General features: G+C 50.1%; 1 protein-coding gene across 2 annotated transcripts; it reads right to left on the bottom strand.

Annotated features, from left to right (window-relative positions):
* Positions 1 to 14,619: 14,619 nt before the first annotated feature.
* On the bottom strand, positions 14,620 to 57,661 carry PRRX1 (paired related homeobox 1). 2 transcript variants are annotated; one of them, XM_054834262.1, is made up of 5 exons: positions 57,108 to 57,661; positions 23,948 to 24,123; positions 23,158 to 23,339; positions 21,619 to 21,687; positions 18,301 to 18,438 (listed from the first exon to the last, which is right to left on the bottom strand). In XM_054834262.1, exons 1-4 carry the CDS (start codon positions 57,346 to 57,348, stop codon positions 21,636 to 21,638), a joined length of 651 nt encoding a protein of 216 aa, XP_054690237.1. In that variant the 5' UTR covers positions 57,349 to 57,661; the 3' UTR covers positions 18,301 to 18,438; positions 21,619 to 21,635. The 2 variants fall into 2 exon arrangements, with proteins under 2 accessions (XP_054690236.1, XP_054690237.1); XM_054834261.1 differs by lacking the exon at positions 21,619 to 21,687 and having other exon boundaries at positions 14,620 to 18,438; positions 57,108 to 57,656.
* Between the last annotated feature and the right edge of the window lie 13,461 nt (positions 57,662 to 71,122).

Here is a 71,122-nt window from a genome sequence, read left to right as displayed (position 1 = left end):
TTTCCATATGGGAAATACCCTCCTCTTCCCTCGGCCAGTTTTCTCTCTGTGCCAGCCTGGATGTGATGCACCGGGCGGCCTCAGACATGAGGAACACACTGCATAGGACTTGTTTGGTTACCAAACTGCATCTGGGGTGCTCTGGGGACACATTGCTGCTGCCTTCAGATGGGAATGCCCTTCCACGGAGGGAGCGATGGCTCCCTTGATCCATGTGCTTTCCTTGGCCAGGCCGGCTGTACCTCTGACCCTTGTGATTTGCTGCTGTATCACTGCACAGCACGAGCCCATGGGTGTGAATTTGGGCCGGTCTGTTCTGCCAGTGGCCACACAGGTGGCCTGGAAGATGCCGTTTTGCCATAGTCACTGCAATAGTAAAAGGATGCTGCCTCCAGCCTCCCCACTGCTCTGCCTCTCCTGGCTCAGGCTGTACCTGAAAGGGGATGAAACTGGAGCAGCATCCGTGACCCTCACCTGGGAAACCTTCTATGCGCTGCAGGTGTAGAGCTTCTGCACAAGACTAGAAACTGAGCCACCAAGGGTAAGACAGGTTTGCTCTGTTTTCCCTCCCCACCTTTCCCAGTATGTGGACAGGACACAGCCTGGGGTGTATGAAACCCATGGTCATGTGGGGCAGAAGTGAGCGGCAGTCACACTGTAAGCACTGTAACGTACCCAGGTAGGAATGAGAACCACCACACCCAACCACAGACACCTCAGCGCCAGCATTTTAACATCTTCTGAGATACCTATCATAAGACAGACAATCAGGAGAAGTCGGTTACTATCCATATGAAAGACTCATACCTGCAGGCTCAACACCTAATTATCAAGCAACCCAAGTTCAATGAGGGTCTCCAAGCTTCATTTGGCATGTGCACCTTCATCTTCCCTTTGCAGGGCTTGACTTCGCAGAGGCTGTTTCTCACAGCACCTGGGACAATCAGGCTCCTGGCTCCCCAGGGGCTCCTAAAAGCCTGTGTGAAATCAACAGCATGGGAAGGGCCCCGCCACAGAGCGGTGAGAAGGGCTCTCCACTGACATTTGCCCAAATAGCTTATGAGGCTCCAGCAACCCAAACACTGGTCCTAGCAAGATCATGAGAAATCATTTCTCTGCGCTATTTACAGCAACCAAGGACATATTTTTCCTTTCGGAAACACCACAAGGAGGATGTTTCTCATGGCTGTTATGAAAGAGGGGTCCACTTCAGGGAATAGCATTGGTTGGAGTGTGCAAGCTTGGGGCGGCAAGGCAACACATCAAAGAGAGCCAGGGACACCAAAAACAGAGTTTGGCCACTTCCATGTCAAAGTGCAGGGCTGTTGGCACCAGCTCAGACTCTTGTACGCAAGAGGAGTGCCTGCAGAGATGTCTAATGAGCAGAGGCACCAAAAGACGGCTCCTCTCCATGTGCGTGGGCCAGAGGCATTTCCAAATGCATGGCTGCTGGGTCCAGGGCACACATGACAATTTCCCCATCCCACAAAGAGACCGATGGGCAACGAAAAGGCTGTAAGGGGTGGGCTTCCTACTGTGCCAATGGAGCTACATAGCCCAAAGGATCACCCAAAGTGCTTCATATCTCCAGAGCTGGAAGCTTCAGACAGCATGAGAGGCTCAGAGGGCTCCATCTTGGCCACAAAGCCTCCAAACACACTGCAAGAACTGGTGGAAGAGAGAAAATAGTACACCAAACCAGAGTGGGTCAAATAAGCCTAGACCCATGGAGATTTCACACTGTTAGCAGCTCTTGGGCGGCTGTTGGGCTAAAAGCACCTGGGAGGAAGCCACCAGCCCCGGGGACCAGGAGATGCACCTTCTGCTGTGAGCTTAGAGCAAAAGCATAGCTGCAAACACCTGCAAAAATGTCACCCAGAAGCCAGACAGCAGGGAGAGGAGGGCGTATGTCTAGAGGAAAGAAAAATGACAGGTCAAGCACAGAGCAGCATGGGCAGAAGGCTGAAGAAATGCCTCCTTTCCATGTGCAGTATTCCAGTCCCTGTAAAATCCAAGTGGATGTCATCATTAGTGCAATCAATTCTCCTGTAGGAAATCCAGCATCTTCTCATGGAGCCCCTGATACCACTTCCATGGATTTCAGGTCAGCCCTGTGCCCACACTGACAGGCAGCGCAGCCCAGAGAAGGTCACACAGCAGGATGGCAGCAAGCCTCCTACGCACACGCTCCCCCTACACCCCCCACGCTGCTGGGCACCACCCCACATCACGGGTTACTCCTGACTGCTGGTTTCCAGCACAGCAACAAGCTTCAGATGGTGGCTCTATGGTTTCCACTTCTGCTGCCCCCTCCCAGGTGTGCAAGGCCATGGCTCCATCTCTGTCCCCATCTCCATCCTCAACCTCCCCAAAGAGCTGCTGTTCGACCTCTCTCCTCCCGGCCCTCCCATGCATCTCCAGCCATTCCCAGCGCCCCCATCCAGCCTTTTACCATCCCTCCCGGGGCAAGGCAGAGCTGGGGCTGCAAGACCAGCCTCGAGCACCCCAAGTCCACGCACAGGCACTGGCTCACGAGCCTGCATTGGATCCCAGGGGGTCATCCACTGGCAGAGGAGGAGAGGACACGGCTGGGCAGGAGATGCACCACCCTCCCTCACCCCTGCCCACTGTCCTCCCCTCTCGCACCGCAGCCACTCCGGCCCCTCTGCATCACCGCCAGGCATCGATCGGTGGATGCGCACTGTACGATCCCTGGCACGGGCCCGAGTCAGCCCTGGTGCTTGCCAACCGTTTATAAGACCACAAAGCATCACCGCGATCCCTGTCGGCACCGATTCCTCCCACCACGGGGCCGGGTGGCCTCTCTCAAGACTCCTGTGAGCCCTCCAGGAAATATCCCGTGGAGAACAAAATTAGATGTCAAAGAGCAGAAGGATTTCAGCTCTGGCTGAGCCCTGGCAGGTCCCCAAAGCTGGGAAGGAGAAAAGTGTTATGAAAACACTTATCAGAAGGCGGTGAGAAATTAGATGTAGGTCACTTGAACTCCAGCCCTGAGGAAAGGGGTCAAGCCCACAGAGTAAAGCCCAGCTGGATGGGAAGAAGCCAGCAGAGTTTTTTTGGAGGAGGAACTGCTTGGGTTGCTAGTTTGATGACATCACCTAGGCTGAGTTTTTTCCTCCACTTGCGAATACAAGTCTGGACCCACTTGTTTGCCCCCCCTCGATGGGGACGGCGGTGCCTCGCCTGCCGACACCACAGAGGGGCTCATGCCTACGTGTGATGCTCAGATTTTGGGCACGGGCCACCCGGCTGGCAGCACTATCGGGTGGTTTTATTAGACAAAGCACAGGAGCCGCTTGCCCATAGGGTGCAAACATGTTGGGCATTAATGACATAGTCTGGCCTCATAGACTGGGATTGTAGGTCTGGTCTAAGCAAGCAGCAGTAGGACATGAATCTCCTTTTAACACATATTTTTGGGATTGTGGAGTGGTTTTCTGACTGTGTTTGAGAGCCTTTCACAGATGCTAAACTTCCACTTTCAAAAGCAATTGATTTTTGAGCACATTGTCTCAAAGGGACTTTATCTCCCAAGAGAAACTTCCTTTTGAAAACGATCTCCTAAAGCTCTTGGGGCACTTGCAAGATGTTTTGCTTTGATATTACAATTTTTAAAGAGCCTTTAAAGGAGCATGTGAGGCAATGGATGGGACCCCATGAACAAATTATCAGCAGTCCTTATGTTTATTTTTTTTCTGTAGAAAAAAAGTCCTTTTTCACTTTCAAGCATTTATAGTGGCTGCAGGCACCAACAGAGCTCACAAAATGTTTCGATTACCTGGTCCTGCATATTTTGGCCTTGCTGCTGCATGGGATTAACTGATGGGTTGACCTCCTGAGCTCTTCCAATAATTTTGCAAATGCTTGAGAAAACCATAGCATCACTGGAGATGAAAGAGAAGTATTTGTCGGTTTTGATAGCTTGCACGTGTGAGCGTTCACTTAGAAATCAGGGCCTTTTGGGGATGGGATAGGCTGACTCCTAATAGGATGCTGCTTTCTGGCATCCTGAGGGAGCGTTTGGTCTGGTCCTGAACACAGCCCTGGAGACTCTCCAAAGACAGCATCTCCTTGCGCATCCCCCAGGAGGTTGCTCCATCCAGGTCCCTGCAGTGCCGATCGGTAGGCAAGTTCATTCTCCCTCTACTTCCAGCTCCAGCTTACCCTGGAAAGACCGGCATCCTTGCGCGAGCTACTTCTGGGGAGATTTATAGCTCAGCTCGGCGGCCATACGCAGTTCAGAGTTTACATAAACGCTGGGCACGGTCCCAGCGCTGGGTGCTGACTCAGGCGCCCGCCCGTGCAATGCTCCCACGTCACCGGTTCAAACGGGCCTCGCAGAGCAACTGTGCTGACATTTCACGCTGTCGTGGACTGTAACAGTCACTGGAGCGGCCAAATCACAGGGCTTCACGTCCTGGAGAGAAGGGGTTTTAAATCTTCCCCTCCTCGGCCCCTGACCTCAAGCAAACGCAACGTAATGGGGTTGTCCTACTTGGCGACGGGTTTAATTCATTTTCCTGCGGGGAGATCTCTCCGGCCGGTTGCACAAAGAGGCTCCGCAGTCCTGGCTCAGTTTCCAGTGCCTGCTGAAGGACCGGCTCCTGAGAGCCCCCGCTGCAGCCTGCCAGGCACCACCGGCCCCCACCACACCGTCACGGGTGATGGTGGGTCAAAAGGCTGGTGCAGAATAATGGTCGCACTTTAGGGGGGGGAAAAAAAAATAATTAAATTCTCCACTGCAAGAAAAAGCAAAGTGTGAGAAGCGAGGGAGACTCCCAAGATGAGGGAGAAGGGCACCCTTGCTGCAGCTGCTGAAGGAGAGGGTAATGGGAACAAGATGCTGTAAATCCTCTCCGTTATGGAGATGCCTGCTGCAGCTACGTGGGTGGATTCCTGATTTCCAGCCTGGCCACTGCTGTTACGGACCATGCTCAAGATGGGGATTCATTTGCAGCCTGGGATGCTAAAATATGGCACAGAAAGGTGCTTTTTTGTTTTCTTACCTAAGATGTCAAAAAGCTCCATTATTTCTTAGTCCTGATGGTACATGATATTTAATTTTGTACCTCACTGTGAGTTTTTGGAGCTGCCCGGTTCTCATAAGCCCTCGCTGTGCATCTGTATCTCTATTCCCCTCCTAGGAAACTTCCCTCTCTTTCCTAAGAAGTGGAAACTGCAAATGCCATAGCACCATCTGGCTGCAGCAGAGAAATGATCCTTTCTGCAGCAATTAGGCTGATGCCCCAACTCCTCACCCTGCATCGGAGCAGACCCTCCCATAGCTGCTCTTCCCAGCTGTACCTCCATTCCTGGAAAATCAAGGCACAGCCAAAAGCCTTAGACCTGTTTATGACTTGTACAAACGGCTGCTCAGAAAACATCTCCTCTGTGCTGCTCCTCATATGCTTCTTGCCTGCATTTTAATAAGCTAATGTTTGGGAATAGTTAAGTAGCTGTCTTGACTCGTTTAACGCGATAGCCACAGATATTTCACTGAACTGATGCGGGATTTATGTCTCAGTAATGCAATAATGTTTGGTAAGCATCACGGTTTTGGGGAGATTTATGTCCCATCAGCAATCTGAGAGGGATTTGTAGGGCCTGTCAGAGGTGGGGTTACAGGAGGTGCCTTCTGAGAGACACCAAGAGCCCTGTGTCTTGCTTCTTGCAGGCAATTCCTTGGAGAAGCCAAGCCCTGGAACATTGTAGCCTGCTGACACATTGCCCCGCTAATGGTTTTCATTAATAAAACTCAGCACAAGGGCTAAGGGAGCTGCCTGGTGATGGAAAGCATTTTGCAACGTGCTTCCCTTCTTCCAGCTCCGCGACAGGTGAGGAAGGGCAGTGGGGAACCCACCACAACCCAGCGCCCAGGAGGGCGGCCGTGCCCATCACCTAGCTCGTGTGCTCTTCAGGAAGATGCCGGTGATGACCGTGCTGCTGCCCTCCAAAGGGTCACAACCAGCCATCGGTGAGAGCCTGGAGGCAGCAGCAGGATGCCTGGAGCAGGGATGAAGCCCGGGAGGCAGCAGTGGGGCTATGGGACATCAGCTTCCAAGAGATGAAGGGCCACGTCTCCCAGTTATGCTCCAAACCAAACATTTCACAACAGTGGCATTTAAGTGCAAACCGTATGAGTGAGGGACAAGCTGCATTACAATCATAAATTCAGTGTTGCAGGTGGCTTTCCAGAGCAGCCCTGGTACGAGAGATCCCCTGTGCCTGGGTTTTCCCAGGGGATGCTGGCTAGGATGCAAGTCCTCATCTCCAGCAAGGTCAGGAGATCTTTCTTTCTGCTGGGACAGCCTACTTACTGTTTTTCGATTGCAAGAGATTTGACCGGTGTCTTTGTAATTTCCATCAGGGGTTTCCTGCTAGAAATCAAGCCAAAGAAATCCTTGAAAGTAGAAGCGAGGGCATTAAGGAAAAGATTTTTCCTTTGTTTAGGAGAGCTGGCAAAGTCTGTGTAAACTTCTCAAAGTGTGACAGACCTGCAAGAGGCTCAGTTGCACCCCAGGACATGAGCTCTGGAGCATCACTTTTCCTTGAGTCCCAACAGCCAATGCACTTCAAGACAAATTTATTTGGGCTGAAATTGTTCCCTCCTGGTCTCAGCTTAGACATACATCATCAGCAAGATTCATATGATTAAAATCACTGTAATAAAGTGATTTATTTTGCAAGAAGCAGGTGCTGGAGGGAGAAACAAGGCTCCAGAGCAGATTGTTGGAGCTGCTGAGCTGAATGATCACAATACTGTGAGCTGCATCATCTTTACTTTCCAGCTCTCATGGTGACAGAATAAAACAGGCCAGGTTTGGTGAGAATTAAACTAACTTTAGATGTTGTTTCGCTCCTGGCAGTTATTAGGACAAGTTCAGTCTTCCACAAGCAGAGACATAACAAAGCTGTGTCTGGCAGTGCCATGACTTGTTCAGCCTCATCAAGAGGAGAGCAGGACGTGCTTTGGCTTGACGGTAGCATTTACTAATTGCAGAATTGTCCAGATATCCTTCAACTAGGCCCTCCCCTGAACTGCCAGATCTCAGCTGGGAGGAAAGAAACCCATTGTATGGGTGGATACATCCATGCAACATCAGGATGGATATGTCCAATCCTGAGATGCTGAGAGATGAGTAAAGCAATTTACACCTCCTAGGAATGACCAAAAAAAAAAATATATGAAAGGGTATCAAAGTTAAAAATCTCCTTCCTTGCTGGCCAGTTTTTGATCAACTGCTCTGAGCAGGCTCTGGCACCAGCATGACCCGGCGCTCCCCGGGTTAGCAAGGTGGCACACCGCGCTTTGAAACGCGGCTCCTTCCAGCTCATGGCTTTTGTTGTTAATGTGGGAATTGCTATTAATCACCGAGCGTATGTGTCCCTGTTACTCATTCATAACGAGACACTGACAACCGTGCCGCCATCCCAGCCAGCACGCCAGCTTCTTCAAGCAGTGTTTGGTTAATGACCCATACCTTGAAGGTATCCCAGGAAAAACAAGCATAGACAGAGTCACCCAGTGTCAAATAAAACACAAATGTTAGGTTTCATTAAAACAGTGACCTTTGAATACATAAGAGTTTTGGAGGGGGTTTTCACATTTTCAGTCTTCTCTTGAAAGATTTTGGATTTGTTAGTTCAGTGTATTTTTTGGCCAGGAAAAACATTTTTTTTTTAAAACAAGTCCAACTATTTTTTTTTTAAAAATCCCAACAACCTAGGAAAGGCGAACAAAAAAACATGGAGAGAACACAGCTTTTCAGCCACACTAACACAAACTCACCCTTCCTCCTTTCCAGAAAATGACCATTTGGGGCAAAAGTCCCATTGCACCAGCTGGGCGCAGGGACAGCAGGGCTCATCCCAGCTCTCTCCGATGGGATCCCCCTGCCCTTGCATCGTCCCAGCATCAATACCCACTCACCTCATCCCTCCCCAGGACCTACCTCCACTCCATCCCTTTCTCTTTCTTTTCCCTTCTTGCTTTTGCTGCCCCAGTGGACCTGTGCTACCTGTGAGCATGATGAAGAGGGCATGTAGGGTGGCCAGATGGGACAGCAGAGCCTGGACCCTCAGAGAGCAACCACAGGCGTATCAGTGCTGTCAGGTCCAAGGCGGAGGCAACATCACAGCTCTGGTGCAGGTCCACGTGCAAACCGTCCCCCACGCAGTAACACGAGGAGCGTGGCGTGCCTGCGCTCTGCTGTAAGCACGCTGCTGAGAGATGCCCACACCGCCTGGCGTCCTTGGTCGAGGTCCCACCAGGGCTCCTCCAGGCAGGATGAGAACCTGCAGGAGAGGAGATATGCAAACCAAACTGAATAAATCAAATCTCACCACTGCTGTCCTGATTCTTGCACCTACAGCTGTAACTCAAGAAAATATCTGCAGGTATTAATGCATTCTCCAAACACACTTTTTTGCACAAGCACCTTCCCATTGCCATTCAGCGTATGTTTCTTCCTGGCGGTGTCCATAAATCCAACGCACGAACCTGTTAGCTTGAGGTTACACACATGCAGCAATGCCATCTCCTCAAAGGAAAGCTGTTGAATGGGACCCACCTTTGCACACACAGCTTCCTCAGGTTGTGCGTGGGGGGTACGCACACATGTGCGTGTGGCTGTGTGGGCGCATTCACGCTTAGACGCTCGCTGTGACGTCAGCCCCCCCGCACTGGGACAGCAGGGGCTGAAGATTGACCACAGCAATGAAAGCTCTGCCAGGGCTCCAATCCAGTGGAAGGAGAGCAAACGTCCTGGCACCATTAGTGGTCTACGATGTGTTTTTTTAATTAGGAAAATAGTAACTTTGCTGACTTTCCTATTCTAATCCTGTTCCATTCTCAGTAACAGCTCTTATTGTAATAAACAGCCATTAGCCTTCGAGTCTGGGCTACGATGCTGTTGATGGGAAATATTTTGTTTCATAACAGCGGCTGCAGCCAGCAGAGCACATGAGAACATTTTTTCAGGAACATGGAAGATGCTATTTTTAACTGTTCTCCCCCATATTTATGGTGCTTGGAGAAAAGATGCGCCAGTTTAAACACGTTGCAACAATATGTGCCATTTAACTCCATCCACGCCATGGAGAGGGGGTGTGCAGAAGTCCCAGTCTGGTGGCTGGGTGGTGGGATGACCATGCTCATTGTAGGCTGGTTTCCTCACTGTCCATCCATCTACAGCTTTACAGCACCCACCACCAAGACCATCAGGACATGACACCCAGCCCAAACACACACCTTTTGGTGCTGGCTCTGCACCAGCAGTGGGGCAAGAGCAGGGTCTGGCTGTGCCGAGCGCTGCAGATATCCAGAGAGGGACATGAAAGCCTGGGCAGAGCGAGAGGTGGCTGGTGAGGATGGTCACCAGGTGGGTGCAAGTTGCTCAGGTGCCACCCAATGCATGCCCCCCCTTTGCTGGCGTCCTCAGGGTCCTTCCCCTCAACCAGGGAGCAGACCCCATGCCCACTGTCTTTGCCACCTTACCTCCTTTGGGATTATAAAGCCCTGTGGCTCCCCTTCCTTAGCGCAGCACAGATCCACCGAAAATCCAGGCCTGCTGAGGCTGGAGAGGCTCAGACGTGAGGCTCCAGGTACATCTAAGAGCTCCCGAGTGGGGCACCAGAGACTTTGCAAACCCAACAGCATAAATGCAGACAGAAACAGCATTTAAGTGCATAGTCGGTTGAAATCACGTTCCTCCGTGTCCAACAAAAATACATTCTTAATAGTCATGGAGCTAAGTGGAGTCACCCAGAGTTATGATTTCCTTTCAGCAGATATTTCATCTTCGGGCTGTCACTTTCACTCAGGCCATGATTAAAACAATAAACCTCAGAGAAGCCACCCTGCTCCCCGTCAACAGCTGCTTCTCCTCCACACACTGCAATGGGAGCCATTCATCACCAAAAAAGAAGGAGGGAAAATTAAAGACAGATTATTATTATTTATTATTATTCAAAGCTGCCATGTTTGGCCAGCAAGCTCTCCTTGGTAAAGCAAAGGTGGCCACAGCTGGCCTCCTGTAGCTGTTGATATAGGAGGGAGAAGTCACCCTATGGCATAAGGGATGCATTACTGCTGCACGTGCTCAACACCTCTAGGACCTTTATCTCTCTTCTCATGCAACAGGCAAGTCATTGTATTGGAAGGATTCCCCTTATTTACCTCTGGAAACCTTCTTGGACATTTGCATGCCATCAGTGAAACCCCACCTTGACAAACAGCTTGCAAAGGGAAAAAGCGTCAAGTACCATGCATTGCCAAAATAACCAGTAAGCGCATCACCGTAACTCCCAGCCCCAGTCCCCGTGATCTTCAGCAGCCTGTTCTCCTGGGCTTCTGCTCTTCCTGCCCTTTGTCTCAACCTGGATGGCACTGTGGGGTCACAGGGCCTTAAATGAGCTGGGTGATGGGGAAGGAACAGGCACCCAGGCTCTGAGTCCTCTGAACCTGCAACATGGTTTTGTCTGTGCATACAACTATTGTAGAGATGACGGGCAAGGTCCAGCCACCCGGGCTGACTGCAGGGCTCATTGCACAATTGGAGGAGACACTTAGAGCTAGCCCATGGCAGAGATGTTAGAGAAAACAGCCTACGTCCTGCCAAGCTCAGGACATGAAGGATCCCACTTGGACATTTCACTTGGGCCACAAAGACAGGCATTGCAGAAATGCAACAGTTTTCTTGGAGTTTGTTTTCCAAAGGCTCAACATGTTCCATTTCGGCAAGGCTGGAAAATCTATCCAGTCAGCGCTCCTGCCATGCCTGCGCATATTTGCATTTTCCTTACAGTATTTTTAGAGATTTCCACTCCTTGGCCTGATTTGGGATGAAGTCAAATATGTGAAATCTTGGAAGCTGCCACAGGAAAAGAAACTCCATTTTTCAACCAGCTTTAGATACAGCCTTCGGCCGTGGCGATAAATCTTCTGCCAGCCTGGAGAGCCGCACTCGCCTCCCGGATAAGGGCCTAACATGGTCCAGAAGGTCTTTGTCCCCTGGCCAGCCCAGGGAGGTGCTGCCGTCCCACCCCTCCAAGGGTGGGCTGAAGCTTCCCACAAGAGGCTGCTTCTCTGATGGGAGGCAACAACAAGAGAGAGCTCCCTGGCTCCTTGTCCCATCCAGCCCTTCTGAGCCAGAGGAGTGGAGAGCTCGGCTATCTCCCCATGCTTCGTCAGCTTTCCTCCAAGACAGCCCTGATCCCCAAGGGTCCCGTATCTACAAGACTCACAATCTTGTTGCTGAGGCAGGGGAGGAAATACTGGGGCTGGCTTAGAAGAAGCTCAGTTCCCAGCTCTACAGAAGGCCTGGCCTCAGCTCAGCCACCTCAACCCACACGTCAGCTAAAGACACCGCAGCACAGCTCCTCCTCCAGAAACTGTTTCTACCTGCACCACTAAAACAGCCGGCATGGTTTTGTTGGGTGCAGTCCCACAGGCAAAGCACCTGCTGTGGGAGTCACCTCCTCCCACTGTGGCATGGACCTGGTTTGTCCTCCTGGTTGAACACATGCCTTTCTGGTCCACACCAAGCAGCGCTTCCCAGGCAGGATGGCTCTTCACCCGAGCTCGCTCTCCTGTGGAGGAGAGCTCACCACCTCCTCTGCTCATTGGGGTTGGCCATGGAGGAGCACTCATCTCCTTTGCACAGCTTTTTGGGCAGGTGGGACCTGTCTCACCACCCAGCCCTGGGCAGCCTGACCACCAAAACAAGGTGCTTTGTGGTGTCCCAAGGTATGTTTATAGCCTGGCTAATTTTAGCACCTCCTATTTGCAAGGAGGGCTCCACCCAGCCCCGCGCTGAAACTATCTCTGGGCTGGAAAACAGCAGCTGTAAGACAACATCTGGCATCGCTCGGACAGGCAGAGGCAGGAAGCAAAGGAAAACAGCATCTGTCCAAGGCTGCTGAGGGACTGCAGCTAGACAGAGAGCAGAATTTGGCCAGGACATTGGAAAGAGTAACTCTAATCTTAAAAACATTATTAAAAAAGGATGAGACATTATAAGATGCCGGTTGCCATTTGTCATCCTTCAGCCTGCTGTTAACTCCCACCACGCCTCTCCCAGCCATGCTGAGGAGATGTCAACCCCTCCTGCCCCAAAAATCATTTGAGCTTCATCTTCACAGCCAGAGGCTCAGGGCCCCATCCCAGCATTGCCCCCGGAACTCCAGCACATGGGCTGGGAGGCTGCAGGGGAGCACAGGGCAAGGTCCATCCATCTCCTGGCCCTACCTTGAGAGGGGACGATCCCTTACTTTCCAACTTCACTTAAAAATCAACAGGTGGCTCTTAAGTGATGCAACAACCTTGCCAGGGTTCCCCCCGACTCAGGGCACTCTGGTCCCAGCAGCCCCACAGATGCCCTCCTGCCCCACAGCAGGCACCACAGGGTGTGGAAGAGGGTTTGGGCACAGCGTCTTCCCCTTTCCCACCAGCACAGAGCAGAGACGGAGGACAGGACTATGGGCCAGCCTCCAGCTTCAACAAAACACAACCTCCCCAAAACCTCAGCGCCAACTCCAACCCTCTGTGAGGCTGGAAAAGTTATGCTCCCACTTCTCACGGCTCTCCAACACCTCTGCACGAGCTTCCCAGTCCCACCACCCCATCCAACCCTACTGGGAGGGGGGGTTAGGCAATGCAGGTTTTTCAGTGGGTCAGGAAGCCCTTGTCTGAGTTTAGGGTTACCTTTGGGTGGGGATTTTTTTTTTGTTAGAACCCAGAGCACCTGGACACAGCTTCATCTGCCCTGCAAGTCTCAGTCATCTCCGAGCCATGACCAGCCATGGAATCAAGAAGAAAACCCTCCACAGGAATAGCCAGGATGTCTCTCTGGGATGGGTGAGGAGTCTGGCAGACAGCCACAAGAATTAGTTGCACCACTTTAAAATATTCCTGGAAGCAGCAAGGGGTGCTGCAGAGGAAGCCAAGAGGGTGAAGGGCCCCCACGGCTTCACCTGGCAGCCACGGATCCTTCCAGCACACTGCAAAGGGCAAGCTCAAAGCTGTGCCAAAGCTCAGGGAGGCCGCCCCATGCTGTTTCTGCCATAGCTTTTATTATTCCTGCTGGGAAATCCAGGCCAAACTGGGAGCTGGAGCTCCATGGGGTGGTAACTCCTGGTGCATTGGTGAATGACAGCCATCAGGTAAGGAGCCACGGCACAGTGGTGCCAGTTATGGAGATGGAGACCTGCCCAAAGGGAGCTCAGATGAGCCAGCTGCAGGTCTGGATAGACATCTGAGGCTTGTTTCAACTCAGTCCAAGCCACTCCAGTCTCAAAAACAACTTGGAAGCCATGCTATTTGCAAGTCTACTTCTTTTGGCAACCAGAAAATAATAACTAAGAAGCTGATATTATTATTATTTCATCTTCAGAGGGGTGAATAATCAGCTTTGCAAGGAATGTAAGTCTGGCTGACTGCTGAGGGCTTTGCAGAGATACCCATCGCCCCTTCACAGGGTCTGCCCATGAGCTGGGATGCTGAACACTGTCTGCCCCTTGCATTCAGCCTGGTTAACGACCCCTAGCACACACTGCCCACGGAGGGTGAAAAGCCAGATCAGCAGGGAAGCAGGAGGTCAACACAGGCACACTCAGAGTTCCCAACATTTGGCTCAAATCCAAATGAATCACTTAAGAGATCAAGAAGGGAAGTCACAGAAAACCACCAGCCCCGGACCCCCAACATCTTTCTCCCCTCCCCAACAACAGCTCGTAGCACAGACCTGCTCTCTCAAGCACAACTCACCAGCTCCAGCCCAGCTTGGTGTCATCCCCCAGCAAAAACTCTTCCCCAGCACCTGCTCCACCCCTACTTTAATAGCTTGCACCAATTAGCCCTCATTAGCCTCTGAGCTCCTTCTGACCATCTCCCTTGCTTTGCAGTGGAGCGTTTTCCCTCCTCAGCCCACCTTTTTGCTCCCTGCACAGGTGGTGAGGCTCAACCCTTTTCTTCTCTTTTGTGGCTTTCCCTCCTCCTGTTCCTCCCTGCTTGTCTTCTGCCCCCAGCACCCATGCCAGGACACCCAGCCCTCCCTCCCCTCTCTGAAGGGAGGTCCCCCCACACCCCTCCCGCCCCACTTTCAGCCCCTATGCTGGTGTCTCACCAGCCGGGTGGAGTGGAGGGAGCTGGGGGTAAAGTCATGGGTGCATCTCATCTCTTCCTGAAAACCATCTCTTTTAGGAGAATTCTTCACAGATGCTTCCTGCCTTACGCTCCTGCTGAAGGCATTTGCAGCTGCCTACATTGCCAGAAGGATCCTGTGGTTCAGGCAGGGGTCTGGACACAGCGTCCATCTCTGCCTGGCTCACTGGCTGGCTCGCACAGCGTGTGCTGCAGAGGGGTCTCCATCTCTGCTGGGGCTTCTCTGTGGTCTCTCAATTGGCTGCATGGTGTCCCCAGGATAAGCCTGCTGGGGAGGGCATCCCTGAGCCCTGCTCCGCTGCCCCTGACCCCCCTGTACCCCCCAAAAGGTTCCAGCGTGTTCCCAGCCCCAGACAACGCCGTAGGACACCTCAGGGCAGCAACACACGACACGTGGCAGCTTATAGAAAGGATTGGGGAATCTTTTCCCCCTTTTATTGAAAATGATAATTTCTATTCTAGTGCAAACACTGTACATTTTACATCACAAAGCAAGAGATAATTTACAGGATACATTTCCATCTGGGAATCCCTCCTGTGGCTTCACACATCAAGCTCCGCCAGCCTCATCAATCTCTCGTCCCTGTCATGATCAAAAATCCCACTTAGAGGGAATCAGCCACCTATTTCTGTGTCGAGAAAGGGGAGGCCTGAGAAAACAGCATTTGTACAGAGCAGGCGAGAGGAACGTGCCTCAAGACCATTTTCTCCCCAAATGGTACCCAAACTTAGTGATAACTGGGGTAGCCATGGCAACTTCCTAGGAGCTGTGACTGAAAGTCTAATAAAACCCTGGAGAACTCTGTGCTTTCAGGATAAGGCCCTTAATTTGCACATATATTTACATGGTTCAATAAAATACAGATTAAACAGACAGGACGATCATATTTCGCTTTGGCTTGATAGACAACTAGACACTGCCTGTTGGCTGAGGTCATCAGCAATTAAGAAACAAACAGCAAAACCCGTTCATTCATCCAGCTGGGCTGTTTAGCAAATCCATGTAAATGAAGCAATATTGTCTCGGATGCTCTGGTTTATATCTTGATGTTGCCCAGCTCAAAGGTGATGTAAAGGTCTCATCTGGGCTGACAACAGCCCAGTCAGCTGAGATGGCATCCCCGACCAAGCAGCCCAACGCAAGGCAAGACCCAACTAAAACTGGAGGTGCAAAAGCTTACACAACCTTCCCACAGGAGCAGCCTCGTGCAAGTCAATGTAATTCCTCACACAAATAAAGTGAGGAGGGTGAACAAGGGCTTGCACAGACATTTATGTGAGCCCTTTCATGTAAACATCACGGCGTGGGGGTAGGGTCAGTCCACACATGGATAACGGGGTACCAGGAGGTTCATGCTCTTGGAACTGTCTCCTTGCTAACTTCGGAAGTGGGTGCCTGTACACAGACACAGAATCACAGAATCATAGAATGGTTTGGGTTGGAAGGCACCTCAAAGATCATCTAGATCCACCCCCCCTGCCATGGGCAGGGACACCCTCCGCTACACCAGGTTGCCCATCCAAGAAAGCTGCTCAAGGTGATTTTTCTACTGCAGAAAAGGTAAGCAAAGACTAGGGAAAAGCCGCAGGCCACCAAGGTGCTGAAGGAAACAGCTGAAACCTCAAAAGCAGACACTCGGGCAGCCTCAGGACACCACTGAGGGGTACGTTCAGGCTGCTGTCACTGCTGGGAGGTCGGTGGATTGTGGAGGAGGGCAGCATGGTGAGGAGAGGGGAGAGCACCAGGCTAAGGCACCTAACAACCGGTTTGACCTCTGAGTAACGGTACATTGCACTGGGTCCTTTTTCCTTCTGATCATGCAGGACATGTTCTTCAATCGTTTCTCTGTTTGTGTAGGCACAGGAACCAAGAGTGAGTTTCTAAGTGAAGGTTGAGATTTCCAGCATGATCACTTGGCTCTAGGAGCTGGAATCACACTACTCATGACAGAAATATTTTGGTTTAGAGATGTTAGCTTCTCCAGACTACAGAATGAAAGGCCAAAAAAAGGGGTCAAACAGAACATCATGGATTTCTTAAAACGCCATGTTGTCCAGCCTCACTTCCCCTGCTGGTGTTCTATCTGCAAGTGTAATCTACAACTTCTAGCTTTTTGTCCTGATCACAATTAGATTTTTTTTTTTCCTCAAAAACATTCATACAGGGAAAAAAAAAATCCAACAGCAACACACATAATCACCAGCACAACTTACACTAGTTTGGATTTGGGGCTTTTTTCCCCATTGTTAGCTCAAATATTTTGGCTGCATTTCCAGTCATCCTCTGCCAGTTTAATTTTCACCTTCACTTTAAAGAGATTTATTTCTCATTTCCTGTAACATGCTATTTTAGGCTATCAAAGCCCGCTGTCAGACATCTACATATGCCCAGTGTGTCTGCAGCAAACACCAAGATGGAGACCTAAGCCACTCCACCATAAGTATCCCTCACGAGTGAGCTTCATTCTCCTTCCCTTGTGGTCCAGCCTGGACCATGAAGTAGCTCTGCTACCTTCAGTGGGACTATTCCATGGCAAAGTCCCACCTGCTCAGGGCAGCTCTCCTGCACAAGCACTATTTGCCATAAATAAGCCTCCTCCTCCGCCCAAATTTGTGAGAGGCATCACCAGCGACATGAAAGATCCCAATTTCCTCGGGGTGCCTGCATGGAAGAAACCTCTTTTGGGTTGCAAATCCTCTGCTCTTCATGGAGAGAAGGAAATTAGGTCCTAATTAGCTCTCCAGACCGCAGGGGAGCGAAGACAGCAGGTCAGGAGAGCAAAGGAGAGTGGTTAAGGCTACAGGACAAGTCTCACTGGGCAATGTTATGGGAACCAGGGGGAGATACAGTCTGTGTGGGATGCTCCCTGCTGAGACATTACCCGTCCCAGAGGCGCTGGCAGAGGCTTGCCATGGGGATGTCTTTTTGTGTTCCCAAGAGCCACAGGAACCTATCTGACTGGAGAGGAGATCCTCATCTTATTCTATGAAGATGCAAATGCCCATGGGGAAAAGCTGCAAAAGAGCATGGCTCCCTCCAGCTCCACTTCTTCGAGGTTTCTCACGGGAAGACGTGAGCTGGCCAGTTCAAGTGCTGCCGGAGGCTACCGGGAAGAGCTCTGACAAGGGGGAGAGAGGCTGCGGCTGGAATTTCAATGCACGGCTCCAGGAACCTGGATGCAGCACAAACATCCCACACACTTTTCAATGAATTTTATTTTGTTTAATAAAAAACACCAACCAAGCTTGCATGTATATCTTATATATATAAATATATACAGTATATATAAAACAAATGCATCTGGACAACGCCTTTCCCTGTGGCGCAAACTGTAAGGCATAGAAAGGAGTGTCCTAACAGTGCTATTCTTGGCACTACAGAGCGATCCCTCTCACTACGTCCCCCCCGCTAACACACCCACACTGGCTTTTCTCTCTTCTTTGGCTTTTTGAGGCAGCAGATACTTAAGAAATCAATGAAGCGCTGCAAAGCCCAAGGAGGTAATTCCTCACATCTCGGACTGGTCCAGACAACCCCGCCTCGTTGCACTAATGGGCTTCTCGCAAACTAACGGTAACGGCGCTGCCTCTGTGGCACAAGGGACTGGAGGGACAAAGGGTTGGGTGGATACAACAGAAAGCAGTGACCAAACAACTTCTTCTTCTAGGGTGAGCTGGGGCAGGGAAGAGAGGAGCAAGCTTTGCATCTCAGCGTGATGGCAGGTGGGACATGTCCACGGGCTGAGATCGGCAGAGGTGTCTTTTTGCAGTCCCATACAAAAATGGAAACCAACAAGGATGAGACTGTCCTTTACTGAAGAAGCTCGCAGTATAATGAGCAGAAGCAATAAACCTGACAATAACAAGAAAAAAAAAATGGTGGCATTATCCCAAAAGGAAGGAGGAACCTTGTCACTCACGAGCGGTTCAGTTTGCTCCCAGTTTGGTCCCCATGTTCGGTTCTGGGTTAGGGTTGGCTTTTTTTCTTCTTTTTTTTTAATTTTTTTGTGGTTTTTTTGTAGTGTTTTTTTTTTTTTTTCTTTCAGCACAAACAAGTTGCAAAGCAGGACGGGTGCTGTTGTATTTTCTCCTTCTGCAAGGCAGCTGCCTCGAGTCGTTAATTGACTGTGGGCACTTGATTCCTCTGTAAACTATATTCCTTTGCCTTCAGTCTCAGGTTGGCAATACTGTTGGCCATGTTCATGCCCTGCGCCGGGCTGGCGTTGGTACACGTGGCGGAGTAGGTGGCCATGGCGCTGTGGGGTAGAAAGAGAGAAACGTCACGTCAGACGTGGTCTTCACACCACGCAGAGAGCAAGCAGACGTGCACCACAGCGAGGTGAAACCCTGGGGTTTCCATACCTGCGGGATGTATCTCTTACGTGAGCAGGGAATTATCCCTATTTTTTTTTATTTAACACCCTTGTAAATCTCTCCGCTGCAGTTCACTTACCCAGGGACAGCCAACGCCAAAGTTGGTTGAAGTCAATAGGAAAATCTGCATTTCCTATTTCCTAACCCAAAAGGTTTACAATGAGGCCAGGGTGCCCAGCCTGACAGTTAGACCATTGTCCTTAAAAGTATTCCCACTGGAAGCAGTGTCTTTTTGATGAGAGCAATTGCTGGTTTTATTGCTTGTGAAACCACGTCACTTCTGAAACACATTACATTAAAGCAACACTCTGGGAAAAACCCATTTCAACAATTGTGATGCTTTTTGGTTTCAGCCTTTTGGAATGAAAATTTCCACACTTTTTCCCTCAAAACTTCAGCTGATCATACAGAGCATGCCTTCAAGGCTGAAGGGAAAAAAAACAGAACATTTTTTCTCCCTTCAAATTATGTCTTTATTCATGAAAAACATTACTTTTGGCAGCAGAGGCTAAAAAAGATCTCTGAGTCCTTTCTTATCCTACCAAAAATTTGCAAATCTGCTTTCCAGACCACTAGAAAACTTGTTTAATGCGTGTGTTCCAGGTTTCTGTGAAAAGCAACCCCCTTCGCCCCAAAAACCAGCAAACTATCTGACCTGTTGCACTTCCTACATGTGGGTCCACAGATAAAGACCAGTTGAAAAACACCGCGTGAACTCGAGTTGCCCGTTTAACGCAGCCAGCGTGTTCAGGAGGAAACCACAAACGCTCTCCTGGAGGCAAGCTCAGGTCTGGTGCTGACCCTTTCCAACCGCCTGCCTGGGTGGCTCACGTCTGAGGCTCTGGGAAATGACCTCCTACAGCCCAAGAAATAAGATAGCTGGCTTTTTTCCTTTTTTCTTCTCTTTTTTTCTTCCAACGCTGATCTCCACAACTGGAAGAGCCTTCGAAAGAGCCAATCTCCCTTGAGGGAACTGGCGTTTGCTGCACGCACAGATCCGAGCCGTGGACGTGCACGCTCACCCCAAAGCGCTGGTGGTATCTCTGACCTTGCAGGGCAGAGCTGACCTGCCAGGACTTTAAATGCAATTCAGCGCTGTCTGAATCCTCAGCCTCCAGGAGATCCAGATCAAGCAATACTAGCAGGCCCCATCCCAGGCCAAATGACTCCTATTTCTCACTTTAAAATCAGGGAAAAGAACTTCTTCAGGGAGGGACTGTCATCTTTGCATCAAGACCAGTGGAAACACAACAGCTTACACACGTGGAAAGGACAGGTAAGACCCGTAGATATAAAGCTGCTTACACCCATCCAGGGAAAAGCACGAAAAATTCTCCCTAGGAGAGCAAACATTCAGGATACTTTGAGAATCTCTAACACCCACGGAGGATGGACGTTAAAATACACACGTCAAAGTACAGGCTCGACTCTGCCCAACTGGGGGTGCATCGGCCGCATTTTGATGGGGTCCAGGATGCGATGGATAGGCATGCCTGGAGCCTTCCCCAGCTGGCTGTGCACCCCCTCAGTTCCCTCTCCATGGCTGGGTTGGTGACTTTACCCTTCTCCTCCCCCGTAAGTCAGCAGCAACGTAAGAAGCTGAGTGCTGCCTGCAGAGGCATTGCAGTTTCACAAGGCATACAGCCGGTCGCTACTTAAGCACCCATTCCCACCCGCTTCCACAGGGTACATCTCCCCCACGTTTTTGTGCTGGAAGAAATTAGAAGAGCCTCAAGGATACTCCAGATTAGATAAAATAGGAATTTTCAGTCTTGTGTGCAAATTGTCCCCATTCAAAACCAGACTGCTGCCCAAGTCTGGTCTAAAATTCCAGGGAACCTCCTGCTCTCAGCTCCCCAGTGGTGTGGGGAAAATTACTGTTGCCCAGTGAGATCTCTGCTAAACCAAAAATCTCCAGAAATGCTCTTTTTTAGCAAGTTATTCCACAAGGAGCAGCGCACAAGAAGGCTGTCTCCAAACACTGGTATAGCTCGAGGGTTGCTCTAGAGACTCTCCAGGCTCTGACAAGGGTTGAAGTTGCCCTGCTGCTCCCCGCTCTGCCCCATTCAGGCACAAAAAAGAGTCTCTTTCCTCTCCTCAGCTGTCTGCTTTCATGAAACACAAAGGAACATCATGTTTCTGAGACCTCAAATCCTTCTTTCAAATATGGTTTTCAATGGCCCGTGGAGTCAAAGGTTGTTGGAGTGGGAAGTGCAGGCTGACAGTGCGACTGCTAGTCTTATTTTCTTAGGAACCTATGCTAAAAAATGTCTAAGCAAAACATTTCAACTTCAAAAAAATAATAGTATCTACTTGGCTGTCTATGTGACACAGATCCGCAAATAGCTTTGGTTGACCTGTGGCTGCATGTATTTGGAGAATAAACACACTGATTGAAAACTTTCCCCAGATCTAAGAGTAAAACCAGCGCCGGCCAACGCAGCTCTCGGACCTCTCCCGGACCAGCCGTTAATCAGGGGCTGGTACGGCAATGCCGGGGAGATGGGGAGGGGGCAGAGGGCCATGCAAACACTCTGCATAGCTGTTTTTCACCAAGTGTCCAATTCTTTAATAACTCTACTCAGTTCAAAGCCTTAATGAGGCTGTGACAACCTGGCCCAGGTGCCCATTAAGGCAATTGTGATTGCTAAGAGGTGCCCAGCAGGATTGGAAAGCCTGGGGAGCATAAAGTGTCTTGAGGGTCCTGACCACCTCACGTTGCGGAAACGAGCTGCTCTGCTCCTCTGCCAATGCCTCCTACTCCTCTGCAGGGCAGTGGGAGGGTGACAGTCCATCCTGGTTTGGCATAGGGATGGCTGTAAGCTGCAAATATCTTTGCTGAAATGTCTTGGCTTAAGTCAAGGAGAAGACATCAAGACTGCGAGGATGCGTCTTCACACCATGGAAAGGCACAGCCAGGTCTGGACCTCAGGGGGAAAACCCCATCCCTAAGGCTTTCCTTTCTCCCTTGCTCTCCTCATTTGCACATCCCAGATGCCTTGGGCTTCTCATTGCCCAGAGTGGCCCCAGACAGCCCTTCCCAGTGTGCCCCTGGAAGTTACCTTTGCAGGGTCTTCTCCTAGAAGCCGTTATGAAGCCCCTCGTGTAAACAACATCTTGGGAGGGACGATCTATTTTTAAAAGTGTGAGAGGTAGAAATAAGCCACAAGCGTTCAAGCAGGCATCTGGTACTGTGACCAGAGCAGTCTCAGTGGGGTGGGGATGGACCTGTGCTTCTCTCCCCTGAACTCCCCCACCCAAACTCCTCCCTAGGATACAACACCGAGGAACGCTTCAGAGAGAGAAAGCCCAACCCCAGAAGAGGGATTTTGCCAGACAGCAGTCCTCAGATAAAATCTAAAGGATAAGGACCATCTCTAAGACCAAACTTGTGGTCATCAAAAGCATCCTATTCAGTATCTGGAGTGGGTGAACCTATGACTTGTTCTTCTGGAGCTACAGGGTGGATGAGGAGGACCCCACAATACTGAAGCAGCAAACTATCAGGGAAGCCATGTGTTTGCAGACCTAACTGAGCAAACAATGTTTGGGGTGCAAGAAGGGGGTCAAGGTGACCGAGGAAGGTATGTCCTGGGTTTGGTGTTACTCCTGGAAGCTAGCAGGAAGCTGGCTGTGATCAAGCCAGATGAACAGGAAGAAATCCAGCCAAAGGCTCCAAGGTCCTGACCAACAATGAAGCCACTGTGCTAAAAAATAGCCACCAATCTCATTTTTAACTGCCTACAAGCCAGCTGGCTCCCCACAAACCAACACATCCTGTGGATCTTGCACCCACACCCAGTTCCTGCTGCGCTGTGGATGGCATGGAGGAGGACAGGGAGGCCTGTGACATGCATGGACATCCCAGATCCTTTGAGCAGACTGGGGTTGCCACATCTGCACTTCTTTCCTGCCACCCTTTAAGCAGTGCTGGCCACAGGAGATGGACATTGAACACCAGTCAGCCACCCAGAAACACCTGGTCCTTACCGTGGGCAAACCACAGCACCGCACAATGGCACAGTTTGTTCACACACACATGCTTGTGCTTTAGCAACTAGAAAGAAATTGCTCACCAGTGCTGACCACTGCAGGGAGGGTTAGGAGCAGCATGCATGGAGTGAGTTGCCAGCCCTTCCTTGCATCCCAACCAGTGACTGCCATGGGACAGCCACAGAACTCCCTCTTCTGGCCACTGTGTGGTGGCTGAGCCTCCCCAAGTGCTCTGCCATCACCTCCCCTGGATCTGTGTCCCATGGAAAGGTTTCCTCCTTGCTTTAAACTGGAGGCACTAGGGAAGCAAGTGCAACCCCTTCTGTCTTCATGTACTTACACCTGATCCTCTTTTGAAACTTCCTGAATTGCAGAGGGACCCAACTCCCAGAGAGCCACGATGATGCTGAACCAAGCCCACTTTGCAAGCCTAGCAGTGAGATGGGGTGGGGACAGGTAAGGAAAACCAGTGGGGTGGTCAAACTGCCGTATCCTCCAGCTGTCCCATGTGAATATAAATAGCCCATCTCAGAGCTGTCTGAGGCCACTCTCAGGCTGCTCTATACTATGCCAGAAACTGGTCAGCCCCAGAGGGGTTACTCACTCACCTGTAAGGCGAGGCGGTACCCCAGGAGAGATAGTCGGTGGGCCTCGGAGCTGGACGAGGTACTATGGGCTGCTCCACGGCGGTCACATCCCCTGAGTAGGATTTGAGCAGAGAGGCGTTCTTGCTGGCCAGCATCGCCCTCTCGTTCCGGCGAAACTTGGCTCTCCGGTTCTGGAACCACACCTGGGGTAGGAAGCACACAGACCCACCAACCATCACAACCAGCTCTGCTGCGACACTCACCCTTTCAGCACACCACCTCTGCCCTGCCGGGCATGACAGGACTCTGTTAAAGCAAGCTGCTTTGGCACGCTTGTCCCTGGAAACTCTAATGAGAAGACAATCCTTATGTCTGCCCTGATAAAGCCCTCGTGTGAGGAATTGGCTCAGTGAGGCCCCGGTGGGACAAGGTCTATCCTGTGCTGTAGGCAGCAAGGCCTGGGAGTGCTGTACAAGTCATCATGTTCCATGGTCTGCTTTGACGACCTTCAGAAAGTGCAGACGTGTAAGCTAAGATCTGAGCAGCTCACGATAATGTGAGCAGCCTGAGCACAGGACATCCAACATCTTGGCCTCAAATGGACCATATAAACACATCTGACTGGGCAGGTGATAAGTATGGTGGCAGATCAGGCGTGGCAGTCCTCCTCAAGGCATGGCACACTTGGACTGCAATACAGCATGACCCAGAAGCTTGGTGAACCTAGTGTGCCACGCAGACGTCAAGGATTTCTACTGCCTGATGACCCCCTCCAGGTGAGGTGCGTCCGGATACAAGCTGTGGTGATTACCTGAACTCTGGCTTCAGTGAGGTTGACTCTGCGTGCAAGGTCTTCCCGTACAAAGGCATCGGGGTAGTGTGTCCTCTCAAAGACCCTCTCTAATGCCTGGAGCTGGCTGCTGTTGAAGGTAGTCCTGTTCCTTCTCTGCTTTCTTTTCTTCTTCTCTTCTGAGTTCAGCTGATCATCTAGGAGAGACAATTGGAGATGTGAAAAGCTAGAAAGCTAAGAGCCTGCAGCAATGGGGTGAATAACCTCAACGCTTTCAAGATGGAAAGGGCTTAGGAAGGGGCTTGCACAATTTCAACACCACACCTTAACTGTGCCATGTTAGTCCCCATGTAAAAAGGAGGTGGAAAGTGCATTGACCCCAAGCATTTATTTCCCAGCTCAACTGCGTAAGACCTGTACCAGCTCTCTCAAGTTACACCATGCCTCAGCTTCCTTACCTCTAAAAAGAAAAAGTCCAAAATGCATCTCCCCATTCCTGACAATCCTAGAAACCTTTTCTGACGATAAAGAATCATGAACCCCTGTTCTCTCTGCTTCAAATTTCCAAGGACAGCCCTGACTGGGACATAATACAGCCCTCTGGGGTGAGCACGAGTCCTGCACCTGCTCTTACTGACGGTGAGAAGCTGTGCCCATCTCCGAGTAAGGAAAGCGCAAGGAAACAGCTATTACTCTGGGTTTGATCACAGCCAAGGTAATGACGTTCTCTGTACGCAGCTCCATTTGGCTTAAATGAGGACTGCATTCTCTTATCCTCCCCACATCCAGACCGAGAGGCGTCAATTTGGGCAGACATGGGGGGCTGTGAACAAAGAGGCGTCAGACAGTGGAAATGAAGCATGACTAAACAAGGGCCTGAGCAAGAGACAAGCACAAAAGCCAGTTTCACTTGTATGCTTGCGAGCCAAGGACATGGAAACACAGACAGACATGGATAGCATTGCAATTGGGAAGCAAAAACCCAGTAAGAGAGAAACTGAGCATAAGCACGTTCGATACTGTTGACTGAAGAACAATTGTGCGTTCTCCTGCACCCCCCTTGCCTTGCCCAGGCCAGCAAGGTGGTGAGCAACAAACTGTACATTCCGTAAGAGCACATACCATTTTGTGCCTGGTTTGTATTTACTCCCTCAATAAATCAGTACATCCACACATCTGGATTCACGCTTATCACTACTGCCTGTGCCTACGGTCACTGGAGCAACATCAGTGCTGATATAACTATGAAACGTTTTTTCTTAACAAATATCCGCTCTGTGCCATCTCTCCTTTCTCCGGTGCTGTTGCACGTGCCAATGTAGCTGCAACGATGGAGCTATCAATGCACGGGCACTCACAGGTACTAGCAAGCAGTGGGCGACGGCTCCAGGGGTTTGAATGCTCTTTATTAGGACAAGCTGGAGGCTATGACACTGGTTTTGCTTCTACCCTACCTGTACCGAAGTACGTTCACTCATCACAGCAGTCACAGCAGAGCAAACACTTCAGTTACCGTGAGAAGCCACGCTGAAGGAGTGGAGAGCAAGGCACCGGCCTACAGGTGCAGGAGGCCACTGCTGCCATAAAATCATAGAATTCCAGGTTGGAAGGGACCTCAAGGATCATCTGGTCAAACCTTTCTTGGCAAAAGCCTGTCTAGACAAGATGGCCCAGCACCCTGTCCAGTCAAATCTTAAAAGTGTCCAGTGCTGGGGAAGCCACCACTTCCCTGGAGAGATTATTCCAATGGCAAAACTGCCTCTGTAAAACAGCCTTGTTCAGGCTGCAGCACTGGTATAACGTCACCTTGCACTTGTCCTTCTTCAAGTGCTCCAGCATGTGTGGAGTCCCACCAAAACCATCAAGGCTTCTCATGCTCCTGCAGCCCCAGCCTTCAACGCTCCCAAGCCCCAGGTGGGCACCGTCAGCATGGTCCCACTGTCTTACGTGGAAGAACAGCAGTTACACCTGGGAGGATCTGAGCCAATATACATGTCAGCATGCACTAAAATATATTGATCGTTGTATCTGTAAGAATGCGTGTGCCAGTGAACTATATTTTAAGTTAATCACTGTGCACCTTGGCCCAGATCACAGTCTCACCACTGAGAGGCCAAGGGCTTGACCTGCTCTACACGGTTGCAGAATATCCCCTCGACAGTCATTCCTTCTGCCATACACAAACGTGACAGCTCCCCTCATCCTCCTGTTCTCGAGGGGGTATGTAAGGCACAGGGAGAAGCTGACAAGGACATTAAAGTCCACGGTTGTTGTCCTCACCACCTGTTTGTGTTGCTTTTCACATCCCATCTGGTAATAGTTACTGCACCTGAACGCCTTTGGAGTGAGTCCCATCCATTTGGGAACAAAAGGACATTCCTCTTAAATTAAAGGAGGTTTTTCAAATTCCTGCAGGTTTACAGCTCCTCTGTCCCCAATCCTTCTCCAACAGCCTGACGATGCCCAGCAGACTCCTCTCCAGCCTGGGGATTCCTGGGTGCAAAAATATGCCCTCGTTTTTCTTGTATCAGAGAGGAAGCGTTTGGAGACCAGATTTTAACGGGCACGTTGAACTGCAAAACAGAGCTGGGAAGGGACTGGCAGAGGCTGGAACGTGCAAGAAAAACAAACGTGCACAGGAATCCTGGGGCATTAAAACAAGGCTACTGGTGAATCTACCCTGCTCAGGTGGTGGGAAGCGAAACGGTGAAGCAGAGGGATGGATTTAACTGCTGCTTGTGCAGAACACCATGCACGTGTTTCTGCCTGCTGTCACAGGGTCTGGCCCTCATAAAGAAGCAGAAAAGTCCCGCACGTTCCTCTCTTGACTCATCATCAAAGCCTTTACAAAAAGGCTCAGCGATTTCCCCCTGGCTCGACTGGTGAGCTTGGATGTAGTTGTGCTGCTGTGCACCATACAACACAGCAAACAGCGAAGAACAAGCCTCAGCGCACGACCATCACTCCGAATGGCAGAAACATCGCGAGACCAACTTGCCGTAGAGGCCAATGTCAACATGGGTGTCTGGCCTCCTTCTCAGTTATCCATTTGATGCTATTTTCTAATCTAAACCCTGCCAACGTGGACTGGATGAACAGATCAATAAAAGCCTCTGACATCCCTTGGGAATCCCTTCCAGGCCTTTGAAGCATCAGTTCCTGCCCAGAAGACGATACCCGGCTGGAGGGAGCAGGAGCCCAAGGCCGTCTGGCCATCACTCAGATCCTGCGTGACAGTTACACGTGAGGAAGGGTGAGCACATCACTCTGGGGAGCAAGAAGAAGGGCCAAAGCCTGTAAAACACTGGAGAACAAGAATCCCTCCTGCCAAGCACGTTAACACAATCTGCCTGGTTTCCTCCCGGCGTAAAGTGAGACACCGGTGATTCACAGCTCACCTCGTAATTACAAGACCCAAAAATAGCAGGGCCAAGAAACGGAAAGTTGCAGGCAGTGGCCGTGTTGCGGTGACTCACGGTCAGGTCATTGTTGGCTAACGCACCTCCAGCATCGGCTGGCGCGGAGCGGGGACGTGAGTCACCCCCTTTTTCCAGGACGTAGCTAGACGGAGATGGCTCAACAGCAAAGCACAATCTGTGACAGGGGTGGTCGGGCTTTTGAGATCTCCCTTCACTGCACCTCTGGAACAACACAGCTAGATCCAAATGTCTATAGGTGTTACTTGGGTAGCAGAAAAATATAAAAATAATAGCGGTATTAGCCCAGAGCACCACTGGGTTGATCACTCCTTGCGTTTTGCCATGCAGATATGCCATATGTCGATTACAAACTGCTAACGAGGGATTGCAGACACCTAAACCCCAGGTGTCCGCAAATGTCACCTTGTTCACAGCAGTCACCTGCTGCCTTCAACATGTCAGCAGGGAATTTATTTTTTTTCCCCCTGCCATTACTTCTTTATCAGGAAATAACGCTGAACACTGAAAAATGGTATTCCTAAACAGTGTTGACAGCACTAGTGACTGGAGTCAGCAGAAACAGAGAGAAGAGGAAAACAGCTCTAAAGCTTTTTAGATGGGTCAGAAGTCTTTCATCAACATTCTTTTAATCACAAATATTTTATTACAAGCAGCGTTCTCAAAAGCTGAGCTGCTTGCAAATGCGTCCCCCAGAGAGATCAAAACGCACGTTCTCCTCTCAGGAACCCGATGTCGGAAAATCTGGGAATTTCATTTCAAAATCCCAACCTTTCATGTTGGGCTGGGGGATTTTGTTTCCTGTGTTATTTCTACATTCACCCATGACATGCAAATCCTGGTGTCCTACACAAACGCACTTCTAGGGCGCACCAAAGCATTTTTAATTGCTCCTAAATGACACATTATGAAACATCCTATTCTTTCTTCCCCTTGTTCATCATGTCTCCTCTCGCAACGAGGCAGATCCCCACTCGAAGACACTCTGATCTATGTTCCTTATCGCACGGCGGCTGTCCCAGTGTCTGCGACTATCAGCGGGGTACCATCAGACGGTGCCTGTTGGGATGCCGCATCGAAAATACAATGCATCAGGAAGCAAAACCGAGTTGAGAACTGAATGTCTTCATATAAGTTACAAGATCAGTATTTTTTCCACCAATACTTGCAACCGCAACATATTTTGGATTTCCAGTTTGCAGGAATGCTTGTGCATACTTGCTTTCATTCCAGGTCAGAAAAAAACCCTAACTTCCAGATGGGATTTACATTGTGTGGGCAGTTTTGAAAAGTTTTGACCAGTTCTATTAAGTCCAGAACCAGCTATTATAGTACATTAATTGGATCCGAATTGAAAGTAAACAATTGGATTTCATTAAGTGAGGGACAGAGACATTTAACCGCAATATTGTATACGGTAAGGCAGGAATGATTTGTTACATCAGTTATATAAACTGTAAACTGAGAAAGGATTTCAGGGAGAAAATAAGGAATCACACTATAATCACAGCCTTCAAAAGAAGAAGTTACCACTGAAGTTTGAACACAGATTAAAGAAAAAACAAGACAAATTATTTCACAGAGAAAAAAATAATAATCTAGGAACGAAAAGCCTAACAACTAGAAACTCTTTCAAAATAAAAAAAAAACCCCAAGCCAACCCACCCTGCAAGACAAAAGAAGAGAAAGTTTTATTCAGAGTGGTGGAGAAAGAAAGGAAAAAGGAGAATAGAAGGGAGAGGAACAGGTTTTTTATTGGGTTTAAAGTTAAATTTTAAGAAGCTTGAGTAGAACTATTTCCTTGGGTGTCCCCCCGGCTCCGAGCAGGCTCCTCTCCCCAACATCAGCCGTCCAGTTACAGCCCTTTGCAGGCTCACGCTCCAGTTTTATTTGTGCTCTGCTTTACTTTCGATTCGTTATATCACTCCAAAAATATTGCAACTCTTTGGGTGCAGGGCACTTTTGTCAACTTATAGCATAAAAACCGAAAAACACAACCCAAACCCGAAAGGTCTAATCAAAGCTAAAGCAAGGCACCAAGAAGGGGAGTGGGAAGAAGCAGGGCCGGGGACATACAAAATCCGCCTGACGACAAAGGCGTGCCCCGATCGATTTGAGATGTGTCTCAAGCGATCTTCCACTCGTGCAGGATGCTGGAGCCGAGCGTGCGTGCCGCAGAGCAGGGCTGCCCGCGGGCAGGGGGTCCCACCGCCATCGCTCGCGCAAAGATGAGATCGCGCCCCATCTGAAACAGCCGACAGACACCAACAGCGCTCGGTGCCGAGGTTTAACTTCAGGGAATGCAAATGCTACACGAGGAAGTTGTAATTACCCTACACCAGACATCACAAATGTAGGCAATAAGGAACGAAGATGACACTCAAAGCGAGCCCTGACGAGCAGCAATACCGAGCCCAGCCGTACAACCGTGATAACAGCAGGTTTGCATTTGTGATTACAGGTCAGACTATGGAGATTTTTGAACTATCATTTTTCTCCTGTTACACAACACCGGCTGAGCTTTTTTCTAACCTTTGCTGATTATTTGTTTGGGTTTTTTCTGCACCATCTGTGCACAAGACCTCAAATTATTTCAATTATACAGAAAATTCAAGTATCTGAAGTTCCAGTCTTGTCAAGATCACCAGCAACACAGGAAAAAAAAAACAAACCCAAAGAAGCAGATGCTGTATTTCTTTTAAAAGCCTTTGCTTTTGATTATCTCATGAAATAATCGGGTTCATTTTTTGCGCATAATAAATAAGTTATTTTGTGCAGGAGCACGAAACTCCAGAAAGGTGATACTGAACTTTTCATACAAAACCTGAGTTTTAATATTAAATGGAAAAGCGTTGTGTATTTTCAGCGTTACCCGCGGGACTACGGCAGTTCCTCTCCGAAGTGTCTGCAATGTGGAACCTATCAGGATAATTTTTAGCTGACCGCATACAAACAATTACATATCATTACAGAGCTGTGAATAGCTTTCGCATGGATAGCGTGCCTACGGTCTCCCGTTGTGCTCGGCTCTGCCTGCCAGACTAGGGGAACTCACTGAGGTCCTGCACAACCACGGCTTCACCAGCACCGACGGTGAAACCCCTGTTGTCCTCCACCAGGACAGGCGCTCAAACAGAGGGATGTCCCACCTGCATCACAGCCAAAAGGGACATTTCTGGGCAGGTTTCAAGGCACAGCACCAGCCGATGACTCTCGCCCACCAGGAATGAGGTCTTGGGGTTGTCACCTTCCTGGTGGAGAGCCTGTAGACACCTCTGAACTCCTGAAGACTAGTTTTCTAGCACGCAAACAGCCTCCACAGGGACTTACCAGGTGCTGCTGGGACCTGAGTGCAGAGGCATCCCCTGTGCTCTGCTCTGCCCTGCCCTTTCGGGGGTCTGTGGAGCTGGGGATCAGGTCCTCCTGCAAACCCAACCTGCTCTGCTCCTGACCCACAGCCAGGGCAGCATGAGCTCCTCCCTAGCAGCTAAGAGCCCTATTCTACGGCAAATATAAGACAAAACTCCTTTTCAGGGTGGTTTCAGCTGTGGTGCTCTGCTTCTCATCTGGTGGGAACCTGCAGAGCACATGGGCAGTTATAGTGGTGTGTCCTCCCTAACCATGTCAATGTTCCCGCTTGCTGGAGTTGACAGAAGAAATGATGTTTGGGAGAGAAAAAAAAGTAATCACGATCCAGTGGAAATCCAGAGTCGCCCTGGAAAGACATGACGTTAAGTGTTAATTACTGGGAGAACAATATTTGCGGGGGCAAAAGTATACGTCCCTCTCCAGAAATTGGTACAAAGCCATTGAAAGTCCCCCTAGATCCCACAGACCAGTCTGAGTTCTGCTGTAACAGCTCTGCTTTTATATTCGCTAGGGTTTTCCTTCTGGGCATCCTACAGCTCACAAGGCACATGGCTTAGTCCTGCTCTTCTAACAAGCCTTTCCGCCGGGTCTTGGGGTCAGAGTGTTCCCATAATACAATAAGCGCTGTATGGATCTCATAAGCTCCAAGGCACAGTATGTTATGTGTTTGGAATTCCTTGTATGCTTTTATACTTTGTTTTACATATTGTAATTTTTATATGCATTACCACATTGATCCTTGGAAAATTAATTTAAAAAAAAAATATAATCAAAAGCAAACACATATTTTAAAAGCCTGCCAGCGGCAAATCATGTTCTGTGAGACTGCACTTTGTAACTGACAAAGAGACCAAACCACCAGACCGTGGCGGTGATCCAGCAGGGTGGATTTACCAGGCTCGGGAGGGGACAGGATCCAAGGGGGCTGTAGCCCCCCCGAGTCCCTCGTTAGGGTAGCCTGATGCCACAAAAGCATTGGACCTGTGACAGAGGAGCAGAAATGCAATCGCACAGTTCCACTGGCCAAACCCCACCACCATACCCAAAGGTATCAGATCCAAAACAGGTCTGTGCACCCCTGCTCAGGGGCCATGACGTCTGGCCGCTGGTGTCAGTATGACCACCAGACCTTCCCCGGAGAGCTGGAGCACCTCAGCCTTCGCAGCCCCTTCCCCACTCTTGGTTAAGACCCGGGATCAGTGCATTTGGCAGGGGTCAACGCGTGTGAAGTCACGCCTTTGCAAAGTCAGGGGTATGACTTCCAACGCCCACATCCTCTTCCCATCAGCTCTCCTTCCCATGCCATGTGTCCTGATGTTTCATCTTAGGAACAACAATCGTGCAGCCAAGATCAAACTTCCTAACCTACGCCCTGCTCCATCGGTATTTTCTCATTTCCAAAGCCGCCTCTCCATGCTCTTGGCCCCCTCCCTGCCCTAGCAGTTCATTCCAGATAACATCTTTCTCCTCTCTTCTCCGGCACCCTTTCTTGTCCTTTCTACAAAGGCTTGGAAAGCCGAGTTGTGTAACGCTGCCCCTTTTAACTCTAAGGTGCATGTGATGTACATCCAAAACAGCACAACAGCTCAGAGTATTCTTCTTAAGAGTCACCACTGCTCTTGACCGTGTAATGAGAACTTCCCATGCAGGAGCAGACTGGTGCACCAGGAAGGCCAGTATCCATGTCCACCTGGACACCACCAGCTGCCTCAGACAGTGGCAACAAACCATCATCATAATTAGGCAAGGACAAGTTATTAATCTGTTTTCCACACTCATATCCCCCTGCAGCGAGCTCCATAGGGTTACACATTATACAAAAGTATTATTTCCACCTGCTTCCCTGTTGGATTTACCTGGTGCCTCCCTTCTCTTTACGTACAGACCTATAGCTGGACACGAATCACAAACAGGTGTCACCCATGCCCCAGGTTTCAGGGATCAATACGCCCTTTGATGCCAATCTGCTGGGACAAGACTTTAATGACAAAATATAGAACGTGTTAAGAAGACTCCCCCATTGTAGGGACCAAGCGCGGGGCGGATTTTGATTCCTTCCACAGGAAGGAGTCCCTAGGAGAGAGCAGAAACGACGCAGCGCTGGTGCTTGGGCCAGGGGGTAACGGGGTGTACTGGAGGCAGGAGCACAACACAGACAACCCTACGGTTGCTCCAGCCCTTCGGGATGGTACACTTCAGTCTCTTCAAGGTCTCTCCAGCCCTCAAGAGTAGTCCCAAAATAGACAGAAACCACTTCCACCCTCTTCTGATGGCCACAGATTCAGAAGGTTGAGCCTCCCTGTTAGTACTTAACGTAGAAGGATGTATCAGCCAGAAGTCACGAAGTGGGGACCCTGCAGTCCCCCTCCCGCCGCACACCCACCTGAACTCTGGGCAACACTACTTTTATTAAATTTTCTCTTGTATTTAAAAAAAGTGGCAAAAAAACCTGCTAGTAAAACTTCTGAATGGGGAAAATTAGATATATTTTTTGCAAGCAGCAGGTGAGGAAAAAAAGGGAAAAAAAGGGGAAAAAGGAAGAAAAGGAAAAAGGGGGGAAAAGAAAGATGGAAAAAAGAAAGATGGAAAAAGATGAAAAAAGAAAAAAGATGAAAAAAAGAATTTTTTTTTAAAAGGGGAAAAAAAGAAAAAAAGGAAAAAAAATGTTTTTGCCAAGACAGCAAAGGGCTGCCTTGGGGAGGATTTTTTTTCAGTCCATATATACGTTGCAGATGAAGCACTTGGCATTTCAGGCCTTTCACCTGGCTGGTTTCCAATCGCTGTGGCAGCCGCAAGAGTCTGCGAACGCTACCCAGCAATCTCCCACCCGCGCCGGGAAAGACTGACTCAAGCTGACCGGCTTCATGAATGTCTCCGCTTGTTCAGGTCCCCGCAGAGGCCCACCGTGCTGCTCAGAAGTGCCATTATTAAACAGCCCCATCCCGACTGGATCTGGAAATTCACTTGGACGTGGTTTTTTGGTACGTGGGACCCGCGCGAGCAGACAACGACCGGTGGGATACGCGCGCCAGCTGGCCCCACCGGTAGGCAGAAACACTGTTCTCAATGGATATTTCATCTGTTTGTTGTTGAAATAATCCAGGACTGCGAACTGCATGGCACAGAACGACCGTGCCGGGACCACAGGGCGCCACGGGCTGGGAGAAGGAGAAGCGCAAACGACGGCGAGAACATCGAAACCAGCTCTCCACTGGCTGCGCTCTCCTTTCGTTAGCATCCAAGAACAAATGCGTTTCGACCAAATCAGACCACCACGGCCATCACCCCAACCAAGCAAATTGGACTGGAGCCGCAGCACAGCTTCGCTCAGAAATCCAGATTTTGACCGCTAATGCGTTTTATGGGTCCCTCTTGATCACAACTGGAAAAATGATGGCATCTGAGATCCAGAAATAACAGAACTTGAACCCGGCTATCAGCACCCGGCCCACCTGCCGCTTCCAAGGGCTGAGCATCCCAACCAGGAGCGCGTTTCTCGGATGGGGGATAAAGGACCTTTACATCCCACATCGCTATGGGAGGTAAAGGGCCATTTCCAAACCACTCTCCTTCCCAGGTCCACAGTTAAAACCTGCTCTTCTAAGGCCAGGGGACAAGGAGGAGGGACAAGGCGCTGCTGGACTCGGGGGGCCTTTTTGCTGGATGCAGGGACATTCAGCAAAACAGGAGGGCAGATGGGATGGACCACGGGCTCCAGCGTGCTCCGTGCCCCGGCTCTGCAGGTTGCGAAGGGAAATCAGGCTCAGATCCACCTCCATCCTCAGCCTCTTCTGGACAGCGAATGCATTTCGCATTAGCTAATAAATTGCTACATCTTATGTTTCTTAGCCTGCTGGAATGATGAATATTTTGGAATGTATTTTGAATGGTTCCCTGCCAAAGTCGAACAATCATCTAGAGATTTTAAATCAAAAGGCTGAAAAATGGAAACCTCTGTATTTCCACAAAGTTCACCGCAGTTTGAAAAGCACAACTCCCAGCAGAGGAGGCAGAATAATGATTGTCAGAGCTCCTGCAAATTGGGGCAAAACAAGGGATATGTTGGAAACGACAATACCTAATATGGAGTAATAATCTCCAGGTGATGAATATATTATAGGATATCTGCTTATTGCTGCCCTTAATCTGGTTGAAATGTCAGATACTTTAACCTGGAGGATCAGACAATTTAGGGACCTGTAGGGAGACGTGGGTTATCTGAGCCACAAAGCACTGCTTTTGGTCTGGCACAGGGCTAGCAGACGAGTGCTGCCATTCTAGCACAATTTAACAGAATTTAAGGATTTTTAAAGGCTCTAGCTAATGAATCACATCCATTGCCAGACTAGGCACATCCTCACCTAACAGAGGAGTATCTGAAAACCAGCAATAGATTTGATGGTTCACCCAAGGCAGCACGGTTGGAGAAAAACGACTATGCACCCGTGCTGCGTCCCGGCACCCTGCTCCAACCGCCGCATCCCACCAGCTGCGGGGGCCCAGATCAGTTCATGCGGATGATTGGTCACCACGCGACGAGGGCCGAGCAAGCTCAGCACAACCCCAAAGCTTGGATGCAGAATCTCCATCGACAAAGGAGAGCAGTTAAGTGGTCTTGTCTCATCGGAGCAGCCACAGATGGAGCGGGTCCAAGAAATAAGCTTCTCTCTCCCCCGTGGAGATGGGCTGTCTAGACACATTGGCAAAGCCACGCCGCAGAGTTTGCAGCGCTGCATCCTTCTTGTATACAACGTGTCAAATACAGCAAATTCCTGTCCCCTGGCCTGTTAGCATGGGCATTTTTTCAAACTTCCTAGGTCAGTCATGTCCAGAAATGCCAATTACATTTAATGAGAAATTTTTAAACAGATTTTTTTTTTTTTGCCCCTAGGAAAATATCTTAATTTTTTTAAAATCAACCCTCTGGCAAAATCATTTGCTGGTTATTTCATTATGTCCATTTTTACTAACAATTAAAGTAAAAATAAAATGAGTACAAAGTATTTTTAAGCCAAGAAACACTGATTTTTGAATATGAATTGCAATGGAAAACCTGGGAAAAAACCAGTTCTCCAAAAAAATAAAAAACTATTGAACAAAACCTATGGGAGCCAGGTGATGTTTTTCACTAGAAAAACAATGATGTTTGAAGATATTTAGAGAAAGTATGCCTAGCCTCAGGGCCACATTCAACACCGTACGTAAGTGTAGGTTTAAAACCATCCCTCTCCAGATGAACTGCAGAATGAGGGCTTTTGCTCCGGATCAAAGCCCTCCTGCAATCAGTAAATAACCTTCCACCAGGTTCAAGTTCCATCATCAGAAGTCCTTAAAACGAGCTAGAGGAACATGTGTCAGGACTGGCGTAGGTCGAACAGCATGGGCAAATTTGATCTTGCCCGGGGGAAAAGGTGGACTGACAACACGACTTCATCGGGTCTCTGCCAGATTCGTGTCCCTGGAGCCCACACCATGCTCCCAGCTCTTGGTGAAGCTGTATTTGGGGGAAGAGCTTTGGGAGATGGCAACAAAACCAGCACAAATGCAAAACTGGGGACAGCAGATAGAGGAGCAGGGTGAGATTTGGTGGCCAGGGAAACTCCCCAGCTCCAGCTTTCTAAGTGACTGTGAGCAAGCCAGTCTGCTCCTCTGCGCCTCCGTTTCCTTCCTTGCTTCGCCTTGCCCATCTGTTTAGACATCCTACTCTTGGAGGACATGTTGTGCCACTCTCTTTGTTGATAATACATCTAGCAGTCCTGTAGTTACAGGGGTGCAGACAAAAAGCAGATCACTTCAAAATAAACCAGAAGTGGGATGCATTCACACTACAATTGTGCCATTCATGCTGTTGAGCTTCACAGCATGGAGAATAAATTAAGAGCAAATAATTAAAACACTTTCAGTATATGGTATAAAAGTACACAGCAGCTATTTGACTTCAGTTGCACATGCAAATGCTAGCTGGTGTATCTGTGAGTATTGCAGACCACATTTCCTAGCCATCATCAGTGCTAACAGTGAGGCTCCACATCGCTGCTGGCTCCGCTCTTAACCCTTTGAAGAAAAGCTGTCGGTTTTGATTCATTTATGAAGGCAGATGGACTTATTCCAGGTTAATGGGGCTCCATAGCAAGGTTTAACAGCACCCCAACAGCTGATGGGCACCACGGTGTCCCTGTATTGGCTCCAGATCGCCCCACTGCTGCAGTGCAGCGGCTCCCTCTGCCTCGCCAACCTACCAAACCATCGTCCCGGGGCCTGGATGTCTGGGTCGATTTAGACAGAAGCAGCTGTGGGATGGGCTTTCCACTCTGATGCACCAATGGCATCCCTTGAGGGGACTCCTGAAATCACCTTGTCTCTAGGAAAGAAAGCTCAGCTGCTCCTGGCTGCTCACAGGAACCTTGAGAGCCTTTGACTTCACTTGGGCAATCTCCACCAACCTCTTCTGTCACAGGAGTAAACGCATTAGTGAGCGTGCAGGTGGCCCCCCCGTCAGAGGTGGCTTCCTCCCTCCTCCTCCTCCTCCTCCTGCAGCTCTCCATACATCTCCTGGAAAGAGGTACCAGGGATGGACACCATAGCTGAGGCTGAAGGCCATCTCCTGCCAGCCTCAGGTCCCACTCACGTGCTGGCAGCACTGACAGCAATGCCAAGCCGGGACTGGTGAGCAGCCAGACACAAAGCTCCTGGCCACGGGCATGCATCCCTGCAGGCACGTTCCTCTGACCGGTCCCAGACCACTCACACCACCTCTCTCAGGCTCCCCCTTGGTCACAGAAATTGAATTCCAATGGAAAGGCTGAGATCCCAGTACGGGCATCCAGTGTCCTAATACGCCAACAACTGCACCTGCAGCCAGGCTGGAGCCTGGATTTTCTGAGATGGGTCACTTGGGAATACCCTTCAACTTTGGGCACGAGGGACAACTACGGCGCAGTGCTGGGTGGACCGAAACATCCCCCACGCAGGTTCTGGAACATGCATATTGATATGCAAAGACTATTGCTGTGCAGCGTGGTGTAACAAAGATCAGAGCACCCAGAGAGCCACAAACCAGCTTGGAGAGAACTAAAGCAGAACGGTCTAGTCCTGAAATAGGTCCTCCTCTTCTTTTAAGCGCAGCTCATTAAATGTTTGCTGGAAAAACAGAAAAGCATTTTCCACAGAAAAGAGGACATCCAAGAAAAGCCCTTTCGGACATAAATTGGCAAGAGGCTCCCAAGCATTTATCTTCAGCATAGAATGTGCTCTGTCAGGAGGGATGTAACTAACAATACGCTGAAAAACATGCCACAGACTTCCACTGTATTTTATTTGGCGCTAAGGGGTTATTCCTCAGCACAAAGTATTTGCAACTGGCATCGGTTAAACAAGAAATTACAACCTTCAAAAGACCTATTTAGCGTCAGCTGAAGAAAGTACGGAATTTGCCATCGGCTTCGATGACAACAGATTATGCCCCATAAAATGCTGCAAACAGGCTCGGCTACAATGCTCGGCGCGAGCTGCCAGTTCGGTTGGGGGATCGGGGACTCGGCGCTTCCTGCCCCTCCTCGGGAGGCTGCCGCCTGGTATAGGACTGGTGCCACCCCTCTCCCCGACCCTCCAGCTCACGTGCCAAGTTTGGCCACGGGGCTCGAGACACGGCAAGCTGATTTCTGCACCAGCCTTGCAGAGCTGATGGGCTTGTGCTGGCTCTAGCCAAGCTGCAAAGAACCTCCGAGTCACCCGGCAGCATCCTGCTCCATTTGGACCAAAATACCCCAGGCTTGTTAGCCCCACAGCTCGTTAGTACTAACGAGGAATAAGAGGGAAGCGTCTCATTCCTCTGGGGTGGATGTTCAGCTGGGACAGACTGCAGTCAACAGCATGGATGGGTCAGGAGGGCATGGAACCCAACGGGTGGGTTACCTGGCCCAAGGTGGTGATTTGGGAGCTCCATCACCTCCTGATCCCGCACGGCTCAGCTACATCCCAGGATGAGACGGCTGTGCTGCCCCTGTCCCACGGGATTACTCCCAGCTCTCCGAGAGGAGGAAAGAGCTCTGCCAGCAAACTCCCCAGGCCCTCCAACCTCTTTCCACTCCGGCTTGCTGAACGCTCCAGAAAAGGAAACCTCAGAATCAGGAATCCTTCCCAGTGTTTGCTCGGGACGAGCACCATGTCTGCGCAGGAGCAGGCTCTGAAGTGCTCTGCGGAGAGCGTGTACGCCCGGGGAAGGGAAAGACGGTCACCTGGGCCTCTGTACCGGGCCAGCGCTATCTCGAGTTAACCTGGAAAAAGCGAGAGATATTCTCGGTCCAGAAACAACCACTGCCTCAACTCTCGGAGCAGGCTCCGGAGAGGTCAACCTGAGCTAGGTTTTCCTGCTGCAATCCCGCAGCCTGCTCAGCAAGCTGTAAAACGCTCCCATCCCCGCGCTCTGCAAGAACTTTACGGTTTCCTTCCCCAGCCCGAGAGAGAGAAGCACAGCTAGAGCAGACCTACACAGACAGGGGTTTAGTGGGCAAAGACCCTTCGTTTACCTTGCCCCGACAGGATATTTAACCATTCATGGGACTTGTGCAGCAACAACAAAAATGAAAAGAGGGAAAAGGAGACTTTTTGCACATAGCTGCAGCCTGCGGCAGGCAGCCCGCCCCACGTTAGCACGCACCGCTCCAGCGCTTGTAAAACCCAGACGCCTGCACGGCGTCTGCAGCCTTTGAGTTAACCCCTGCTCCTGCACACCCTCCGCACGGGATTAACTGCAAACCCGGGGAACTGTCACTTGGCTTGAAATGAAGCGCGTCTGCGCGTCTTTACCAGGCTGGGGGAGAACGGCTGGCCTTGCCCTGGCTGTGCCACCCAGTGTCGTTCACGCACAGCAGAACCACAACGAAACGTTCACAGACCATAAGCTGGACCCTCCCAGAATCACACGACTGCCTCCGTAGCACACTGGCATCGAGACAGGCTCTGGACAGACTGTGCCTTCTCTTGGTGCACCCTCTGCTTTTTTTAACTTTGAAGCTGGCCAAGTCTCAACCTTCCGACTTATACACACTGCCAGAGATGTACTTTTTTTTTTTTTTACCCCGGGTTTTCACATGACCCCAGAATCAGGAGCTTAAAAAAAATTTAAATAAATAAAAGAATTAAGAGCCATGGTCCTTCAAGGAGTCACAGCAATCCCGAGACTGGACTTTGGTCCCACTGTACTGGCACGGCACATTCATGCGGTAAGCGACAGCTCTCCCATAAAGGCTTCAGGCACTCTGTTAGCGAGCCAGGCAAAAGCTGGCATCCTGGTAGTAATGGTCTATCGTTAGCCAGTTGGCCCAATTTTAAAAGCTGAAGTGTGACAGCTAAACCCATCTGCAGAGCCCTTTCACGCTCAAGCCACTTGCAGCCAGGCACTAACTGCAGGCTGAAATGCCCAACTTGAGGCAATCGCACAGAAAACCTCGGCCGTTTCCCGCTCCAGAAGTCAGACGGCATTTTCGACAGGGCAGAGTCCTCTCCTAGCTTTCTGTTGGGGGAAAAAAGGCCTTTTAAATTTACTCTCCTTACACAGAGACTCACAGGGAGACCAAGCCAACACAGTCAAACGATTGTATCGGAATCATGTTTTATTTCCCAACATCTGACGGGAAGAAGCGTATCAAACCACACGTCATCTGCTGCTGCGGGCTCGTTCCTGAGCGAGCGCCTGCCGAATTCACAGCGGATGCAGGGACCGCTCCCAGCTTAGACGCTGCTTTTTACTTCGCAGATAGTTTAAGTGCCCCTGATGAATAGAGACACTTTCCTGAATCAAAAGCAAGAGGAAGAAAAAGCTGAGTCTTCACATAAATTAAACCCTAGAAATATTTTGACCAAATCTGTTCGCAGCATTAGAAGGATTGCAGGAGCTGGAGATGAAAAGCTCCTTTTAAGCTGGAGAATTCATCCCCAATGAAGGGTGAATGGGTTACTAAAACAAATACATTTCATTCTGGCTAACAGCACTCTGATCTTGCCTTACATGAACAGAGGAGACAAAAGCGCTCCCAGTAACTATCATTTACGCACAGCTGACTTCAAGCCCTCTTGCTTGCTGTGCCCAGGCTGTGATACAACATGCAGGTTTCTCCCACAAACCCCTTCTGTTGCTCAGGCATTTGTTTTGCAGTTACTCCGGCAGTTTTATTGGATCTATCACCCAGGCACAGAGATAAGAAGATACTAAAACTCCTCACCCCTGGGCACAGGCTGTATCTTTCCTTGGTTACCTGCCAGTCTGTGGCCAAATTCAGAGTCCCATCCTCACCACCTACCTTGGGAGACCTGCCACTGCACTCACCCAGAGCCACATCAAGAGAGACGGGTGCCCACGTCCGCCCCGTAGCTCCACCACCAGCTCCACCAGCACTGGCTGAAACAGGCCAAGCTGCCCCAAAACAGCGCTGAATCCCTGGAACTGCCTGGGCGGTTCTGGGGTATCCTCTCCCGCTCAGCAGTCCCTGGTACCCCAGCATCAATCAGCCTTTCCAGCTTTCAGGTACAGCCTGTCACCAAACCCCCCCCCGTGCCTCCAGTTTTCCCACAGAAAGGGTTTTGACTTCTCTGAAATCATTAGAGAAAATGAGCCCGGGAAGTTTCAAGGCTTGAAACCCAAGCACTTCAAAAAATTACTACTGATAGTAACCAAAGGGGCAATACCTCCTGTGTTTGCTAGAGCACAGAGTACGTTTGCACGGCAGAGATACTTCTCCTGAGCTATTAGGTCTCCTGCTGTGGGTCTTGCTTTTAAACTGTAAGATTAAAAAATGTGGGAAAGGTGGTCAGAAAATCCCATCAAAGATCTCTACCCCTCTCCTGGCTTTCCCTCCTCCTTGCTCCCTGTGCCGGCTGAGTTCAAGGCAGGCTGTGTCCCGCTCAGAGCGTGGCTTGCCACGTTGGAGCAAAGCAAATCGAAGACGGGCCTCAGCCCTTTGAAGCAGCCACAACAGAGAGGACATCCTCTCCCCAGGGACACGCTGCACGGGGCTGGCCCAGCCACCGGGACAGCAAAGCCAACGTGCGGCAGGAAAGAGGCAGCGATGGAGGAGAAACCCTGGGCCAGGGCTTGCACCAGCCGCCTGAAGGGGAGAATGCATCCTCAGATGGGCTGCTCTGGGCACCCAGCCCCTTGGAGGTGCTTCCAAAAGGGCAGCCCAGCTTCCTCAGCTAGTTTCAACTTACAATGCGACACGCTCTTTGCTTCTGATCCCCCTGGCAGTTTTTGAGTCATTGGCCAATTTCAATCAGAATTTGACAATTTGAACAGGAACTACAAAGATAACTCAGCTCCTAAAATTTTCTTGAAAACCCATTGGCTCAGGAAAAGGAAAGAGGCATTATTAATGCCGGCAGTGAGAGACCAAGATCTTACAAGACCCTCTAGAATCCAGACCAGAGCATGTTGCTGCTCTGACAAAGCCAAGGGAAACCCCAGCAGAGCTCAGCCTTGATTGCTCCATGGACGTCCCAACCTGGAGGTGCACAGCAGCAGGAACATCATTGCCAAGGGCTGCCTCCTTCACAATCATACCCCCTCACCTTTCTCGATGAGGCCAGAGCTGGAAGAACCCAAGGCTCCGACAGAGCAGCCCAAGCCTCAGGTTTTGGTATGGCTGCACTGGTCTTTTTCGCTATGAAATCAGGAGAAAGCAGAGACCAAGGCAGGGGGAGTACAGCAGCAACCGCATCCGTGTGCCTTGCGAGGGAGGGCACGCAGCCCACGCTCCTGGGGGACCCCGGCCACACCACACTGTCCACCCCTGTTCTCCTCCCCTTTCCTGCTGCCACAGACCGTTCTGTGGGCTGGGACCAGTAGATGGCACCAGAATAACAGAAAAGCCCCTCCGTTCTGCCCTCCGCATCCCCCCAGATCCTCCCACAGCATCACCCCGAACACGACTGGGCACCGGCAGCAATCGATGGCTTTCGGCTCTCTACTTTAAAAGTTTGTTTGGAGCTGACCTCTAACAGGACTTCTAAAAGTTTTAGCAAACAAGTTCAGGAGAGGAAAAAAAAAAAAATTCAAAGTGGTTTCTTTCCTTTTTGAGGCTTATAAAATCTTTATTTTGCCCCCAACATAGATGCTGCTGTTAAATGAAAAACAGAATCAAAGTGTTTACCCAAAGCATCTGCTTTCTCCATAACTGCTTTAATTTGGAGGTTTTCCCCCCTCCAGCTAGAACGAACAGAAATTTCCTGCCTGCTGCAGTTGATCAGAATCTGCGTTTCTCAATGTAGACACAATTCACCTAGGAAGTGCCTGGTTACATTTTTAAGTATGAAGGTGCCCTTCTCTTTGGCCCTTGTGACTGTCGACATTGTTAAAGGAAAGTCTAGTACTTCCTCCCAAGCAGCTTCTGCTATTAATGACAACATCCTTGACCCCAGTGGGGTGAGCATCCTCTCAACTCACTCAAAACAAGCAACAGGACCAGCTCGGCTCAGGGTGGGCATCTCCCCCAGGAGATACCTGCCTCTCTCTTGCACACCAGGTGTGCAAGAATTTTTCTCTTTACTGAGAGGCTGCCTTAAAGCAGGATTAACAGCCAGGGCACAGCCTGCAGCAAAATCCAGCCACGTCGTGGCCAGTTTAGGATGACCCTACCCACATCCGTGCCTTGTGGTACCTCCTGATCAGCAGTGGATAGCCACGTTTTCAGGAGGAGGACCTGGGCGACGATGATGGTGGTCTCCAGGGACGCTCTCTGCAGCACAGACAGGACTCCCCCAGTCCTCGGCTCGGCTGCGAAGCACGACAAGGTGTACCCGAGCACTGCACCGTGACGCCAGACACCTAGGAGCTGTGGCCATGGCTGTGCCTGGAGGAGTTTTAATGTGCTCATGGAGGTGCCGGGAGTTTTTCAGAAGCTTGAATCCTGCCCAGAGTCAATCTGGGACAAATTCAGAGACCTTCTGACTTTTCACACCTGGGACTGAATTTTGAACATGGCTTGGCTCAGCTCAGCAAAGTTTTAAAAGGAGCTTAATTATTTTGATCTTTCCCCCCCATCCCCATTACTAGTCATACCAAAGCAGAGCGTAATTCCTCCAAACCAAACCATTTGCCAAACCATTTCTCGGCAGACTTTTTACTTAACAGCCCTTCTAGGAATGGAGTACATCTGGAAACCTCCACGCCTCCATCCTCCTTGGCCAACAGCGTGTCCATGAGCACTGAGCATCGGTGCTGGGAAATGCCCAGCCTGGGGGGTGGAGGAAGGCTCCCGTCCCTGTGGGCTTGGTGGCAGAGCAGAGGACCAGCCACGAGGGTTTCATGCTACAAACGCTCCTGGGGGAGCCGCCTTTCCATGGTTCCTTGGCTATTCCCGATTTCAGCGGGCTCCTCCCCAGCTGGTGACAAGCAAACGCAAAATGGAGTGCAGACACGGGCAGCAAGAGATGCCTCTGACCATCATGGCCCTGCAAACCCTTTTCCTCCCTTTCCTTGGTGCCAGCCCTGCACAGCCATCTCTGACCTTCCCAGGGGGCCCACCCTACCGATTTGGAGCCCCTCTGTCCCACGAGGATGCTAAGTACGTTCATCCCCCTCCCCACCATTGATTAGATTTGCAGCTCTCCCTGTTTTCCTCATTTTACCCAAAACCGACGGGGTTGCGATTACAGAGACACTGTTCACAGAGACTCTCAACCTGGCCAGAAATACCAGAAATCTCATACAACAGCCTGTTTTCTTCAGAGCCGCAGTAAACTCAGAAGAGGTCCCGAAATACGAGAGCAAGTTGGGCTATTTCCGTGTCTGATGTTCACCCTTCGTAGCTCTGCAGAGGTTTTCCTATCTCTGCTATTCGTAACAGAAGGATTTTGGAGAGGGGATTGTCCTATAAATGAGTGTGGCAGCTGGTTCACATAAGAGCCTGAGATGAGGACATTGCTTTTCTTTTTTGTTTCTTGCTGTGTTTTGGTTCAAACCTGTAAACAGACTCGCACCGAGTGGATCTGCGTTCTCCATCTGGTCCTGTGATCCAATTTCCTGGCAGGAATATCCCTGACATCAAATTGCACAGGAACGCTGCAGCGCGTCCATCCGTCCCACGGCCAGAGCCGAGCTCTTCGGTTTGCCGGTTTCTGTGCGAGACCCAGCCATAGTGTTTCACCCAGTTAGCCCGGCTAGCGAGACCAATAACTCATGGCTGACAAAAGCAGCTCTTCCAAAAGGGCTTCCAGACATTCATGGATGGAGAAGCCAACGCTCTCCTCCTTCAGAGTTATTTCTAGTGATTACATAGCATCTTGCAGTTAAAAAAAAAAATCTGTGTTTTCTACCTCCTTTGAATGCACGTCTGGCTTTTGCTCCTGGCCACTAGCTCCTGTTCTACCTTTCTCTGATGGATTAAAAAAATAAAGACCTCTTCGTAGAGAGTCACAGAAACGAGGATTCAAATCTATCATCACAAGTGTCTGGAACAGCTCGTGGCATCGCATGGCCCAAGAGGCACAGCGAAACGTCACATGAACAGAACAGGTCCCACTCAGAGCGGGGAAGCACAGCAGAAAGCAAAGCCCTTCCGAGGAAGCCCGGAGAGCAGTGATGTGCACGCAGCAAGAGGGGCCGGGAGAACGGAGAACCCGGCACCACCGCCAGCGAGAAAATCAGGAATGAGCGCTCAGCTCTGCACAGAGTGCTCTGACCCGCCGAGAACAAGGTGTCCTCTTCACTTGCTCGCTGTAACCTCCTGCAGACACAGACTGTCTCTGGCTGGAGGAGCACACAGCATTCACGAAGGCAGACACGAGCCTGCCCAGACTGACAAAGGGCAGCTTTTGGGGTGGTTCTCTCGCTAATCACAGACTGGTTTGTCTTTTCAATCTCACCAGCTACTTCAGCCCACAATGCCCAAGCCAAAAGGCACATCTAGGAAATCTGTTGCCGTGTTTCCCAGCCATGGGTCACCCCCAGTGAGCGTGTCCCTTCCCCATCCACATGCTTTCCCTCAGCCGGCTGGGTCCCTCTTGCCCCACAGGCACTCCGGTTGAGCACAGCACAGAAACCTCCTTGGAAAGTGGGGGAAAGTTGGAGGCAGCATCATTGTGCTGGCCAGGACAGATGAAACACAGGGTTAAGCACACAGGCACATTCCCACTAAAGTCACACAGTCACTGAAACTTGGGGAAAGGCTGTCCAAGAGACCCTTCCCTTTACATGTTTGTCTCCATCAGATCTGTGCTTGGGGTCTCCACAGCGTCCCCACACCACCTCTTCCAGGGTTTCCCTACCCTCACCAGACTTGGGAGGATTTCCCTACCAGCTCACTCACATCTCCCTTACTGCAACAGAAGTAGGTGGGCTTGGAAATCAGTTTATACCCTCCTCTTCCTTCCTCCTGAACTTGATGCTGGAGCTCTCCTTACTCCTTTTCTTCTCTGAACTTCTTTTGACTCGGTTTGCATCTTCCTTGACATGCAGCATGCCCAAGCGGAAACCACCTGGAGCCTTCTCCGTGGCCAAGCACAATGAGAGGATGTTCCACAAACGAGGCAGAATTACAGGAGATGCTGGGGGTGAAAAACATCTGCCTCTCCTCATAAAGATGTGGCGGTTTGCATTGAGCAGGAGAGTTGGTTCAAGGCCAGGCGAGCAGATGGAGCCACAGCACTCCAGTGTAGGCTCCTCGACGTCAAATTCATCCCATTATAGACAGCAGATTGACACCAGTGGTCACTCCCTTGCCGCCCTCCTTTACAGGGCACCATGCAGAAATGCACCGGGCTGTGACGTGGGGGAGATCTGCTCTGTAAGCTCATCAGAGGAGCGAGAGCAGCCACTTCCCCCAGCAAGCCCAATTTCCCCACTGGGAATCACTGGCGGAGACGAGATGGATCCGTCCCGTCAGGGACCCGTGACCGGACCTCGCAGAGCACGTCCCGTGGAGGACCGGCTCTCCCGCAGCTGGAGGGCTTGGCCAGTGGTGGGGCATTCAGAGGAAGGGTTAGCACCAAAATAGGTCATTAGCGAGCGACGTGGGGTTCTTCATTCTTCTCCGGGCCCCTTGTTTTCCTAAGGGGAATGCCTCAGAAAACCCAGTGGGGGGGAGGAGGAATTTACAGTTCCCTTCCAAAAACTAGTCTTTGTTTGATCATTTTTTTTAAATGATCGAGTAACTTGTGAATACGTTTTCTGATGATTCCCACATCCTCCCAGCTGGAGAACGGTTCATGAACAGACTCCAAACTCTGTAAATGAGCTTGTTAGTCATAAGCCTTCAAACAGGCTTGATAAACAACTTTCAGCCTGCAGGATATTCATCAACCATTCTGTCTGCTCGGTCTCCTGACACTAATTTATTATTTACAATGAGAGATCCCTCTTCTAAATCACAGGTGATTGTTTCTTTTTACTGATTAGCTGATTTTTATATTTTTTTAAAAGGAGAAACAATGAAAAACAAATCACAAACAAGCAATGCGTCGCAAGCACTTATTCCTGAGCAGTTCCCGTAGTTTCCATGAGACGTATCACCAGTTGTCCAAATGAAACAAACTGTAAGTAAAGATCTTTTTGGCCAAACCTTCAAGACCACACTACAGCCAAGAAAAAGAGTGTGACCGTCCCAACCAGCCACTGGGAATTTCATTGCCTGCTGCCAAACGCTCCAGGGATCTACCGGCACGTGTTGCACTTTGCATCCTTTGGGTCTGTAGAAAGCCCGAGCATCTCAAGACGTTCAGGAGATCTGAGTCTGCTTGCAAAAATCTGCCACCAAAAACTGTTTCACCCCATGGATGGGTTCACGCGGCAAACACAACTTGCCCCAAGGGCATGGGGTGCACTCGGGTGCACCTGAGCAGAAGGTGGGTTCTCTGCAGGAACAAACTTGCTGGAAGTCGCTCCAGTTCATGGAAGGGGATCTCCTCAATGCTAATCAGTTAATTAACACAGAAGGTGGTCGATTAGAGAGACAGCAGCAGATGAAATAGCAATTTGCTGGGGGCGATGCAGAGGGAGGAGAATCTTCCCGAATTGCTGTTAAAGCCAAGCTCTTGCATAACACGCCTCTCTCAGATTTCAGTTAGAGGCCAGGACCATACCCAGTTACACCGGCAGGAAAACTACCTTACCAAGGCGAGCTTGGTCAAGTCATGGCAGCAAGTATACAGAAAAAAAAAAATACCTCAAGACTCCGTGGCCAAGGCACTGAGGCATTTTGGAGCAGTAAAAGGCAGACCCGGTCATTCTACTGAGCCATCTCTACTGATGTTTGGAGGAAAAAAAAGCCCCGCTGTTGCAATTTAGATTTTGGGTGCAAGTGTCTTCTGGGTAGGCTGCTCCCAGCACCAGCAAACGCCATACCCTACAAACCTGCCCTGCGGTACCCCAGGCAGAGTGGCCCTACACTGCCTGGGGAACACCCGGAGCAGACAAATGCCTTCCCCAGCAGGCTGCCTTGTGTGTGCGCATAAAATCCAGAGCTCTGTTTCCACCACCACCTTGGCTCCCCACCCCTGATCCACGGAGAGGTACAGACTCCCATCAGCATTCAGAACGAAGGCAGCAGGATGCAGAGCTTGGCTCTGGACTGGTCTTGAAAGCTTTTTTTCTCTCTTTCACTGCAAAAATCACCAACACATTTGCTCTGACAACCTCAAGCACTCAAGACCGGACAGGCTGCACTACTAACTCATGTCTAGACAGCCTTCCCAGTGACAAATGGGAGCAAACACACTCAGGAAAGAGACACAGACATGTCACCAGCTTTCTCCAGCACGGGAGACATCCACCCTGAGCAGGAACTTGGTGCTGGATTCACAAACCTCCGCTCCGTACCTTCCACCCAGGGGGAAACGCGACGCCGCGCAGGACGCAGAAGGATAACGGGTATGAAGTGTTACCGGCGTTTCAAACCACAGGGTGGGGAGAGCGCTGTAAAGCTTTATGGGAAAGCAGCCCAGAATTCACAGAGACAGGAGCTGCCTGCAGAGCCACTGGCCAGGGCAGCCCTTTCTGCAGCACCAGGCCCAGAGCATTAACACTCTCTTTTCACTGTTACGGCTCAGGCACTTTTCCTTATTAAAGTCCAATCCATCCCCGCAGAGCCCTGACTCTGCTGAGCTGACGTGGAGAAGTGACGGCTCTTTGAAAGCTGTGAGCATGATTTTTTTTTTTTTTTAATCTCCCAAATGTTGGTTGTATTAGTGATGCTTCCAAAAAAGACAACGATTTCCAGAGGCACTGAGACGGTTTTCACGGCTTTGCCAGCACACTGGCTGCGGCTCAGCCCAACTCGCCTGCCACAAACACAACAAAACCAAGAGCAAACAGCAGACTACTAAAGGTCCCTATGGGTTCAAAACCTACCCAACCTTGACTGGTCCAGCACCTACAACAGCTACAAGAGAGGAATGAAAGCTACTTGGATGGTGCCTTCTGCAGCCACCCACCCGGCTCCATCACCTGCGGGCACCCTGCTTTGTTCCCAGCGCTGGTCCCCCTTCAGAGCTGGATGCCATTTTCCTTCTCCGAGCCTGCCCAGTCAGCAGCTGCTGCTGGCGATTTTGTCTTGCCCCAGATGCACAGGGCCATGGGTAACTTTGGGTTTACTTTGGTCAAGTATGCCACAGGAGGAGTTCATCCGCTGGTGGGCTCAGAGCAGGAAGCAATGTCCCCAGGCTCCTGAAGAATTCCAGTTCTCTGTGCAAGAGCAGTTTTGCTGCCTGAGCAGCTCATCAAGACGTGGAGATGGTCCTAGCCAGATACCGAGCGGCTCTTTGGACGTTTGCCCTGCCCAGCAGTCTCACTGACTGGCTGGAGTTTCTCCTGTAGGAAAATTTCTCCAGCCAGAAATGGGGGAAAATTTGGGTGGAATATGAACTGGATGCTGCAATAGGATGTAGTGACTTGTTAAGAGCATAGCTGGCTACCTTCGCCTCTCTTCTACCCTTCCCTTCCAGGAACACAAGGCACCAGGAGGTCCTGGACTGCCACTCCAAGGCAAATGTTCACTTCGTATGGGCACGACAAATCCAGACTGTCTGGGACAGTGCTTTAAACACTGGCGTAACCTTTTCTCGGCCTCTAGAGGGGAGAGAGGAGCCCAGAAAGCTATGTAAGCTGAAATAGATGCTCACTGGCTTGCTCATCAGGTCCTTCTTCCCAGCTTTGGCCTTCGCAGACTCATCCTTGCAGAAGCCAGGCTTTCCATTGCAGGAGGTGGCCCTCAGCTTTGGTGCCGCTGCTCCCTTCCTTCCCTTCCCAACCAGCATCCTCCAGATGTTCTCGTTTGAAAGAAACTGCTCTCAAAATTATGCCACCATAGTCCCAGCAGACATGCAGTGCACCTCTGCTGAGCTCCCATCTCCACCTCACAGCATCCTGAGGTCCAGCAGAAAGAGCGCAGGAAAGGAAACGGCAGGTTAGGTACACACCACACATTTACAGATCAATGCAGGAATGACAAATGTGAGCAGGACCAGCAAATCTAGGAGTAACAACTGGAGGACTGTCCTGGAGGACCCTCGGACCCCTGACTGTAAGAGTGCTGCAGTCACAACGCAGGGTGACAAAAGGACAAAGCCTTACAGACCCGTGCCGTGGGGCTGGTGGCACCCACATCTATGCACGTGGGAGCTTCCACTGACACAGTCTGGAACACAGAGTCTCCACAGAGACTCTCCAGTGGCTAGTCAGAGGTTGAGTTTCTGCTGCATCTCCCCCTCAGGGGAAGGCACTGCTAGCATCCTTCTCCACACCCCATGGGACTGCCATAAACCCCACTGGGGTTTCGCAGCCCTTTAAACTGCCTGCTCTCCCACCAGAGCAGCCAGTGGGTTCAGAAGGTATCTCCTACATGTGGAGACCATACAACAGGTTTTTCTTGGGGCAACCAGAGTAAAAACCTACGCCCTGCGGATAAAGCCACAAAAACAGATCAAAGTCAGATCAGAGCCTCGGACAACAGCTCCTCCAGCCAGGCTGTGATGATTCTCACTTTGCATCTCCACAATCCGCCCCGAAATCCAAGCCTCCTTCAGGAAAGGCGAGTAGGGTGGGGAACCAGCAACGCAGTGATTCATCCTCCCAGAAACGGAGGCCCAAGTCTGGAATATTGTGACACTTGGTAAATACTCGTGATGTACTTCATTATGCAACGGAGGCCCAGCAGGAGCGTGGCTCCCTCAGGGCTACTTAATATGGGTTTCAAAAACTATTAAATATATCATAAACAACTTGCAACCAGGAATAAACACCTACAATCCCGTCAAGCCATTCCAGTGATGTCAAAAACCATGGGAGCAAACTCAGTTACCAGAGGGGGGAAAAAAAAAAAAGAAAAAAGAATATATCCTTGAAGGAATTATGACCCTGTAATTCTGCATCTGCCTTGTCAAACGCTCAACCCTCCCAGTCCCTCCTGCTAATAGTCTGTCCGTGCTCTTGCTCTTTCTTTCCAGGCTTCTGAACGTCACGTATTTTGATGCACATTGCACCTCTGCTGAAAGGCAAAAGGATCGTGCCCCTGACCGCAGGCAGCAAAACTGTTTCACGCCTGCACAGAAATATTCCACCGGCCCAAAAAACCACGGGTTTTTGCATGACTCAAGGCTGCTGGTCAAGTCTTTAAACGCTAATACTCATCAATTGGCATACACATAAGCAGTCCATTGAATTGCATGCAATGACTCGTGTGAGCAAGGATTGCACAAATTAACCCTGAGATAATATTTTCCCATGCGATCACTGCTTTAAACATCATCAAAAAGATGGAAAATAGACTGGCTAGTAGTGGAAACTCGGTGCAGATGACAGAAAGCTGATGTTCATTAAAAGCATTCTAGCAGTTTAGACCAAACCTTTAAGTTTTATGAGAGATTTCAAAATCTAATTTTCATGGAAATGTTTTCATTACATTAAGGGAGAGGGGAAAAAAAAAAAGTAAAAACCTACAGCAAAATCTTTTTCAAATTAAAAAGTTGGAAGCTTTGTGCGGATGGATTGAAAACACAAGTACCATCAGCAAATTATGAGACCATGAGAACCAGGAAGCAAAACTGATTATGATCAAAAAAAGTGAAATTCACAAACAAATAAAAGTCGAGTTTCGCCCGTCAAAAGGAGGGCAGCAAGGCCAGCGCTCGCAAACCGAGTCAGCTCCCTCCTTCAAATTCACATGGCTCTTTTCTTTCTTAATAACAGTATGCTGTCCATTTTTGTTTGCTTTTTGGTGCCTTTATTTTTATTTATTTTAAGACTCCAGGTTTGTGACGGAGTCACGTTTCCATCTTTTGCCCGCATCCAGAAACTCCCTGTGAAAAACACAAAATGTGTTTCCACTTCAAACTGTAGGATTCAGGGATGTAAGAAAAATATCTAACACTGTGAGATACTTGACGGAATAACCACGCACCAGCCAGCCTGAAATTAAATAGATACGCCCAAGGAACATAAATTGAAAGCAGTTAATCAAACTTTTAACTGCTCTGTGCTAGTTATCTGTGTTTCAGCCTTTATTCCAGTGAAGACTGTTCACCCTTCCTGCAAGAAGCCTCTAGGATACGCGCAGTACAACTGGCACGCGTAAAGATCGCTCCCGCAAGAAAAAGCAAGCTGTTGTATTTTTCACACGGATAACATAAACAACGAGTGCCTTAAAAATAATATTGATCTGATCCTTATTTTTTCCACATCAGCTGCTGGAAGGGGAAGATTGATTCTGGAAAGTCTTTCTTGGCAGCATCTTGTAAGGTTGCTCACTGCTGCGCGCGGGGTTAAAGGCACCGGCCGGTTTCCCTGCTCACCCTGCGTAACCTGTGAGCATCAATAGCCGGTTGCTTCCTCCAGGCTCTCCCTTTGCCCATCAGCTATGCAGGACAGGAGGGGAAGAAAATAGCCGCTAGATTTAATCCATTTACCCTGCTTCCCCCCACCCGTTTTCTATTCTTTGTACATTCCAGGTCTACAGTCTCAGCATCTTCTGGGAATAAGGGCTGTGTTTTACTCACAAAAAAGCCACTTAGTACTTCAAGATAAAGCAAAGGTTTGCAAAGAAAAACCTGCAGTTGTCTCCGCTTCCTCTCTCCTTCACCCTCCATGTGCCACAGCAGCCCACCGACTCGCTTTTCACATTTCAAAACGGTGGCAGAGCTTTTCCATCTCTTTTTAAGAGAGCACGGTTTTTTGGGTTTTTTTGGTTTTTGTTTTTTTTTTTTTTTTTTGTGAAGGGTGGCGACTGCAGACAACCTCAGGATCAGGAAAAAAAAAACCCAACAAAAAACCAATTCAATATTTACACACCCCCTTTTACTTCTATAGCAACCTCAGTCGTTCTGATTAAAAAGAGGTAAATAAAGCATAAAGAACAGCCCTGTGGGAGCAGACCAAAGGTCCTCCAGCTCAGGATGCTGTCTCAGACTGCCAGTAACAACAGTCAGAGGGTACAAGCCCGGGCAGCAACGGAGCAACCTCTGCCCCAGCTCATCCTTCCAGGCTCTGAGACTCTCGGCTCCCTGAGCCGGACGCTGCCTCCATGCACCGCCGCAGCGAAAAGCCAACCTCAGGCCTTTCTCCTCCCTGAATTCGTCTTGTTCTTTTTCGAAAGCACTTCTATTTCTGATCTCCATAAAATCCTGTGGCATAGAGATTCATCACCAAACAACGTGCCGGCTGAGAAAGCCCTTCCTCGTGCTCTCAACCCATTGCCTGAGAAGACAGGACTGAAGCCACCACAGATGCGTTGCTTGACCCATCCTAAGCAAAGAAACCCACCTTCTCCCGGTCGCCCCAGCAGGGTTTCTGCTTCCTTTGGAAGGAGCAGTAGTGCCGAGGGGGTCACGATGCCCGCCGAGACAGAAGCAGCCGTGGGGAGCCGCAGGCAGCCTGCACCCCAGCTTTAATTGCAAACTGGCTCTGACAGCCCGAAGTAATCTGCCATCCTGGGAGAGAAGCGCAGCCCCCAAACTGCCATTGCTTTTATACGGAAGAAAAATTAAAGGACAGTAATAAGTCCAATATGCAGAACTCATGCACGTACTGGACCAAAGCAGGGTTTATTCATTCCTCACAAAAGAAATCCAAGCATAACAATTTTTCTTTTGCTGCTCACGCTTTCTCCGCATCATTTTACAAGCCATCAACAGTGAGACTCAAACAAACAAAAGACAAAAAAACCACAGAGGTCAAAAATGCCAACTTCAAAAAAAAAAAAAAGCTAATAGCTTACCATCTCTGGATTTGGAGAATTAACCCTGCTCAGAGCCACGAGCTCTGGGAACCCACCGACAGGTTTCTGCCACCCCCGAAGGGCACGGGAGCAAGAGAAGCCGATTGCTAGGAAGCTCAGGGGTCCCCTCTGTTGAGCTGGGACCCGCATTTTCATCCCAGTTTTAGCCGGAGTCAGCGAAAGCCCTGCTACCAAAGGAAGAGTTGGTTGTATCTTAACAGGTGGTTTTGCAATGAAGAGGAACTCAGATTGCAAAGCCTTCCCGGCTAAGTGGCAGAGGCAGGGAGGTTTGCTGTGAATTCTATCAGCTTTTTTAGGGTATGGTTTTCAGAGCTGCAAGTTGAACTAAAGTCAATGAGAGTGACAGCTTCGCAGCACCACTGAAAAATCAGCTCCTCAATACGCTGACAGTTCTACCTGTAAATATTACAATCATGGCTACTCCCAAGGATGTTCAGTTTTTCTTTTTAATAAGAGAAACATTTTCTCCTGAACCTCTTTCAAATGAACTAGTAGTGAAATAGTTGCTTCAATCTCAAATGTCCAAATAAAACCTTTTGTCACTTTGGCGGCAAACTTTTTCCCTTAATTTTGGATTATAAAAATAGTGCCAGTAATTTGGCTTTTCACTTCAGTTTGGGACAGAAATCAGTGACAGACTAGCTGACTTTCCTCCAGGTTGGAAGAACATTTTTAGTACTCTTGAGACATTCCACAATTTCTCCAAACGGCTTTTACCTTCTCTCCTTTAGTAACATAGAGAATAACCGAGCCCTGTGTTAAGCTTTTCCACTGAACCAGCTCTCATTTTTCACCAAGAAAAGCTCATAACTCTATTGCACTGCCTAGCTCCTGCACAGTCCTTTTCCTGCATGGATTGCAAAACACTTCACAAAATACATGCAATGGGTGGGGAAACTGAGGCACGGAGACTCATGGGATCTGCTAAACGCATCAGTGAAAGAGCCAGAAAGCCCAGATGACAGCTCTGCCCAATAAACCAGGGAGAATTTATCCCCAGTATTTTTTTTCTTCTTACTTCAGAATACTTTTAGGACTTTTTAATTTGCCGCAACAACATTAAAACTTCTACAGCATTCAGAAAACTTCTAATTTATTTGAAGCTGTAGTTTGGTCCCTGCTTGGCAACGCTGGCTGAGAAACACACCCTCAGACTGGGATTTTTTGGTCCTTTTCATGCTGTAAGAGCAGGGTGGGTATCAGGGAAACACAGCCCTTCTTTTCCAGGCTGGCCGGGCTAGCTCAGGAGAGCTCAGCAGTTGGCAAGGGGCAGCATCAGGAGTAAATCAGGTCCAAATAAAATATGATAAACGAAGCCGGGGGGAGGAATAGAAGTAAAAAAAAAAAAAGTTGTCTACGTAACTTGTTGGTTAATATCTCGGGGACTCTCTGGCCGCAGTGTTGCGGCACAGGGAGCTGAATCGGGGGGGGGTGGGGAGCAGCAATCACTGCCTTCCCCCCTAAAATATACACCTTCAGGGCCACAAATCGCATTTTCCCGGGTCCTGGGAGGGGAAATTTTTTAAAGCAATCTCCCAGCGGCGGGCGGGCGGGGCCCGGCTCCCCGGGAGGGAGAGGAGCCGCTCCGGCAGCCGCGCACCGCTCGCCCCCTTCCCGACCGCGCTCCCGCAAGAAACCGGCCTCGGGGTGATGCTTCCCCGCCCGGAGAAAATGCCTTGTCGGGTTTAAGCTCGGGGATCCCACGGATGGTTCGTGTAAGGAGCAGATGAATTTTTGGAAGGCTCCTCCCTTCCTCAGCCCGGTTTCCTTCGGGATACGGAGAAAGCCACGTCGGACTCGCGGGGAAAAGAGGGTCGGAGGCGGCTCCCGGAGAAAAAAAAAAACAAAAATAACGAAAAGAGAACGAAAATTGCAATTTCGTTCGCTTTTCGGTTTGGGGGGTTTTTTTTTTTCGCCTTTCGCCGGCAGCCGCAGGGCAGCATGCCGGCCCAGGATGGGGGGCTCCCTCGGAAGAGAGTCCGTGTCCGCCGCCGTGGCCCCTGCCCACCCCACGGGAGACACGGCGGGGTCGGCCGCAGCCAGCCCTCACCCACAAAGAAAATCGCGGCCAGTCCCTGCGGCTGGGGATTTTTCATTTTTGGGTTTTTTTTTGTTTTTTCTTTTTAACCGAAAGCAGAGGGAGGGTAAGGGAGGGTTTGCTGGCCCTGCACTCCCACCTCACCCCGCTCCGCCGCGGCTCACCCTTCCCGACTGCGCTGCCCTTAGAAAATAACAAGCTGCGCTTAGAAAATGCCGCGCAAGCCGGCGCCCATCCCCGTGCCCTCCAGCCGCGGGGCTATTGTTTTACTTGCGCTCCCAAGCGAGGACCCGTTAGGACGGGCAGTTCAGAGGCAGGTCTGCGCCCTGCCCTGCCTGCCGGGGCTGCAAAGGGCCTGGATCAGGCCCGTACCGGGAGAAGCGGGGCTCGGGAAGGAAGGGATCGGCGGCTCCGCTTTGCAGCCCCGCACGCACCCTCGGGCTGTTTGCGAGCCGCGATGCTCCGGGCAGGCCGTCGGACAATCGTCCGGTCCCCATCCAGACCCCCGAGCAGCTTCCCGGTGTCCCGCAAATCACGGCGCCGGTCCCAGCTCCGACGGGCCGGAGGGACGGGCGGATGGATGGAGACTCAACCGCCCGCCGCGCCTCGCCCCGTCCAGCCAAGCCCCGCGCTCAGCCCCCTCGACAAGCAATGGAAGAAGGGGCTCAGCTCCCCGGCCCTATCCTGCCCGCCCCGGCCCCCAGGGCTGTTCTCCTCCCGGTCCCCCGAAGGGAGACGGAGCAGCGCGGCGCGGGACCCGACGAGCGTGGCACGGCGGCGAAGGGCAGGTCGCCGCTCCCCCTTTCCCGAGACGCGACTAGGGGAAAACAAGCATTTTCGCACGCTGCCAGCCCCGCCGAGGGCAGGGAGGACGCGGACTCCCCGCACGGGGCACGGCGGGGAAGGCCGGCTCGGAGAGCGGGACGAGCCGGCCCAGGGACCGGCCGGCGGCTCCTCCGGCCGCTTCCCCACGGGAGCCCCCTCGGGGCCGGCACCGGCCGCCGCCGCCCCCCGGCTCCGCACCGGGAGGGGAGCGCAGCGCACGTGGAGCGGCCGCAGCGGCACCTCGCCCCGGGGAGGGATGGACATGGGGGTGGGGTGGGGGTCCCCGCACTTACTGTCCTGCTGCGGGGTGTCGCTGCCGCTGGTCAGCCCGGGGGACTCCAACAAGCTCCGGCCGGGCTCTCCGCCGCCCTCGTCCGCCTGGGCGGCCACCATGTCGCCCGCCTCCTCCAGGTCCAGCAGGTGACTCACGGAGAAGTTCTTCTTGGCTTGTAAATTGTCCAGGCCGGCGGGGCCGTCGAGGCGGGCAGGCAGCAGGGCCTGCCTCTCCATGGCGTGGGCATAGCTGGACGCCATGGTGTCGAGCGGGGCTTTTCTGCCCTCGCCCCCCCCGGGCGCCCACCGCCCCCGCTCCCCCCCAGCCGCCGGCCTTTCGAGGGGGGATGCGCAAGGACCGAAGTGGGGGGGGGGAGGGGGGCGGAAAACGGGACGGGACCCGACGGCGACGGGAGGGTAAGCCCGAAGGGGAGCGGGCAGGGCCGGGCTTAAAACATGCCGGAGGGAAGAGGCGGCGCGGCCGGCTCGGGGCGCCGGGGCGGCGGCGCGGGGTGCGGGGAGCTGCCGCCGGCCGGGAGGCGCAGGGTGGCTGTGGGGCCGCTGGGGCGGGTGCGCCCCGTCCCTCCGCCTCCGCCGCCGGCGGCTCCCCTCCCTCCGCCCCTGCGCTGCCCTCCCCTCCCCTCCGCCCCGCACTTCAAACGGCGGGGGCGGCTCCGCGGCTCTCCGGCCGCGCCGGGCACCCGGGGGAGGGCGGCCCGCGGGGCCCCGCCGGGACGTGGCACCGGCGCCCCCCCGCCCCGGGACGGGGGTGGGCAGCGCCGGCCCCGCCACGCTCATTAGCTCCTCGTGGGGGGTGACTGGGGGAGCCCTCGACTAGGGGGTGAGAGGGGTCTGGGGGTCCCGTCCCCCATCCCCCCTTGTCACCCGGAGCTACACCTGGAGGGGAGGGTGGGCACAGCCCAGGGGAAGGCTCCCGGCGTAGGGGAGAGGAGCAAGAGGGCAGAAATAGTGGAAATGAGAAATGCAGATGAAAAGGTGACAAAGAGAAATGGAAGAGAAAGCACAAATGGTAGAGAGGAAAAATAGTGAAAGAGGAAGAAAAAGTGCAACAGAGAACTAACAAAGAGAAGACAGACCAAAAGGAGAGCAAAAGCAAGAGCAGAAGAGGAAAAAAAAAAGCCAGAAAGACAAACAGCAAAGAGAAAAAGACAGGAGGAGGATGACACACTCGGAGGTCCTCAGGCCAGCAAGCAAAGAGGTCCCAGCAGTTTGGCCTGGCCGGCCCCCGCAGCCAAGGCCAGGTAGAGGTGCAGGGAGGCACCCCCAGACCCCTGCTCGGAGCAGAAGGGCACCAAGGGCAGCAGGGCTGGCGGCGAGGGGCAAGGTCCTGCGGGCCAGGAAAAGCCGCTGCATCCCAGTGGCTGGAGCCTGGGCTCTGAGCTGCCACAGCCAGCCCAGAATTTCCACCCCCCCTGATCTGGGGAAAGAACATTTGATGCCATCAAAGGGCTCCAGATTGAAAACAGATGTGCTTCCCCAAGCCTCTCCATGCATTTAATTAAGGCACAGGCATGGAGGAGACATTTTCATCATTAGTTTGCTTTCAGGCCCCCCCACTCTGGTCCCGGTTTACCCTTTGCAGTCTCAAAGACCCAAATGAGCATGGCAGGGCTGCAGGGCTCTGCTGTCTCCAGCTTGGGGGCGAGTAAAGCTGGTGGGCACAAGCTGGAAAGGCCAAGAAAAGCACTGGGGCAAGGTTGCATGAGCCCACACAAATGTGTGGGTGTATATACACCCAAAAATGCTGTGTGCATCTACATACAGAGCAGCGTGTGCCTCATTGCATACTGGTGTGGCCCTTTTTCTGCATGTGAGGGAGCATTTGAGTGTGATGTCCTGCAGTACATGCCCACGTGTTGGATGGGGAAGGAGCTGTGCCTTCACATGGGTGTGCAGGGCTGCATCTGGCTGGCTCATGTGCTGGCATCTTGTACCCCAGCTCTCCGGATCTCCAGGTTAAGGCACAGCAGGGTGGGTGGGTGTACGCACTTCCATGCTCTGAAAAACTAACCTGTACACACCCCTGTGAGCTACCCAGCGCATGAAAAATCCTTTTCTCTGCTTTTCCCAGAGATTTGGCCGCCTTCTTTCTTGATGAGCTGGGGTTTACCCTCCTTCTCTCTGTTCTCCTTTAAATGTTGCAGCTGGCCTGGCTGTTCTGAGTGGGTGCTGGGGAGCCCTAAGCCATAAACATCCCTTTCCACTGGGGAAGGCAGGGGGGCTACTTTTAGCTCCAGGCAACCTCTGCTATGGGGGTGACAGCAGAAGCCGCAGAAACTAGAACAAGAACTCTGTGCCAGCTTCACCGATACTCTCACTGACATCCCTGGTAAGAAGTATTTCTTCTTAGATCTCCCAATGTCTAAGGGCATCCTTCAGACAACTCTTTCTCCCAGCCTTGGAGTTTGGGAACACAGCCCAATACCAGCAGATGCCCTGAAAAGATGGTGGGTGAAAGCACGTTGGTGCTGTGGGTGACCATATCAACATGTGTGCATCTGCTACAAAGGGACAGTCTCTCCTGCGAGGCAATAAAGGGGCCCAGCTCCAAGACTGGCTACAGTGGCTTACCCTGACATGAGCCACAGGTGCTCCCCATACCTACAGCACCCACAGGCTGAACAGCAACACAGGATGCCGGATTCACACTCTGGAAATGGCCTAAACACCTTTCCTGCAACACAACTGCGTTTCTGTGACTGGGTGGGAGAACTCTGCTAAGGGACAAGATAAACCCAAGTGAAACTCTTCCATCTCTGTCTGACTCAAAAGAAAGAGGGTTAGGAACAGTGAGAGGCCTCCAAGACAGCACAAAACACTACAGGGCTGTTGCTCTTCTCTCACTTTGCAATGCCCAGGCAGACCCTAGGCCAAGGCACACCTGCAGTGTGGAAATGAGCGTGGCAGGAACCCCCCGGGCTCTCAGAAGGATGGTGACTGTGTTGCCACCTTGGATAATGAACTCTCCCTAGATCCTGTGCAGTGCCTTAAGGACCACGCTTGTCTTTCAAAGCGTTGCTGCTCTGTTCTGCAGGTGCCAGAGGGCAGAATTAGTGCAGCATCCATGCTACTCTGCTCCATGGACAGCATGGTTTGCCCATGGGAAGCCTAAGGAAAGTAGAAGTAGAGATAGTGCCGGGGTAAAAATCCCACCAGGATAAAGTAGTGGAATATGCTGCTTGTGGCAGGGTATCCTGTTATACTGGGGATCAGCCCAGGCTTGAGGGAATGGGTGAAGGGACATTGTCAGATGCAGGAAATAAGTCACGTGAGAAGTGATGGACCAAAGTGGCCCACAAAGATCACGAGCAAAAGAAACAGAAGAGAAAGAACCAGAAAGATAAGGAGAGGGAGGGGATGAAGGACATGCTCTCTGAGCTCCTGGGTGAGCAAGCCAAGGGGTCCCAGGGCCCTACATAGCTGCAGATCTCAGCCTGCCACTAAAACAGAAGTAGGATCATCTCTACAGGACAAACATGAAACATCCCTTTGTTAGCTGTTTCCCTTAACTTGATTCCAAATTTTAGAAAAATTCAGGTTAGAATACAGGCAGATATTGTCACCTTACCAGAATGCTCAAGGGTATTGCCTTCTAGTGTTCACCTTCTCCCTCTCCAGCCACCAGCTGTGAAGGCAGAAGAGGATGGGGCATCTCAGATGCATCAGTTTCTTCCTGTGTGAGCATCCAATAACCAGCCCTCGCACTCGCTCTAGGGCCTACAGGAGTTTCTGCAAAATAAAGAGCCATAGGAGGGGAATGAGCCACACCATGGCCTGCTATAATCCAAAGATCTCAACACACTGCCCCCTGTTTCAGATAGGGAAACTGATGCAAAGGCAGCTTGTCCTCAGCATCAAAACCAAAGCAGAGGTGACAGGATACCCCAGTTCTCAGGGCCCTCAGGCTGGAAGGGACTCCCACGCCACAGATTGCCCATGACAGCAAACACACGTATCATTTCAACATCCCACAGGTCATCAAGTAGTTAGCTAGACATCTATTTCCCACCTCACCACTGGCCTGGTGTCAAGCTGAAGAGGCAGCTGCCATTCCCCACCATCCTCCCATCCCATCTTTCCTCTCCAACACGTGCCTGCCTGGCGGCTGCTCACAGCCCCATTCCTCCACCTTCCCGTGCTGTCCAGCAAATGATTGCCTCCTGCTCACAGAGGCAGGGTCCTCTGAGCCTCTGCTGCCATAGGAGAGGAGAAAGCCCAAAGGTCCTGAAACAGACAGATATCTGCTAGGTAAAGCACCCACAGCTGAAAGGCCAAGCCTCCCACTGCAGACAGACCCCTGTTTGGCCCTTCCTGCTCCCAACAGCAATTATCATTCTGAAAGACATCAGAGAGAGTCACCATCAAAATCTATCTCCTACACTGTGACCATATCTGCTGCTCAGAAAAGGTTAGGCAGAAACCACAAACTCTCCCATTCTCACTCCCCCAGTTGCATATCAAGAAGGGGAAAACCAAAGCTCTGTGTCTCTGCAGATGACCAGCACATTTGCTTCTGCTTTCTTTTCTCATAGAAAGTTACAAGCTCAATCTGCAGTAAGAAAGTCTCTACTTTGACTGTTTGCTCCAATTCCTGAAACTTCCCATGAAACCCAGCACTGGCAGCTCCTGTGGTTCACCAGCTCCAATACATGGGCTACCCAAGTATGCTGTAAGCCCTCAGAAATGTTCCCCTCACTTTCACATCTGTCTGAACAGGGGCTTCCTAGCACCACAGTCTTGGTGACAGTTTTCAGGTACAACAAACAGGAGCTGACAGCCCTCCCAAGGGTCTTGCAAGCCAACAAGAAATATTCAGAGCAGCAGTAACATCCCCAGGGCAGCTCACACTCCTTGTAATTAGCATTAGGAGGACACAGGAAGGCACCAAGCAGTGAGCAAGCCAAGCCTTCACCTGCTCTGCTCCCACATTCAACTCTTCTGCACTGACCACCACATCACATGCCTCTCCCAGCATAAACTGCCCACTTGTTTCAGGTGTCCTAAATATCTTCTCTTCTACCTGGGTTTAAAAAAAAACCAACCAAACAAAACAGGCAGAAGAACCTGTGGAGGCTGTGACACACAGGTGTAGATTCTCAGCTGTCTAATAATATCATGGCACTCAGGTGAAGCATTTTGCTCAGAGAAGGAAAGTAGTTTGGGTCTCTCTTCCATATCTTATTTTCATGAAACTTGTCAGCATGTAATGTCTTCAAAGCCCTTTCTCAATTTGCCAAATTCGTTTCATCCTAGCAGTTTAAAAATAATATTGCAGGAGGGCAGCAGGGAGAAGGAGGAGCTAACAGCCAGGACCATTGCATAAGCTTGTGCCTTTAGGAAACCTGACCAAAATGCACACACAATTTATTACTGCTCTGCACTGCTTGGCCTTAACTGTGCAAGGTGCTCAGCTATTCTAAGACATGCTGGGTGTCCTCCAGCACTGCTCTCCTGAGGACCTAGATGGGGTGCGAGCAGTTTAGGTAGGTGATTCAGAGGGCAGGAGGGCACAAATGATGCTTACTCCTCTCTTACGCCCATCACGGCAGCTACTTTGGAGAGGGAGTGCTTCGAGATAGACCTCCACTCCTTTGCACCTCAAAACATCAGCCACAGCTCCTTAGGAGCAAGCTGATGAGAGGCACCTCTCTGCTGCTGGCCACTTCTCAGGCTGCATCCATACTGTCCTGTCCCTTGCCCAGCCCAGCAATATCCCCACTGCTGAACTCCATCGCTGATGCCCAGGTGCTGGCGAGCCAAACCAGAACTCTTTTTGCCCTGGAAAGCTTTCCTCCCATCGCCCCGTCATGCTGATTCACTGAAATGTCTGGTCTCAAGTCTCTTTGCACTTGCTCTGTCCACGGCTGGATGAGAACTACACTGAGCTGGAGGCAGAGAGCACCTGCAGGAACATGTGTGTGCATATAGGTGTATCACCTTACACGTGTGTGTGAGTGTTTGGGTATGTATGCACACATTCAGGTCTGGAGCCAGACCTCTCCCCCACAAACTCCTGCTATACACTTGGGCCAAATCTCCCTCTTTTCTTCCTTTCTTTCCCACACAGAGGTGCGTTATTAGATCTGTGGGGATCAGGTAGTCTACAGTCATTTCAAGCTGTAAACTCAACATCAGGGTTTCTTTTAATCCCAAACATCTTGATATCATCTGGAAATGCTATGAGCAGTTTATAATTAGGGTTTAGCATGCAGATTAATACCAGCAGCTCCAGGGTGAACAGACCATCAGAGTCTAATCAAAGCTTAAATGGGGCAGCAATTTAAAACTGAGATTTATTATTCCTCTGCATAATATTTTGAACCAGGGGCTGAGTTCACATCACACACAATCATTCCTGGAAGTGCTATCACATCTCCAGTCACAGTGAGGTGGCTTGTTACTGGTTCACGGGGGTGATAAATACTAGGCTTCGGGAACTTATTTAGGAATATCGCAGCATTGACACTGTACAAGATTTAGAACCTGAGGCAGGAGAGCACTTGCACACATGCACAACGCATGGGGCTCCAGCCCCGTGTGAATGGTGGGGCAAGGCCATGCACTTTTTTTTTTTTTTGCTGGGTACCAGTTGTAATAAGGGACGTGGCCCAGGACACCAAGAAAGGGCTTCTCTGTTTGCCATCTCCTCTGGTCACATGTGGGTGGCAGTGAGGAAGGATGGGAAGGTATGTGGTACCTGAGGGGGGAATAAAACCACCTCACAGCAACAGAACTATTGCAGCAACTGGCACCACGTAGCAGGCTTGGTGGCACAGTCAGCTAATGGTTGGAGAGGGAGTCCTGGGCCAAATACGGCCAGGGAAATCTCCTCCTGAATGATATTTCTGCAAAGTCCCATCTGGATGGCCCCTGGGAGTACCCCAGTCTCAGAGGTTTGATTTTCAAGGTAGGGGCAGCTGGGCTGTCTGTGCAGCACCTGGGTTGGAGTTTTCACTAGCAGGACTCCAACCTTTTTGAAACTGCCCTGCCCAGACCTCCCCCCACCCAGTTAGGGCTGGAGCCCTTCCCTTGCCTCGTCATTTATAAAACACAGCTGGAGGAGGGGGCTGGGAGAGTGGAAATTTGTTCATCAGTTTGTCTATACAAGTCCCAATTTTCAGATTTCAAGACAGACTGAGCTTCAACAGTTGCCACCTAGTTTTCAAAAGAGATGACAAGCACATTCACCAGCTGGCAATGGCAAGAACTAGTTTCCTATTTTCTTTTTCTATAAGCTTTCCACCAAGTGGAAGAGGGGCTGTGAGGAAGGAAATGTCCTCATCTCCAGCCTGGATGGTCTGTGGATCTGAACTGGAGTTCAGCTCTTCACTTCCCTGGCTTTGCTCTTGCTTGGAATGCCCACGTGGCTACCAGCTCTGCCACCGGCCCCGGAGGCTGCTTCTGCAGGAGGCGTGTGTCAGCACCGCCCTGAGATGATCCCAAGGATCAGCACCATGTCTGAGGTGGAAGGAGCAAATGATACCCATCACAGCCTCTCAAGACAATACAAGACGGGGGTTCATAGATCCCACTGGGAAACCGCAGCAGTATCAGCACAAACACCTCCCCACCATGGCTTTGCTCCAGCGGCCAGGAGCCGCGCGAGCACGGGGTCCTGCAGGTGAATGGCGCTTGTCTTCATCGCACTAAGCCTGCTCCATCCCTGTGAAGGATTTCGGTGGGGTTACCTGCCTCAGAAGCCAGGACTCTGCCCTACTGAGAAACCAGGCTGTGGCCATTTCCAGTTGCCTGCTCACCTACCATGGCTACCTGATGGCCACCAGGAACCCCCCGCCCCCCGGCTAAACAGAGCTAGCCAAGCTAAAGCCGCGTGTTCCCAAGGGCTCAGACTTGAGCTGGCTCCAGAGCTGGCTGCGTAAGAGTCGTGGGTTTGGATAAGCCAGCCGTTTAACCGGGGTTTTATTACCAGGCAGGGTAACAAAAGCACTCAGAGGTCACCCGGGAACTTTAATCAGCACCGAGGGTCACTGGATAGCAGGCTAGGCGGGAGGAGGGCAGGGCTCAGGGCACGCAAATAAATAAATAGATGTATTGAAACCACCTCTGTTCCTCCAAATGATCTCCTCTCTCTCTCCCCTTCTCTGTGCACATTATAAAGATCTCTGCTTTTTACAGTCAGATGTTCAAATGGTCCTAATTTCCCCAGCAGAAACTTCAAGATCTCCTGCAAATTTAGCTGAGAAGTTTATCCACAAGGTTTGGTTGTTGGTTTTGTTTTTTTGGTTTTTTTTTTTTTTTAAATCCTTCACTGCTGGAGATGAAAGTTCAGTCTGCTGGACTGCTCTTGGGCTGGATATCAGATATCCCTAACCCCAGAGAGAGAAAGTGTCCCACCAGCTTCTCTCCCCTGCAGGAAAGAAAGAAAAAAAAAAAACCCAACCCTCCCATAATCAGAGTCTGGGCAGACAAATTGGCACCACTGTTTTCATCTTTTCTCTCTCCACCCCCCTTTCTGGAAGAGGACTAACCCTTTGGAACACAGTCACAACTCACAAATATTTGTGGGTATTATATTGCAAGAGGGAAAAAAAATCCAAAGGAAGGTAACTGTTAAAAGCTTAGTCCCTCTCCCATGGAAAGCAGCTTTATGCACATCCATAAATCTCCTTTGTAAGTGGTCATTAAAATTGCGTCTTGTTTAATTTTTTTTTTTTTCAATCTCGTTTAAACACTTTTTCTCATCTTGCAAACGAATGATGTCATTGGCAGGCCCAGTAATGAACTGGGGAAAAAAAAAAGTCAACTTTCTAATGTTTTGGGGGCTCTCTCAAAAAGCAAACATTTCAATACCAGTCTGCTAATCCAGCCAAATACTTAAGCGTGTGCCTAACAAACAACTTGCATTTAAGTGCCTTGCTCCCACGGGGACATCTGTCCGCACTCATCTTCATGCACAAATGATGTGCTTAAAGTGAGGAGCGTGTTTAAACTGTTGCAGGATGAGAGTCCCTGGGCCTGGCTGCTGAACTACTCATTGCATGGGCAACGCAACATGATGGAGAGCCCAGAGCAGCTGCACGTGGGTGCCCTGACCCACTCGCTAATGGTCACTGGTCCTCTCTCTCCTTCTGCAATCTGGAGACTGATGTCCTCGGGGTTTCCTGCATTGCTGCTTTCTTTCTAACACTCAAGCCCACCTCTTCTTTTTGCCTCCTGTTCAAAGGACAAAGCTTTCTCCACAAAGCAAGATCATCACTAACCTACACAGCCCTTTGCTTCACAGATATACCCTTGACACCCAAAACACCGTTTGGTTGAAAGGCTCCTTGCCGGATACTTGTGTTGTTTGGTTTGGGTGTGTGGCTGGGATTTTTAGGTTTGTTTTGATATATATATTTTTTTTATTTTTTTTTTGGAAGCTGTTTTAATGAAGTGGAAGCAAAATCAAATAGCAGGCTGTGCAAATGGGGAAAAATAAATGCAAAACTTGAAAATGAATAATTGGCATGGTTTTAATTAAAAAGCGGTTAACTGTTTCGGGGTGAAGAGCGTGGGTTTGGGTTGACACCATCTGAACCCTGGAAAGAGCACGTTAAGCTGTTCACCATGCTGCGGGTTAAGAAAATGGGAAATAAATACATCCCAGCCACTTGGAAAACTAAACCATCTTTAGGGCTCAGCTGTAAACTTTCTTCAGCAATTTATTAGAGTTCCAGAAAACACTTGTTGAGTAGCCTTGGCCTGTAATAAATATCAGTCCTTGTTTGTTTGTTTTTGTAATGGGAACAAAACCACATCTTTTTCTTTCTAAAGTGGATAATTTAATTACATGGCAAGAAACACACTAATTGTCCAGAATACCCAGAGAAGATTGCCACGGAACTTGCAGTTCGGTGGAGACAGGAGGAGAACAGAGCCAGCTGATACCCAGCACCGGTTTCAGGGAAGATTTCCTTGTTGGCATGTCCACTTACGCTGGAGATGACAGTAGCGCTGGGATTGTCATTACAAACAGGAGGTGGAGACGGGCACCTCTGCATAAGACGGATCTTACCCCAAAGGACATGGAGCATCGGAGGGGCAAGGCAGATGAAAGGGAACAAGGGAAGGGACTTGTCTGGGCCATGCAGCAGGTCCAAGGTGGCGGGAGGAGCTGAGCTCCAGCCCTACGTTCTCAGCCTGCTGTGTGTGCTCATGGATTTGTCATGATTTCCTCCAGAAAGCACAGACCCTAGCCAGCAAGGAGCCTGTCACATCCGTGTGTCAGCTGTGTCAGCCCCGCTGCAGGAGCCCCGCTCAGCTGCTTGCTGACACGTTCTGCATGCCTGGTAGGGGCTTCTTTCAGACTGGTTCCATTAAAACGGGTGGTGTTTGATGGCAGAAAACCACCTCTGTCCTGCATCTCACATCTGATCTCGTGCTCTCTCTCACACCTAGCTCCAGTCTGAAAATATCACTGTTCTCTTCTAGAGGCTGAAATGCTTCAACATTTCTTGCTCTGCAGGCTGTCAGCCCTTCTGTGGGAACTTGCCCTGGCCATAATGGTAGAAGACAGACAGTGGCGATGATCACAGGTACGTCTGGAGGTGATACCCTCTGAGAACAGGGAGTGCTTGTGAGCATCCGTCCCCTTCCGTGCCCCCATTTTTGGAAGCCTGCCTTGCAGAAAGAGAAACAGGAGTCAATCCTTTAAAACCAGTTCTTGGTAGGCTTGGTTCACCCACCCTCTGCAGGCAGCCTGGCTCTGGGGTTTCATACTAGAAAAGTCTCTGAGCCCAAATAGCTGCAGGGGGGTACTATCCAGATAAGCAATTAGCCAGTGCGCTTTCCCAGGGACAGCCCAGCAATTATGGTCAGCAATAAAGAAATCTGACGGTTGTCAAAACACAGACCCTCATTCCTCCAAGCTCTTCTTGAGGGGCACAATTAGTGTGCTGATGTGATTAAAGCCACGTTCGGCTCTGCGATAGGAAAGCCAGATGCACCCAGATAACTCCTCTGAAGCCGGCCACTCAAAACTGAGGCGCTGGTTACCTGATTTGTAGCCAATCAAGTAGAAATCAACCATTCCTGTCCACATAGCTACATCATACCGTTAAACAGCCAAACCCTCTTCTCTTACATGTCTTTGAGGGAGATGAAATCCATATGGCCCAGAGAGCGAGTGCAAGCTAAGGATGGAAGGAAGGACAGAAACAGCATTTCTTCAGGACAGAAGACAATGGAAACATTTCCACTGATTCCAATAGGTTCTGAATCAGCGCCTGCAACCAATTTTCCTCCTAAATGGACTTCCATATGTCTAAAAAAGTCTCACAAGCGCTGGAATTTGTTACAGAACAAACCTGTACTTTATTACTCTGCTCCCCGACTCTGAGCGTTTCTCCCTTTAAATTCCTTGATCAGCCATTTCTGGGCTTCGGGGTTCGCTTTCGAGAAACGCATTCACTTCTAAAGCAAACATTTTCCATGAAAGAGAGAAAAGTCTCCCCCCTCTGCCCCCAGACTTCACTTCACTCTGCTGGGAACTTGTGTCTTTAACTTCATCAGAAAAATAAGTGGCTTTATGTGCGGAGGAAAGCTCGGGGAGGAAATCAAGTTCACCAGACCTGAAACCTTCTTTTCTTTACAGATAGCCTCTGAAACACAGATATTTGAGCAAAAGCCTAGCAAAGCTGATTTTTACCAGCAATTTTCCATTTTTCACTTTTCTAAAAGCAGAAGAGATTCTATTTTGCCCTCTTTGTGACAGGCATCTTTAAAGATTTTTCTATTTCCTTCTTTCATTAAATCGAAACGAAAATTGGCAGAAGCAGACTTTTTCATTTTCATCAAAAACTGTTTTGTAAGGAAAGACAGTCACTTTCCTGCCCATGATATCCATCCTAAGTACTACATTTAAAGGGATTTAGAAACCTAAGAACCATTTTCAATAGCGGCTTAGGCACTACAAGGGACTTCTGCATGACCAGCTTCATATCCATATTCCGGTACTATCAGTAAAGGTTAAGCAGTTAAATACCTTTTATCTTGTCTGGAGGTGTCAATGAAAGCCAGGCTTTCTACAATGTCTTGAAAATATGGCTTAAGCTCGATTAAGTTCCTAACAGAATTTTTAGAACCTACTCCTAATGCTATACTGAAATGGCCATTAAACATTACAGTTTTCAAATTCATCCATGTGAGCAAAAATACTTTCTATTTACTTGCAAGAGTGAAAACACAGGAAGAAAGTTTCAAAGCAGCTTCCCCAAGGAACATCCCTAAGGCCCCATTTAATTCCCAATTTTAAGAAGTTTCTAAGCTTCCCAAGTATTTTTTAGTTGATGTTAACTTTAGTTTAAGGGTGTTGTTTTAAAATGAAATCTCAAAATATTTCATTAGAAAACAAAGCCAAAATGCTTGGATTTCTTTTTCTTCCTTTGCCAGAACAGTTCGTCAAGCTGATGTGAATTCACAAACATTTTCAGCCAACCTAAAGCACAATCTTTGGCAAATAAATAATTTGCCTAAAAAAGAAGTAATTGTCCCGTTCTAAGGAGGAGGATAAAATCCATCCGTGATTTTTAAGTGCTCAGACTGAACAATGATGGAGTATTTGCCCTGATGAAAGAAAGAGAGAAATAAATTTTGCTTATTACTTTACATATATATTTATACATATCTGAAATTTATATACACGCACATACACACGCTGCTCTTTCCGTCCAACATGAATGTTTTCAACACAGAAAAAGTAAAGAGAAGAGATTTAGTGCTGATTAGAACAAAAGTCGCACTGTACCTTACAGATTTCAGCATGTCTCATTAAAACCCGGCTTGAAATATACATATCCTTTAATAAATAAAGCTTAAGGTACATAAACACTGCAGCGGATATAAATTATTTTAACCAAAGTATGTAGGGAAAAAAAAATTACTGGAACACCATGATCCAGGGCATTTTACAGTAAATTGGACTTCATCAGCGGTTTTGCATTTTTATTTGATTTTGGAGTTCCTCCACTAAAGCTGTAAGTTTTGTAGAGTTTATTTCACACCTTGTAATTTAAAACGTTACACTCCATCGAAATTCCTCTCAAAAAAAGGACCCGAGTAATTAATGTCTTTGGGCTCAACGTTCATTATATCCCACTAGTGTGAAAATTCATAAAAATAAGACATGGGATTAGGAGCTTAACAGCCTCACACATTTGCAGAGCTGCTGCATTGGCAAATATTTCTCTGCCCTTTCGGAGCGGAGTGCTCTCCTGGCTGCTCTCATTTGTTTTGTTGGATCATCCGAGTCATTAGAAAGTGCCTGAAAAGAAACCTCATGTCTCATGCTCATATTTTTTCTTGGAAGCAGACAAATAAAAGGGGTTTGGGCCATTTCTTCCCATGCTCTTCTAGTTTCTTCATTTGGTGGCAGGGTGTGCCTTAATTCCTCGTGGAGACAATGGGAATTTTGGCCACTTGCAGCAAGGGGACTCCAGGTGCCCTTGGAAAGGAAGCAGGACCTGGGTTTTGATTACCGAGAGCTGAATCGCTTCCTTTATGAGAACGCCATGGGTTCTCCTCCCTGGTTCCAAGGAGGTGGAACAGCTCCGGGTTGAATCACAGACTCCATTTTGCCCTCAGCGGATCCATAGATACAGCGGGTGAATTTGTGCACTGAACAGTAACTTTGACCAGAGTTTAATTTCAGAGGGACATAAACCATTCACAAAGTTGGGCTGAATTTGACAAGCACCTTTTGCCAAAAAAACAAACAAAACCAACAAGCCTAATACAGGAGGCTCTTTTTTAAACTTCAAAACATTTCATTCCAAAGTGTTTTCAAAGCAAAGAGGTTGACTTCATGTAGGTGTTTCTGAAATGAGCCTTTTGGAGGTTTTATTGAAAAACCTGACTTTAGAAAAAAATGAAATTAAACTGTAAAATGGAACATTGTGTTTCAGATCAAACACCATGTCCTAGGTTGACTCAATATTTCTGGTTTATCTTTTTTTTTTTTCCTTCCCTTTTTTAAGACTGTCTTGGTTCAAAACAAACAGAATTGCTTCATTCCCTG

This window comes from Grus americana, chromosome 8 (genome assembly GCF_028858705.1).
Source record: "Grus americana isolate bGruAme1 chromosome 8, bGruAme1.mat, whole genome shotgun sequence".
NCBI classification, from domain to species: Eukaryota; Metazoa; Chordata; class Aves; order Gruiformes; family Gruidae; genus Grus; species Grus americana.
The sequence above is the reverse complement of the archived record's forward strand: the minus strand, read 5'-3'. Positions and strand labels throughout refer to the sequence as shown.

What these genes read in the sequence shown, in the direction of transcription:
- PRRX1 (XM_054834261.1), bottom strand. Translation starts at nt 57,348, where the DNA reads ATGGCGTCCAGCTATGCCCACGCCATGGAGAGGCAGGCCCTGCTGCCT. An exon ending in CGACACCCCGCAGCAGGACA is followed by an intron (nt 24,124 to 57,107) that starts GTAAGTGCGGGG and finishes TGTCTCTCCTAG; the next exon opens with ATGATCAGCTGAACTCAGAA. An exon ending in TCACTGAAGCCAGAGTTCAG is followed by an intron (nt 23,340 to 23,947) that starts GTAATCACCACA and finishes TTCCTACCCCAG; the next exon opens with GTGTGGTTCCAGAACCGGAG.